Source organism: Lygodium microphyllum, chromosome 3 (genome assembly GCF_053477565.2).
Source record: "Lygodium microphyllum isolate KBCC chromosome 3, Lygodium_microphyllum_v1.1.10, whole genome shotgun sequence".
Classification (NCBI taxonomy): Eukaryota; Viridiplantae; Streptophyta; class Polypodiopsida; order Schizaeales; family Lygodiaceae; genus Lygodium; species Lygodium microphyllum.
The window spans coordinates 34,420,655-34,492,743 of NC_141137.1; the positions used below are offsets into that span (position 1 = coordinate 34,420,655).

Consider the following 72,089-nt stretch of genomic DNA (forward strand, 5'->3'; position numbering starts at 1 on the left):
AGCATGATCAACATGGTGGTATTCTCTAGCTCTTCCATAAGCCTCTCAGGCATCACCATGCTCTGTATGACTGAAGCATATGAGGCTGAAGTCACCATTGCATGGACTGCATCAACCCCTAAGTGCTACATATTCATGGACCCTGCATTCTTAGTGATGTCCAAGCATTTAAACTACAGGTCTGTGGACTGAAGGGGCTCCCGCATGGGGTCATGATCATCCAAATCCAGATGCTGCCCATGGTCTTCTTTCTTAAACTGAGGTTCTTGTTGTGGACCCATACCAAAATGGTCTTCAACAATATCTTCTCCATCTTTTGCATCATAATAATCTAATACCAAGAGTATTTTTGCAGACTTTGCCTTGCATGTGGCTTGATGATTACAAGATATTGGCTTAGCACATCGATAGCATAAGCCCGCAGCATGCAATTCTCGTATCGTATCACTAGTAAGATGTTAATGTGTTTAGCCTGAGATAGCAATTTACACACCTTCTCATCACCACTGGTCAGCTCAGTAATAGTTCTCACATGTTGCTTATAGTCATCTTGCTGCTCATGCACAACAGATGGCTGTCCATGCTCATGACCATAATGCTCATGCTGTCCATATGGATGGTCATACCAATGTGGCTACTGCTCATAATGGTATTCATGTTGTCCATACATCATATGGTGATAATAGCCATGCTGTGCATCAGAGGGACAATTTGGTTGAGCATATGCATTTTCTTCCACTGATGTTTGCTGCTCACGTACATAAGCATACTGCTCATATACAATAGATGGATGTCCATGCTCATGACCATAATACTCATGTTGTCCATATGGATGGTCGTAGCAATGTGGCTGCTGCTCATAATGATACTCATGCTGTCCATACTGCATGTGGTGATAATAGCCCTACTGCACATCACACACATAACCATCATAAGCATGCTGCCTTTGATCACTGATCCCACAACATTGGTCATGCTGTCCATAAGCTCTATGAGAATGCATATCACTAGAATGTTCATGCTGTCGCCCAAATACATCTATTTGATGTTGCCTACTACCAAAACTTTGGTCATATTATTGCCCATAAACATGCTACCCAAGATTGCATGATGACTGTCCAAAAGAATGTTCATGCTGCTGCCCAAATACATCTATTTGTTGTTGCCTACTATCAAAACTTTGGTCATATTATTGCCCATAAACATGCTACCCAAGATTGCATGATGACTGTCCAACATGACTACAATGGTGTCCTTGCATCCTAGGCTGACTATAAGTATGATGATTGGCAAGTCCATGAGCATAGGTATCGGCATGATGTCGGTCATAATCACTTGCTTGCTGCTCCTGCATTGCATCAGGGTCTCCATGAGGCAGTTGCCCATATGGTTGTGTGGCATAGGAATCTCCATATGCATGCTGCTGATAGGAACCATGTTGTTGTCCATAGGGACAATGTGGTTGAGTATATGCATACATGCTACCTACTAATGTTGTTCACTGTTGCTTTAAACTTCAGACCACATAAGCAATTGTTGCCCACTATTGCTTCAAGCCTCAAAACTGCTGCTCTCTATTGCTGCAGAATTTCAGTCCACTTAAGCAACTGTTGCTCACTATTCAGGGCTCACAAACATATTCACCACTATTGTTTGCATTCAGAGCATCTTCATTCAATGATAACAATTGAGATGCAGTCACTGAGTATTTTTCAAGTGCATACGACACACTATTATTGCCAGAATAGAGTGTTTATGGATCAAGCATCAATATTCACTGTTTGACTCTACTATTCTTATTCCGCAGGCTACTGTTGTAACTAATGTGTCCAACAACCAACCTGCAATCTACTTTAGATCTGTCAATCTCCCTGAGTGATGTAAAGAGACTGTCAAGAAACCTTAAAGCTTGCAACTTTGACTACTGAGATTCACCTTCTTTCTAGTAGAACCATCATTCTTGCATTACTCTTAGTCCTATTAGTCTCTGCTCCAACTATGCTTGATGCATGTCCTTTTCTGATAGCATCTCAAGGTCTATCATGCGATCAATAGCTGTATTCAGGCTTGATCAACCTATTCAAAGGTGACCACTACTAAAGGTCATGCTCAGATAAACCAGGTTTGGTCATACATAACAACACATCACAAGCTTAACATTGTGCCAAATCAGTTTTAAACTGAGCATCAAGACCCTCACTCAAACGGAGGATTAAGACCCTGGAAGCTCTGCCACTGAATCAAGAGTGGACAATAATCAACCCTCTTCCTGGCAATACTTCTCACACAGCTTCTTTCATTCCCTTAGCAATGTGAGAAAGTCCTCAGCAGCTTCATTGCACACCTCTGTCTCTGGATGGTTGTATTTCAAACTTAAGCATGCATACTCATTCAAATCAAGGGCCCATTTGTGACAAGCTTTACCGACAGCAATGTTTCCCTTGTATAATGCACCAAACCCCTCTTTTTTTTTAAATTGTCTGCTTGAATTGCATCTATCATGCTAGTGTATTGCACAGGAGCTTTCAACTGACCATCTACTATTATGATAGCTGAAGCATCTTTCCATCTTACCATATGCATCCTTCTGCCTACCACATCTAAAGGATATGCAATAGTCTGACCAGCTATACCAGCTGTAGCTCAGGTCTTGTCTTGAGGCATCAATGATTCCTGCCTTTGAGAGGGCATGCCAAGCCATGTTTGGGCAAGTGGATGCAGCATTTCAGAAGGGCATGTTTGAGCATCACACTCATGCATAGTAGCAATTAGCTACTTCTCATAGCTGTCTCACCTCAATACTCCAAGAGGCATTGGCATCGGCATCTTCAGAAGGGCTTCTGAAATGCTGCATGTAGGAAGCCATGGGGCTTCTGGTGGTTATGGCCAAGATCAAGCCAGTTCCCCAGGTGGAAGTGCTACTTCCTCCTCCATCATTACAGATGGGCTGCTTGAAGGCTGATCCTTTGAACAATCACTTTGGAGCTAACTTGTGCAATATAAGGACTACACAAAGTCCAGTGTCTAGTCTCAGGACTATAGAAATACTAGTCTTTGGAAATGATCTTGGTTCAGGTGCCTGCACTGTCATTGGATATAGGGAAAATGCCCATTAGAATGAAGGCCCAAGGTAGCCATGGTTCACAAATGTACTCGAAGGTGTTGGCTTTGCGACCTGGCCATTTTACTGCAAAGAGCATGGCAATGGAGGTTACACAAATTCTTCTCAATGCTCAGTCACTTGATGGATCTGTTCGCAAGCTTGCTGAAGATAACTTGAAGCAATTTCAAGAACAAAATCTGCCAGTGTTCCTTTTGTCTCTTGCACATGAGCTTGCAAACAATGAGAAACCTCCAGAGTGCCGTAGGCTAGTTGGACTCATCTTGAAAAACTCTCTTGATGCAAAGAAGACGGCACGGAAAGCAGAGCTAGTACAAGCATGGATCTCCCTTGATGCAGGTCTGAAATCACAGATCAAGGGAGCACTTCTCATGACTCTGACATCTCATGTTGCTGATACAAGTCACACATCTGCCCAAGTAATTGCTAAAGTTGCTGCCATAGAACTTCCATAGGGGCAGTGGCCTGAGTTGGTAAGGACACTTTTGAACAATATGGGAGGACCACAAGCTAAAAAGGCTCCTCATGTAAAGCAGGCAATCAATGGAAGGATTTTGAGTGACTTGGACTTGTCAGAGAGAGATCTTATCAAGTGCTGCGTTAGAGATGCCATGAGTTGGTCTTGAGGATGAATTCACATTAAGGCTCGTTGAGAAATTCAGAGGGCTTGATTGCCAAGAATAGCTTGACCATCATCAGCAACACAGCACGGATCAGGGACCTAATGATGGCATCACTGCAATATAAGCAACAATGGGGAGATATGCCTTGACATCCTCAGAGACAACTCGAGCCTAGCCTTCACTATTTCAAAGGTTTTATTGTCCATATGCTCATTGTTGATGGATGCCAATCCTTATGATCCTCTTGTGGGTAGTATTGCGTGATTGTACTTGACTGATAAAGACCCCATGATAAAATTGATGTCTGCCTGCTTCTGTGATCCTTTTGTACATCTGTCCTTTCGTTCAAGAATGGCACATGTAGATCCTTTCCCAATTTATGCACAAACAGGAAGAATGCCCTCTATCTGCGACATGGCCTAACCTCATCTCTATTTCTGTGGTGGTGGACTGGCCATGGAGCCTTCCCTATTTCTGCTACTGCTTCTTCTCTGCATCGGAGATTCTTCCATGGTAGCATCATCTAGTGCCGAATCCAAGGAGGTGACATATGGTTCTGTCCTGAAGCTAATGCATGAGTGTACTAAATTTAGGCTCCATTCACATGATGTACCTTATGGTTCAGGCAGTGGTCAACAATCTGTAACCCGTTTTGGAGGAGTTGAAGATGCCAACAGTTACTGGATTGTAAAACCACCAGAAGATTCCACAACTCAACAAGGGGACAAAATTCTTGATGGTGCAATTATCCAATTCATCTCAGTAGGGAAGCTTTATGGAGGATGATCTCGTGGGGAACCTGACCAGCATAGAGATTTCTTTCTCAACCCTCAAATCTTGCAGTGAAGCAACAACACTGGCTTTAGCAACAATATTTGTTGGTGAGTTTCTACTGTAAAGAAAGCTTCTGGAGTGGTTCAGAAACACATCTGCATTTCTGGTCAAGCCTCCTCAACAGTCTCGTCCAGGTCTATACCCAAAAGCAAAGGAGGAGCTTCTCAACGTCAATTTGTCACCCTCAGTGTAACAGACAATCCCCTGGCATGCTCAGTCCCTTGCTTTGGGGACCTGAGGAAGGAAAATACAAAACCACTCTCTGGGCAGCCTCCCACTTGATCATTCAGTAAGACTGGAGAAGGAACTAGTTGGCTTCGACCTGCTAATGATGCTACTGATTTCGGAGCAGACAGTAACCTTATAGTGCATAGTGTGTCTCAGAGCAGGATTGTAAAAGCAGACAAAAAGAATAGAAATATGGTAACAAGAAAAGGTATGTGGCCAGTGAGCCCAAAGTAATGGAAGTACAGGATGAGGAAGGGGTTTTAGCACCATTAAGAGGGCAAAGGGATGCAATTGGTGAGAGTACTCCTTTGACCAAGATAAGGCGAAGTGTTGTGGCTCCTATTCAGGAGGTAAAACCATTTCTGTGCAAGGGTTGTGGTATCATGCCGAGCTTCAGAGGGGCCAGAGGAGTGCTGAAGACCTCATCTTCATCACGGTTCGAGCAAGGGCAGATTTGCACATGCTCCTCTCAGAAGCTTTAGACACAGAGAGAGAGAGAGATGCCATGGATCGAACCCCGAGAAGCCCAGAATCCTCACAACGTGTACTCAGTGGAGATGGACACTGACTCTGCTGCCACTTGGGCCTGTAACCTCAAGGCATCGAACAAGCGGTCTGGCGGCCACATGAACCTCCTGACTTGAGGAGTTGGGATACCCTAACTGCTCTTCCATCACAGTTGTGAGGGAGGCAGAAGCAAATTGAACAATGGCAGTTGTGGAAGGGGTACAACAACAAACCTGTGGCTACATTCCAGAATTTGGACTCTTTAGAGATATCACTCATAGATGTGAGCCATTACTTCGACTCAGACCCAACAAAACTAGTGCAAGGGTTGAAGAAGGAGGAGAGAGAAAGGAAGGATCTATGCTGCATGTCTTCTTCTAAAAAGTCTTCAATGCTGCCTGTCTTCTTCTTGGGAATGCCCACTAGTCACTCCAGTGCTCCCTCTAAGTACTGCAGTGTCCTCCTCCACTAAAACCCTAGAATTTTGACCTCAATGTTGAAAAACGACCTGCCATTTTTATCTTTTGGCCTCCAAATTTAGTCAAGCTTCCTGCCATATTTGTGTAAACTCCCAAGAAAGTTGTCATCTCTATAGTACTTCTTGGCTGCTGGGGTTCTTCAATGCTGTGCCTGTGCACAGTAGGGTTTCCTGAGACTGAAAAATGAACTAAATCTAAAGGAAGGAGAGAGAAAGGAAGGATCTAAAAACTAAGCTCTGATGCCAACTATAATGAAGGAGACCTAACTGTCCTAACTAAGGGGAAAGAGAGAGAGAAGGACTACAGAAAAAGAGGGAGAGGAGAGAGAAAGGTAAGAAGAAGAGAGAGAAAGAGGGTGATTAGGAGAGAGAAAGACTAAAAGTAGAAAGAGAAAGGCAAGAAGAGGAGAGAGAAATGGCTAGCAGCCATGGAAGGACAGGGAAGAAGGTGAAAGGACAAATGTGTATTCATCAAAATGGTGCCTATGCAATGTCCCTTACACCTTTTATACTTAGGTCAACTTGACCTAAGTATTTCCCCTCCATTACAATTTCACAAGAACATCGATCAATCCCCCTTTCATCACTTAATAGATGAATGTAGGAGTTATGGTCCTACTTCTCAGGAATATCATACAAGCATCCTAACAAAAAGCTAATGCCCATCAAAGAAATGTCATTTTGTAACCAATCAAAGATCAAAGTAGCTAACACTACACTTAGTTCATAGATAATGCCAATTTTTAAAGGTTTATTATGTAACAAAACACATGTCAAACCGATTATCTCCAATCCTAAATACAAATAGAACATTATAAAGCATAATACAAATTACCTAAGTTAACCAATTAAGAAATAATATAGAGAAAACACATGATACGGCCCAACATCCCCCATGATAAAATTCATGATTTACCTAAGATTGTATACATTCTCTTGTCATGCACGCTTGTCTTAATTTTTCTCTTGTTCTATTCTATTCTCTCAATTTTTAGTTAGCTAAGTGCTAAAGTATAGTGATGGGAATAACTTGAGAATAACAAGCTTCCATGGCCTTAGGGACTACTTCTCTACCATGTCATTTGCCTATCCTTACACAAGTGACCATGACTAATGTGATCTAATCTAAATAATAATCAAGAAATCCACTTGACTACATTAAAATTTTGTTCAATTTTTTAAACAACTTATACAACCACATTGTTTTGATATACATAAACAACTTTCCTATTTAATCTATTATATAGGATTTGTTACACAATTCCTATAAGCACAACACATCAATCAATCAATGCACAAACATCTTGCACTAGAAAAAATATTAAATTCACTAATCCCATGATAAGTGATAATCATCTACTCAAGAACATTTAAAGTATTACTCTAGAAGAAAGACAATGGAGCCCTCCATTGAAAGAATATATTCAAGATAGCCATAGCAAGACCTTGCCAAGATCAAGCAAATCAATCCTTGTGGGAGTTGCATAGAATTACTCTCTAATATTTATGGCTCATAATAGATCTTATTTCAAGACACTTCAAAGACTCAATATAAAACTCCTAACATTTCTTCTTTATTGCTTATATTGTTAGAGATTCCCCTTCAAGGTATAAATTTCAAGACACTTCAAAGACTCGATATAAAACTCCTAACATTTCTTCGTTATTGCTTGTATTGCTAGAGATTCCCCTTCAAGGTATAAATTTCACTATTTGGTAGGGTGTATGATGATTCTCATAGCTTGCATCAAATTCCAACAAATGCTTTTAAGGGTCCAAAACTCTTATAGTTATGTTACACCCCTATCAAACTAAGCCTTTGCAAAGCAACACAGAGAGAAATTGAGGCTCCACTAAGAATTGGTTTGCTGTAACAATTCATTACTCATTTAAAGAAAAAGCATTAAAGCTTCAAATTGAATTGTATTTTGATGTATTTCATTTAGTGAACCATGTTGCAGTAATTGAAGCTTTATCTGCTATTAATCGGCTTCAAGAGGAGAAATCATGACTGTAGCAGGAGATTTCTCAACTGAGGAATGTAATGGATTTCCAAGTTTCTTATTATTTTGATGTCATTAATACTCTTGAGGAAGTTATTCTGCATAAGGATAATGAAATTGCTTATTTGCATGCATAGTTGGTATTTTCTCTTGATTCAAGTCAAGATGTTATTCTTGCGGATCTCTATGAATTGAATGATCAGATTGTCGATGTTTCAATTCAAATTGCAATTTCTGAAGTCTTTGAAGACTTTGATTAGTCTATCATAGATATATCACTTCAAGCACAAGAGAAACTTAAAGTTATATCATCTCATATTGAGCTCTTATGGAATTATTGAAGTGGTTGCCTAGCTAATGATTATGAGTGAGTTGACAAATATCAATAAATTACACAGAGGAAGAAGTGACTTCAAGGAACCAAATCAAATCATTAAAAAGTGAAATAAAAAAGAAGAATTCCTAAGTGTTATCTTGAATTTCTTAACCTATAGGAGCACCAAAATTCCATACTTTGTATCCCAAAATCATGTCATGACACTCCACATTATGACACCCCACCTTTCGACACTCCAAGCATGATATACCATTCAAGGGTGAGATGTGGCTTATTTGCTATGACACAACAACCATATGAAGGCAAGACACGATTTCCTTGTGGCAAACCCTAGAGCCAAGGTGGTGCAGCTCTCCCATGACATACCACCCAAAGTTGAGGTGCAATTTCCAACAACACCATCAGCACAGCCAAAGAAAAGGCAACTAACACTACTTTGGGGCTGAAGACAAGAAGAAGAGTCGTGGTCTAGGAATGGAGAGAATGTCAGGAAGAGAAAGTACCGGGATTGGAGAGACAATTAGAAGGCATGTTAGGCCTTTTGAATTACATCTTGAGGAGCATGTAATAGAAGAAAGAAGAGGAGGAAAGGAGAAGGAAGGTTGAAGATAAGCAATAGTTTAAAGAGTGAATTGAGATTGACTAAAACACTAGAAGGATTAGCAATGACCTTTGTGCAAGGAGAAGCAAAAGAAATGAAATAAGTATTTGTAGTTGAAGTGGAAGCATGAAAATATAGGCCAAGCTAAACTTCCTAGTAATACCTATGGATGACTTTGAAGTCATTTTGGGCCTTGAATTTTATGAGAAGTATGTTATTAAAATGTTTGAGGAAGGAGTTGGTGAGATGTTACTAGATATGCAATGAGAAGGAATATGAGTCCCATGTGAGAGAATGCAACTCCCAAATAGATCATTAATTGAAGTGCAAATGAAGAAAAACAAAACAATAGCCTCTTGCAAAGTCATAAAGTCGTGATCAAGTAACCCAAGAGCTCCAACTCAATCAACCCAAGAACTTGTCACAAGCATTCAACCTCGAATCATGACATGCAATGCCAAACAAGTGGAGAAGTTAGTGAAGCAAGGGGATATGGCATATGTATGATGAGACTTGTGGAAAATGAATCACCCAAAGTACCAAAACTACAAGTAAGAAATAAAGAAATAGAGGAAATGCTAATGGAGTATGCAGATGTGATGCCCCTAGAGTTAACCAAAGGATTACCCACAAAGAGAGATGTAGACCATAAGATCGAGCTAATCCTAGGGTCAATTCTGCCAAGTACCAAATGAATCCATTGAGTTGATGGGATTGAAGAAGCAACTCTATAAGTTGGAAGAGCAAGGTTTCATCCGTCCAAGCAAAGTCACTATTCGAAGCCCCAATGTTGTAGAAGAATGATAGGGGACTCTCGATGTGCATAGACTATAGGGAACTCAAGAAGATCACCACCATAAAGAACAAATACCCCATGCCCTTAGTAGATCACTTGTTAGATAGAATTCATGGAGCCAAACATTTTAGCTAAATAGACCTTAGGTCATACTACCACCAAATTTATATAGTTAAAGAACGCATGCCAAGGACTACCTTTCACACTAGATATGGCAACTTTGAATGTCCTAGGATTTGGATTTAACAACGGGTCAAGAACCTTTTGTAGTTGGTGGATCGAGTGTTTAGACTAGAAATAGATGTATATCTCATCATTTACATAGATGATTTGTTAGTTTATAGCAAAACCTTAGAAGAGCACAAAGAACACTTAAAGATAGTCTTTGAGAAACTGAGGTAGCACAAACTATATGCCAAGCCAAAGAAGTATGAATTTGTAGTAAAGGACTTAGAATTCTTGGGGCTTATTGTAGGGGAGGAAGGAATGGAAGTGGATCCAAAGAAGGTAGAAGCATTGAAAAAGTGGTCAATACTAAAAATAGTTTGGGAAGTTAGGAAATTTCCAAGCTTCACAATATTTTGTATAAGGTTTGTGAAACATTATTATCTCAACTTACCAAAGGAGAATGATCAACAAGTAGCTTTTGACCTTATGAAGGAGTATATGAGCAAGACCTCGATGCTCAAAGTGGAGACTTCATGAAACCCTTTGAGATCTCAATGGATTCCTCAGATTATGGAATTGGGAGAGTATTGATGCAAGTTGGACACCCAATTGCATCTAAATCCAATAAATTCATAGAAATAGGGACTTGGTGGAGCACCCATGAGTGAAGGGAGGCTCCGAGTAGAAGCACATGAACGAAAGCAAGAGCTATGGTGGAAGGAGAAAGAGACACAATATGTGGGAACTCCAACAGTTACAATATATGACCAGCCTCCCTTTATTCAAATGTCATTGGAAGAATAAATATTAAAGTGACAGTTATGGGCATCCACCATGTGTAGTGTATAGATGTATGAGTATTATTAGTGTAGTGAATACATAGACAGTTAGGCACATGTGCCTTTATCCCCAATAATCTTCCACTTAAAGGCGAATGTGTCCCTAGTGAGAAGAAAACAAGAAAAGAAAAGTGACAAAGTACAAATATATATAAAGTACAACAAGATGACAAAATATAGTATCTCATCCAATACCCATAAGCTTTCTAAGAAAGGCAAAAGGCTCCACTGAGAGACTTTTAATGAGTAGATCTGCATGATTTTTGTTAGTTAAGATCTTAACAAGCTCAATATACTTGTCCTCAACAACACCTTTAATAAAGTGGTAACACACCTCAATGTACTTTGTCTTCACATGGAAGACCAGATTCTTGGCCAATTGAATAGCACTCATAAAATCTGAATGCAATGCAGGGACCTCATCAGTAATACCAAGGTCTGCACTTAGGCGGCCTAAATAGAGAGCCTCTTTGCAAGCCTCAGTGACTGCAATATACTTTATCTCTATAGGGGATGGGGCAATGCATTTTTGCACATTAGACATCTAAGAAATAACAACTCTAGTAAAGGTAAAGACATAGCTAGATGTGGACTTCCTACTATCAACATTTCCTACATAATGAGTTAGTGTACCCCATGACTCTTGTATCGTGGCAACCATAACATATGCATATATCTACAATGTCCTTAAGGTACCTCATAATATTCTTCATAGCATTCCAATGCCACATGCCAAGCGTAGCTATATAGCATGCCACAACTCCCACTACAATGCTATGTCAAGACGAGTGACTATCATCAAACTATAGACAATTGGCCTAACTAACCTTAACATAAGAAGTAAAGGATAGCCAATAGGCTTAACATCTGGTATATGAAATCGCTCAAGGATCTTTTGGATGTACTCAAATAAGGAAAGGTGCCCCTTAGAGCGATCCATGTGACATGCATCCCAAGAATATGTGAGGCATATCCCATGTCCTTCATCTCAAATCTCTTCTTGAGCTAACTTTTCAAGGCATCTAGCTCATCTCATGGGCAATCCCAACAATCAACATATCATCTACATAGCCCTCATGGGCCTTCTTTGTGTATAAACACGAATCCATATCACTATGGATATATCCCTATGAATGCATGAAAGCTTCAATCTTGTGGTAACATTCCCTAGGTACCTGCCTAAGGCTATAAAGGCTCTTTCTCAACTTACACACTAGGTGTTTCGAGTCGTTTTTCTCAAAACCCTTAGACTACTTTTTATAAATCTCATCATGCAATTCCCCATGTAAGAAAGCCATCTTGGCATCCATTTGATAGAGATTTGGAGCTACTGCACAACCAAAGCTTATACCAAATATAGGGTAGTCATCCTGATGACAAGAGAGAAGACTTTGTCAAAGTCAACACTATGCTCTTTACCCTTAGCAACCAAGCTAGCCTTAATAGGCAACCGGATAGGGGTACTTTTCAACTTCTACATCCATTTGCATGGCAAAGAACACTTTCCACAAGGAAAACCGATGAGGCTAACATCTATCTTTAGTAGACTAGTACAAAATAGGTTGTGGGGCTTGTACATCCTATATAACATTAGGGTCCTACACCATTAGAGTATTAGTTGTTACATGCTATCTAACTGCCTATATAGGAATAGGAGGCTCCTCCTGAAATATTGCCTTGCGTACCTCAACGACTTGCTCATGCTGCTTATGTATTGTCTCTTCATGGAAACTAACATCATGGTTGTGAATGATCTTCCAAGCTTGTGGATCCATAGGCAATAGCCCATCTCACCTGCATCCCCATAACCAATAAAGATACATTTCATGGACCTTAGGATCCAACTTATTATACTTGTCCTTGGAAATATGATAGAAAGCCTCACAACCAAAGATACGCAAATGAGCATATGATGGAGGTTTTTCCCATTGTCAGATCATAGGCATTTCAACATATACTTAGTTCTCAACAAAAGCAAGCCAATGAAGAAATGTAGCCAAGACTTCTAACTTCTACTTTATGGAATATGCTTAGACCTTATGTGAGTAATCATCAATGAAAGTAATGAAACACTTTGTCCCACCTAATGACTTGTAGCGCGTAGGTCCGCAAATATCATAGTAAACAAAAGCCAAATGCTCATGCACATAATGTCAAACTTCTTATGTGAACTACACAACTACCTACCATAAAGACAATGATAATAAGAATCAATTCACTTATAGTCAAGGGACTAAAGATATTGTAAACATGCAAGCATTTTCATTCTGTGCAATGACATGTGCCCAAGGGACGATGCCATAACAATATATATGGTATTGGAGCCATTGCCAAAACATGGATGATAGACCTAGATATAACTAAGGGATAAAGAGTGCCAGACTTGGCACCTTGTGCTAAGGCAAGATTGCCACTAGTAAACTTCCATGAGGAATCACCAAAAGATACAACATAACATATATCAATAGTCCAACCAAAAGTAGGGTTTTAGTCAAAGCTAGAATGAAAGTAAAGTTTTAGTCAAAGTTGGAACATGGCATACATCATGCAAAGTAAACAAATTGCATGAAGGAAACTACATCTTAAAATTTCCAATACCAACAATATCCAATGCCAAGTCATTACGCACCAATCAGAGTCATATCATCATCTTTGTAGTGGTGGACTATTTCTCCAAGAAATCATGCTTCGTCCTAGCCAAAAACCACCATTGAATGCCAAGGAGCTAGCCCACATTTTCTTCATTTATGTATTTAAGTTAAATGGACTGCCTTTATCCATTGTATTGGATCGAGATGGTTACTTCTTAAGTGACATGTGGAAGGAGAACTTCAAGAATTTGAAGACAGACTCAAGTTCTCATTGTCCTTCCACCTAGAGATAGATGGGAAAATAGAGCAATTGAAATAAGGAATTGAAGACTACCTAGGGAGCTATGCTCAAGTGGATTAAATTGATTGTCCACCTTACCTTAATATGCTTAAGTTCCACTACAAAAGCTCAACCCACTCAACAATATGTTACACCCCATTTGAGTTAGCCATGGGGAAAGAGATCATCACTCTCTTGGCCTTAGCCTCCAAAGCCACCAAGGTAGAAGATTTCTTAAGGAAATAGAGACTCAGAGAGAAATGTAGCAACTAGCCAAAGTCTAGAGACTCCCACTTCACAGCTTTGTAGCTATTCCTTGGCATTACACCTACATGCTCCTATACAGGGAGCACTAGTGACTCTACGCTCTACTTGGTTTTCACTCTACATATGATTTCCTATAATTAATGGTAAGACCTCACTTGTGCAGTGTCACAAGGGTGTAATCCTAAGATGTGCCTATGTTGTATCTTTCCTTTCATTGAGAAATACAAGAGTATACCTTGCTCTCATATATTGTGTTACCTTTCTCTGTCGTGTTGAGTGAATGATTGAGTACATGTGTATTATGCAAAGGGGAGCATCAGGGGATCACTCATGGATATATGTGTGTATCACGTGGATTCAACGTAAGAGATTTTTCAAATACCATTTTAAACATTTTTTACGTACAAAAGGGTGCCATACAAAGGGATTATTTACATATTGGATAAAAAAGGGTTGTGGTTTATTGAAGAAACACTCACAAATAAGGGTATTTATAAATAGGCCTTGAACACATGTGGTATAGAGGACATACATATGCAAAAATCCTCGTGGTAGATATATACTTTCTAGCTTAGCTTGACCCCTTTTTCCTTTTTAAATTATTAACTTGTGTTGGTTACCTTTTCTTTAAATAATTTCTTTTGAATACTTACCAATTAGGACAAAATGATTTTATTTAGAGGGCCTACATAATAAACACACCCTTTTCTATTGAATCTATAAAAAACCCATTTATGTGGTACCCTTTGTGTGTGAAAAATAAGTAAAAATAGTATTTTGAAAATCTCTTACATTGAACCCACGTAATAGATACATATATTTATGAGTGACCCTTGAAGATATAGCCAAATTGTCTTTAGAAATTGAGGCTTGTAGAAATGTGGTGAACCAATAATAACATTTAGTTTAGTATTTGTTTAGTAATGACATGCATAGAAGGGTTATTATTAACTACTAGTTCAAGATGTGTGATTTATAACATTGATAGGTGATGCACTTATGTATGTTGCATTTGGAACAAAAGGTTTCATGTGAAAAGCTTTCTATTCAAATCTTTCCACTAGAGTATTTGTGCCAACAAATGTGTAAATGATTGTAGTAATATTCTTCAATATGGCATATTGTTATTTAAGTTTTTGGCTATTGTGCACAATCTTTCTCTCATAGTTTGGTGGATGTGTATTAGAAGCTACAAAATAGAAGTGAAAAGTTAAGATTTATGGTGGATTTTGCCTCTCTCTATTTTAGCTTATGCAAGTAGTATAAGTTAACATAAATATTTGATAATTCAATTAGTCTATGTATAATCCTCTTTGTCTAAATACTTTGTGTCAATCAAATTTCATTAGTTTTATGTTAGTTACTTGTCACTCAAACAAGTGCCCCATTGAGTAAGTACATACATGATGGTTCTAGTATTTAGATACAATATGAAAAGTTCAAGTTCCAAACATTCTTAATTTTTGGCCTAGTTCTTGGCATATGCTAATAATAGGCTATTGAGCAAGTTTGGAGTTTTTGGAACACAATTTGCACCACATTTTTTACCTTTGATTAGGATAATTTGTTAAAATATATGCAATGTTCAACTTGCATGCCACCCAAAAAACAAAAAAAAAAAAAAACTTCATCTTATGAGTTTCTAATATAAATTTATATAAGAAATACATGCATGCATGAACATGCATAATACATGAGTTTGTGATATAGACTTGTGTAATAAATACATAGATGTATGTGTATGCATCCATAAACACACACAATACATGCATGCATACATGCATACATATACAAGCACGCAAGTGCACACACACACACACACACGCACGCACGCACGCACGCACAAGCTTGTTATGCTTGCCTCCACACTAGTTTCTCTTGTATCTCTAATGTTGAACATGCTATGGAAGTTACACTTGTTTCACATTGTCGCATAGTCATGTTTTTCATTCTTATTCTTAAAGGTTATATGGGTATTTATAAATAGGCCTTGAATATATGTGATATAGAGGATGTACATATAATGAACCCCCTAAGGGATGTATTGAGAAAATTTTGGACGAGGTATTTCAAAGAGAATTTGGGTCTATTGAGTAAGTTTGGGCCCAATCTTTGTATCTTCCATAGAAAGGAGAATAAATCTTGCTTGTCTATCATAAGAGTTACTAGGCAATTATCGAGAAGATATACTCTTTAAAAAAGGGTTACCATGTGCTACCATATCTTTGTTCACATGAGTTGATAGGCAATTATGAAGAAGATATAGTATTTAAAAAGGGTTACCATGTGCTACCGTATCTTTGGTCACATTAGTGTTTATGGCTACATCTATAACCTACCATGTAGGCAAAGAAAAGTTTATGGAGCCCAATGTAGGGAGAAATAAAGGATCAAGTGTCTCTTTCCATGATGTAAGCAATAACTTATATGGGAATTACTTTAAGGAGGTAGGTGATGACTTCAAACTTAGAGTAGTCACTTCCTTCAAATGTATCCTATCATGTGAATTAATTGATGACATAGTTTTGATCATTATGGCATCAACTATAAAAGGAATGGATTTACACATACTATTGCATAAAGGAGGTGGTTGATTCTAAGAAACAAAATCATACAAACAAATACTATCTAATGAAAAGTGTAATTTCTATATTGATGAGATACTAAAATTAACTGCAATGGGATATATAAGGGTTAGAATATATGGGCTTGAATGCACATGACATGGGCAGTTTGTCGACAATAAGTACCTCAAAGTTTGAACACCCATGGTGTTAATGTTTGTAATCCTAGGCTACATTGTATACAGTCACATTTATATCTGCATGTATTTGTCGAGTAGAACATTTGAGAGAGAGAAGGGGGGGGGGGGGGGGGGGACTCCTAATAACAATAGATCTTAGCATGACTTTTTTCTCTAGTCACTTAACCCCACTTCATGTCCCAATAGAGCTTAGCATGACCTTGTTCTCTAGTCACTCAACCTCACTTCATGTCCTAATATGTTTGATCATCTATAGTTCTGCTCGTTGAAAAACATAGTTGTTAAATCCATCCCCACCTATAAACCATAGCTTCCTAAATGGACACTTTCTCTTCTTATATTCATTATTTAAAAGATATTTGCATCATTGACTTTGAACTCTTGAACACTTTTATCCAAAGATAATATTCTAGGCAACTCATCAAGGATCGAGTCTTAAAATTCCTTTGACAAGGTTGCATTTAATGTTCACATCTAGAAGGCCCATCTCATAATCATGTTAATATATCATGTAGGTTTAGCATGAGGAGCCCAACACACTTGTAACATAGTAAAAATTTTAAAAAGACTAATTCAAGAATCATGAAAGAAAGAAAGAGAGAAGTCTAACATGCTTGTAACATAGAAATTTAAAGCAAACGTATAGGTTTTGAGATCAATTACCTTTAGGGATTTGGCTAGAGTGGTAATAGATGTTACCAAGCATATCAAAGGTTATTTTGTCCTCTTCTCTGTTGTCCTTCATCTCTTGATGCATTCCATTGTTTGATGTCTTTGTACTTCTACAAATTTGCAAACAAACCTAGCTTTCGACATGCCCATATTACAAGAAGCATGTGCTATACACAAGAGTTATTTCTACTTCACCCCCTTAGGTTCACATAGGATTGAAAAATCTAAAGCATTCAATCAATGTGGGTGCCAAAATGGGTAGAAATGACTATCTAAGAATACTCTTTCATTGTTTGTTGATAGTGAACTGTTTGCGTTTAAATGATGTTGAACACTTCTATGCACATCGTTGATTGTTTTAAAGATTAAGCATGCATGCCTTAACTTGATTAAGGCGTGATGTTATTGTATGTTGAAACCATAGCGTTGATGTCAATTATCTTTCAAGAGCTTAACACTTTACTTTCATCTCTCAAATTGACACTCTATTGATCACATGCTAAAAAAAATTTGCACAGCAAAAAGATCCCAAAATTAGTGCTCCAATAGAGGACTCTTATACTCGCAACTTTTATAAGCTTAAAAGTTAAAGAGGTTAAGATGTCATGAAAGTGGATTTATGAAGTACTCTCTAAAATTGAACAAGATATCAGTATATAAATTTAATGGTGTATATCATATGGCATTCAAGGGATGGATTTTAGGCAACTTGGAAGTTTTTGACATGTGCTACATTCTTCAAGAGTATCATGGTGTCTTTGTCATCAATGTCTATAGTCTCATGTAATCTAATGATTTGTATCTTATGATCTATACTCGTTATGTTTCATTGTGTATACACTTTCTTTAGCTTGGTATTGTTCCTTGACAACTATGATTATGGGAATACACAACAACGTGGCTCTTTCTTTTAATTGTAGCTTGCCAAACAATAAAGTTTCAAGCAAACAGAAATGTCTAGACCTAAATCTATGCATTTTCACATGTCTTCAACATTATCTATTTTTCATAGGCACGACCAAAAGCTTTCTCATAATAACAATATACCTTATATAATTCTAGTAATGAGAGAATCATGTGCTTTCTTATCTTCTAATATAATCGTCAAACTTACTTATTGATGGTTCTACATATTGGCAATTGGTAATTATATTTCCAAAACTTACTTTGTTATGAACGTTGGATCCAATTCACATGTAAATTTGAACTAAAATGCACATTTACGAAACATCATGCCACATTTTCTAAACCTTGAAAAGCATCATTTGAAGGTCATGTTGGATTGCTAACTATTGAGTTGTGGCATTAATAGCTATATATGGCTCTAATGATTCCCAAACTTAAAACAAGAAAGCAATTAACAATATGCATCATAGTAGCAAAAAATATATTGAAATGTTACGTTTAAAGTCCATGACTCGTGAGACAAATCATCATTGGTTACACTAATCATTGAGATAGTCAAATGATTCCTACACGGGACATATATATTTGTATATATATTTTGCTACACATTACAACCCATGCTATCAAGTACAAAAGGGCCTTTTGAAAATTTTATGGATAGAGGACATGTCTTATATTTACGCCACTTGGTGCAAAACCTTAGGCTCTCAACTTTATTCAAATCCATAGGCCCTCAAACTTTACCCTCACTCTTACATGACGTACTTTAAAGAGTACATAATTTAAAAGTTCAAAATGCTCAACATCTAATACAAACAAATGCTCAAAGTTACAGAACTTAAACAACCTTTCACATCAGTAAAGAAAGGGCTAGATAGCATGTAGTATAGGTTCCAACTCATCAAGGCAACTTTGAAGTTGATTTGTAAAAGTCGTGCCATATAGCTCTACATCATAGTCACATAGCCAATGAAAATCACTTTGGATCCATCAAATCAACTTTAGCAATCAAAGGAAGCAGTTTCATAAAAAGGTGGTTCTATTAGGTTAAGCTTTTCAATAATTATGTAGGGACTGATATTGTATTAGACGCTCCCATGTTGAAAATGTTACTCATATGGGGAATCGAAATGAATAAAATGTATTTGCACTACCAATAACATGTTTATGGATACAAAATATGAAATGTAGAATGTATTTAGACATTTTTAGCATATCATGTGGCCACACAAAAGTACCATTAGATCGTACGTTGTAATCTTTGCACTACACTAGTGAAGAGAAAAACATTCAACCGAGAAATTCCAACTCTTATATAAAATCTTTGGGACCATGGGATCTATAATATTCATGATAAAATGCATAGCATCCAAAATGAAAGGAAATTGTTTCGAGTCTAACTCAAATGGTTTAAGTGGAGGACAATCTCAAGGGCTTTTCACTTTATCTTTTTGGAATTTCAACTAGCTTGATTTGCCAAAAGAATCCACATGAAAGAGAAAAGCTCAAACCTAAAGAATAAAAATCAAATGAAATCTCATACCATACCCGAAATTTCTAGCTAGTAACCTCAAAACTAGCTATTCTTTTGAATTTTGATTGTTACAGCAAAAAGGTGGTATTTGTCTAATCAATCAATTAGTTAGATTTAATGGGTAGAGAGAGAAAGAGAGAGAGAGGCACAAATACAATGCATTTTGACATGGCATTCTAACGTGAAAATGAAAAAGATCACCTAAGAAGTGTTAGAGTGAGAGGGATGCATGAATATATATACAAGTGGATTTGCTCTTTATCCAATTGTAAAGGTAGATCAAGGTGTAAAATGAAGTTAAAAATTCGTTTTGAATCCTCTTCCTTAGGTGAATGCATAACCTTGCAAGTTGAAAGAACATGTTGAAGATATTGAGCTACTTTCAAAATCCCTATTAGATCACATTTAACATAATTTGTTTTTAGGTTCCTACATTAAAATGGCCATTTCTCTCTATAATTCTATAGGCGTTTTCTGCAATGTATTTTGTAAACCTCTCATGTAAATTTAGTTCTTAATTGGATTTGAGATCGGATAGACTATTTAAAGATGAAATAATTGATGTTCAAAGCGATTATTATTACTCTATGGCATGATCAACTTGTGTCATGTGAACCACCCGACCTTGTGTAGGTTGAAAAGGGGGAACCCTAGCTTGCCCTCCTAAGCTTTTCTTTTGGATCGCATCCCTTCTTGTTATACTCTTATGCACATACATACGCAAGTGTACATGTGGAAACAAGCAACATGTATAGGGAACATGCCTAGTGCGGTGTTCATTTAGATTTGTGAGTCGTGATTAATGATTTCGTATTGTGTAGGTAATTTCCATGTTTAGTGCTCAGTTAATTGCTTGAATTATGTAGCTACCTTTTTTGCGGGTCGCAAGCAAGCGTCTTGGAGAGTGGCATTGCATCTTCAATGTCGCGATTGGCTTCAATGGAGTCCATAACAACATAGCTTTTATAAGGTTGATACAACGTCTCATAACTCCTGATTGGGTGATGGCTTCTGTCACGTAGATCGTGTAAAGCAAGGAAGAAGAAGATCAAAAACTCTGGGAATGCAAAGTCAAAGAAATAGAGCGCGTTGAGCAAGGAAGAAGGAGAATTGGAGTTTGTGAAGCCCAACAAGCCAAGCCAACAAACCAGACTCCAGGAAGCCAGCGGGGCAAGTGATTTTCTTCTTGACACGCATGCACCACGGACGGTCAAAGCCTGCTGACACATTCACATGCTTTTCTCGATCAAGGCGGTGACGTGTCGCGGGCCCAAATAATAATATTTTAAGTTTCAAGAAAAGTCTAATGGTAGGTATAATACGTCGAACGTGTGGCATTCGGATGTGACGGTGATTGCCACGTCACCTCTCTCTCTCTCTCTCTCCGCGCGAACGGATGGATGCTCATCGCTCACGTTCGGTACACGTACATGGAAACCTCACATTGGATCGATCGGGAAAAAAGTCAGCATGTAATGATTAATAAATATAACATAATATATATACACATATCATTCTTGTATCGTGGGTCATGCTTTAGTACATTTCACAGGCTCTCATTTTCTCGGCCTTAATCCTTAAGGGGCTAGTGTGGTTAGTGCCTTTACTTAAAAGGGCGATCTTTCTTTGGCCGCCGATGCTCGCACATGTTTGCTTGTTAGATCTGAATAAGCAAGTGGCATCACATGCTAGATTGATGTATGAAAGTGAAAAAGAGACGTACGCTAAGGGCCTAGGCCCTCAATCTTGCCCAAGCTCCCTAATCACCACCACGAGGAGTTTTAAAGAAGGGTCCAAATGCGGAGAACACGTTATCCAGAATTGTGTGGAGAGATTAGTGAAGTTGTGGAACCCAGCGGCGGCAGCCCGCCAAGTATCCGCACATAGCATGCGGAAGATTTTGGTCGAGGAGAGACGTATCCATGTGGCGAATGAAAAGTATTATACATGTCGGAGGACGAAAACAATACAACATTGTTGGTGGAGTATTGTGGTTGGATTCTACAACGGTTAACACTAGATGTAGTCTGGAATACTAAAGGGTTTCCAAAATTCGGACCAGTTGCGGCGACGTTGCTTGGATATGAGCCGGCGTCCGAATGACCAAAAAAAATTTGTTTGAGAGGCGTGGGCATCTAATTACCTACCTAAACATGTTGAGAAATGAGCAGAGGAGAGTAGAGGCTAAACCTTGATGATGTGGAGAAGCCACCCCCAGAACGGGGTGAAGGGCTTGCAAGTCCAAAAAAGTTGAAATACTTGCATGACTAACCTATTTTGGAAAGCGGAGTAATGGGCCGCTATACGTGGCAGTGCCACGTCAGCTGGATTGCGCTGCCCCCATGGCAGTCCTCGTGCCAGCTGGATCGTGCCGCTGACGTGGCGGTCGCCTATGGGAGCTCGATTGTCCAGTCGCGGCGCTGTGGGGCCCAGAACGGGCACTTGGGACTGAAGGCCCGCTGGATGACATGGCGGTTGAGGAGGTCCAGGGCCCCGCTGGGTGACTTGATGCAACGTGGCGTCTTGTACTGGTTGATGGAGGACCCGAGCTGGGTCACGCAGTAGTCCATGAGCCGGTCGAAGGCCCCCTCCTGGACGACCCGGATCTCGAGCGGCCCGATCGAACGGTCACAGTTGCGACACTGCCGGTAAACGGAATCCAGAGATTCCTCGAGGCTCAGGCAGCAAGCCTGCAGGAGGGAGGCTTCCACGCGGCCGGGCAGGAGCGTGCCACCTGGCATAGAGTCCACGTCTGACGTGGCGCCCCGGAGCTCCCAGAAGATGACGTAGTGGCCGGGGAGGGTTGAGGTGTCGGTGAAGGAGGTGTACTCGACGAGGCAGGCGTCCGACTCGGCCCTGAGCCTCTTGGAAGCGTTCTTGACGGCCTGGTGTAAACAGTCCTCGTCCGTCTTGTCCACGTCGATGCTCAGAACCACGTTCTTGCGACAGATGAACTGGAACTGCGGCGCAGAGTTGTGGAAGCCCGTCACACGTAACACGTCCCCGACCTTGTACCGGTATAACCCTGCCATTTCATAATACACATTTAATAATAGTCGAAAAAAGACAATTTTATACGCACGATTAACTAAAGGTTTAGCAGGTCGACTAGCGTTAAAAGCGATGTGTGATTTAAGTAGCGGTTTAGAAGGTTCGTTAAGAAAAGCCACATAAGGATTTACTCTGCTTTTTAGCCATGCACGTAGTCAAACCATGGGGTTTTAACTAATAATATTTACCCAACTATTTGCATTATTTATAGTCACCTCTATAACTGAGGACCTCACAATCATCATAATAATCACCCTTTAAATAAGGACCTCATAATCATCAACATAATCACCCTTTATGTAGGAACCTCCCAATCAACGTAACTAATCGGCAAATCAGCTGCGCAAAGATGGAATTGCAACTTCTTTACTCTTCCGGGGGTAGTTAGCTACACACTACTACTGTTTCGACTCTAAGAAAACCATGTAGACTTAAGTAATGCTGTGTTTCATCCAAATCGTCTTACCAGCATAAGTCGTGACAACAATCTCGTATTCCTTCCCGACCTTCACTTGAGTCATGTCCACAACGTTATCTTCAGGATAGTTGACACCTTGACTGTGGCGCTCCAAGGGAATAAACTCAAAGTAAGCCATATTGGGCAAAATGGTGTAAGACACATCGGAAGGCTTGCTGAGAGGCTTCATGTTGATCCCAATATAGCACTCTGAGGAGGCATACATGGTGCAAACAAGAGGAAGGCCACCGGTATAGTGATCAAGAGTAGGGATATACTGAGACATGGTGCCAGTAACCACAACCTCAATGTATCGCACGTTAGGCCAAATGCGACCTATGATGCCTTGCCATGACTCTTTAGAGCACTCGGCTGTGATTTTGTCAGCGAGGGCGGGATTCGCAGAGAGGACTCTCATGACGGCAGCACGGCAGCGCAAATCGGTGATCTTCTCGCTTAATTGGCCATAACGGATGTCATTACAGAGGGCCTGCCAGTGCTCTTCCAGGAATCTGATGGCCCGCAGGAAGCCCGATGCAAAGACGGCACCCATTCTCAGCACCTGTGAGCATTCGAGGAGGCCGATGAGCATCTGGCAGTACATGCTCTGGTAAGCGTCCGGGCACAGGATGCTCTCAATGGGGCTGGTGTAAACGTTGAAGGGGTCGTATGGGGCGTCCAGGAACTGGCGGCTTTTGTAGTAGCTTGTGAGCACAGGCCTTGCAAGCAGCCCTGCAGGTGTCTTGGTCTCGGATTTGATGAAGAGGAAGTACAGCCCCTTGCCTTTGTCCAGGCCTGGAAGGTACCTGCAAATCATCATGTGTCCCAGGGGTCAATGATATCATGTTATCAGGGTGAACCAATCTTCAAATCGCACTAGTCAAATGATAATCCTTCAGTCCGCAATTACAAGCCTAAGCCTTCGCCATAGTGCAGCAGGGAAGCTAGCAGCCACCCCCCCATCCCTAGCTACGGCCCGTTACAGCACGGGGATCCATACCTAGCTACGGCCTGTTACAGCACGGTGGAATCCCCTTCCGCACACTACAAGGACAGACCTATGTGGCAGCTCCTCCTTTAGTTGCAGAAGCCCCTCACCGTTCTCGGAGTTCGAGAAATGTGCATATCACTATCCCTTCACGACTACCTAGACTCGTGCAATCTATCATTCAAGCACTCAGCCCACGAGAGAGAGGGTGACTTATACTTACTGGTTCATCACCGGCATGAGAAGGCTGTAGAAGAATTTCTTCCTCTCAAGCTCTTCTGGTATGGTAGGCATCATTTTTCGCTCGCCACCTGAAGTACCAGAGCTGCATAGGACACAAAATCAACAAGGAAAAGAGATTAGGATCGCAATGATCAAGAGGTACTGTAGGGGGCCTGAATTATCCGAAATGCGTCACTAAATCTGCATAATTGGTGGGTGGAAAGTGATGGAAACAGTAGATTGCAATTATCTCTGCTAATACCTGGTGAGGAACTCGGAGATGGGCTCAGTAGAGAGAATGGGGGACTTGTCGCCATTGGCGATGCGCTGGATGTAAGGCTCCATGTCTGAGTAGGCGACCACGGGCACGAACCTCTTGAAGGTGGCCTTGTCCACCCGCCCGTCCGGCAGGTACTGGTTCAGATACTCGGTGCCGGCGTTCCTCTTGAGGATCGCCTGCAGCACCTGGTTTTGTATCCTTTGTGCATTCTTCGTGAGGTACTCTATTTCGTCTAATGCGCCTTGCGGGTGAGACATGTTCTTGAAATGGGAAATTTTCTCGATAAGTGGTGGTGGAGCTGCCTGCTGCAGTCAAAAGGTTCTCGGGGTTTCAAGCGATCGATCGGTAGAATTTCAGTGAATTAGGAAAGGTGTATAAGCAGGTGGCAAATCGACGAGGTGGCAAATAAGCGCAAAGTCTGAATGCGGGAAGAGACGGGTTTGGGAGCGTAGAGCGGTGTCGACGCCCTACGCCGGAGCAGGTGAGCTACAGGCAGCAGGGCAGAGAGAGAGAGAGATGTATAGAGATGAGTATAATGCCTATAGATGGAGTTTGTGATTGTGTGTACTGCTGAGCTCTGAAGACGAGCGGGGTAGTATTATATATAGGACGGGGGAGGGAAGGAAGAGGAAGGGAAGGGCTGCAGTGGCCCGCTGGATGGCCTGGGACCACCCGTGCTAATAAAAACTTAATCCCTGACCCGGCTTCTTAAACCAAAGCGGGAAGCCTAATTTGAAGGTTTACCCAACTTTTCATTTAGAAGGTCTTAGAGAACCTCTCCTTTTCTTTTTAAAGAGTTTGGAAGGGCATATAACTATTTTTCTAAAATTCTTACCTTTTTTTTGAAGGGTAATATATGTATCACCCTTCTCTAGAAGGGCAAAACCCCCTTTTGAAGGGTGCTGCAACCTTCAAATTTTAGGCTTGCCTGAGAGGTTTTTATTTTGTTCAACGGGCCATCATCAAAGCAACCGGGGGGAAGGGCTAATGAGAGAGAGAGAGAGAGAGAGATTTTGGTTTTGTTCGTTCGATAAAATTTAAATGGCTACGGCACAGGGACAAGCAGCATCGGGAACGTAAACGGGCCAGCCGCACGTGGTCATGTCCCTGCGAAAAAAGCCACCCCTTTATTAGGGGCATCACTCGCCCTTACACGTTCGAACCCGCTTACTTCCCCATCGTTATCTAGCTGTCTAGCTCTAGGTCTAATCTCTAAGGTTGTTATTCACCTTTGAAGTTCTAAAGTTCAAATCGCCCTCCATTGGTCCCTCCTCTTGGGCCTCCCCAAACCCCATCACTATTTGCCATCCCACGGTCCCCCTTGCCATCCCCTCAAACACCACCCCTAAATGTATCCTTGATCCAATCTTCCGAAAAGGTTCCCCTAAGCATGCCTATTGTCAAGACCCCTTCCAAACAAATAGATTGTGAAATGTCTCTCTCCTTGGTGCAGAGGCTTTTTCATGGTAGATCTCCATAGAGAATCGATCTTGAGCCCAACTGTAATCATCCTTCTCCATCAAATGGGGTTTGAAGCTAGGAATCCTTTTCTCAAGCTCAACTTTACTGAGATCTAGGTTGAATAAAATCCATACCCTATATTATCCATATGTGGCATTGTCATTAGTTGGTGGGGAATTTGTGAGTTTTTCACGTTTTTAAAAAACAAAAAATGGACAAGTCCTAATTCTAGCTTCTTTAATGGGTGCTTTAAGAATCTATAGGTTTGATAGATACAAAAAGATGAGTATTTTGAAGGTTTTATTTCTTAAGCTCATCATGGATGTTATGGTCCCTCCTAGGCAAATATAATAAGAAAGTAAATCATTGAGAGACATTGGAACTAGTCTAGTACTATTTAATCTTATGGGTCATAATCTGCTAACACATGTGTGCAAACAATCTTGTTTACATAAATATGGAAATCATCATTAAGCACTTGAGATATCAATGAGCATTCGATGTCGCCATTGAAAATCAAAAGACTTTCATAAAATATCGAAATCATGGCTTATTTTGAGTGGATGGGAGAGAGAAGAAAACGTGGTGTCCTAATATAGTACACTCTAACTCATTTATCTTCACATGGGCTTTTCTTGGCACTCGAATTAATCTTGTTTCTAATTACCTTTCCCATCCCTCTCTACTTCTTAACCTTGTTTGCTTCCATGAAATATTGGGCACATTGGTCCCCATTGTGGCCAACGCAAGCCATCTACTTTCTTCTAGTTGAAACCCACCATTTTGGCAATGTTGACATAACTTGTAGGAGCATGCCATGAGGTTGTATGAAAAGGTCACACCATGAGGAGGGTCCCACTAAGATTAAATCCTATATAGCATGAAGGTTTTGAGGTATTTAGAAACCTTATTACTCTCAAACTTTGGCATGAATTAAATGACATCTTTCCCTCATAAATTTGTACGTTCTTTGTAAAATGGATTTAAAAAACCCTCCTAGTTCTCACTTTTTTCCCACATACAAGAATTTAAAAACCCCTCTTTTATGAGCTTTTGATAGACTCAAGTGTTATATGATTACAAATATTGAGGTGAACCCCCAAGAGGCAATGAAGTAAATACTACAATTTTCTCATTATGTCCAAGTCACACTAAAGGAGTGGTCGAGTATATTTGTTTCTTCAATAACTTAAATCAGTAGATGCTAAGACAAGATCACTCTCACACAAGTGCCTTTAAAGATATGGTAACGTTGAGAAAAGATTAACGGATGTTGCTTTAACCACAATGGTTAAGGCTTATTGAATTATCAGGTAACTCTTTGGCATAACTTTTCTCTTTTGATTGTTTGGGGGACCATATGATTTCTAGCTTTTCGAATCAGTCTATCAAGAAGAAAAGAAGTCTTCCTCAAGTTCTATGAATAGTCTCTACAATTAGAGAAATAATACATATGTTCAAGTCCTTATCCAAGATGACCAAATCATTATGTAATTAAATGGTAACACGGTTGGATTCTTGGTAGTGACTTATTAGAATCGCTCTCAAATCACTAGTAAAATATTTAATGTATGGCATAGCGAATGTAAATTGTAAAGAAAGGGGCCACACACAGATCAATTCCAATATCATTACCCCCTCTAAGGGAAATATTTTCACCTAGGAGACTATATGAGTATCTTCAACACTTGAAAATTGTAATGCTTTAGGAAGTAATATGGTTGCTTTAATTATAAATAGAGAATCCTTAAATAGTTTGTATGATGGTTTTTTGGCCACTTTTCCTTAATGTTTTTGTTGGTTTTTAGTTTATGTCTAATGTAGAGCATTAGAAGTAGAACTCTACTCCTTAGCCTTTAAGTCCTTGATAGAGAGAAATGGTCAATCCTCATGTACAACCACTTTTTTGGGACATGCATCATGTAAACTAGGGAGAAAGCTCTACTATTGTTGTGCTTAAATAAAGTACAAGTAAGTGTCAACAAGTGAATGCCAAGTTCCTTTTATTAAGAACCCTATATTTTTGAGATCAACGTATTAAGAGCTCAAATCTCATAGGAAGTAAACTAATGAAATGGTAATAATAACAAATTGTACAAATTCAAATTAAAGGCTTCAAGTAAAGGCCTTTTATGGCCATTACACCAAACCCTTTCTTTCAAGAGATAACATGCAATCCCCAAATGCAACCTTGAGGCTCTTGAATTATAACTCCTTAATTAGAGGCCTCTATCACCTATAATTTAGGGTAAAAAATAAGGGACATGCATGATTTCTTGTTTACATTGGTGAATGTTCAATTGATTTACGACCAATGGTTTAGAAACTAAGGTAAAATGTTTTGAAAGAACCTTATGTTTAAGTAATCTCGAGTAAACTTTTGTTCAATATATGTAATTTCTTTGTATACATGGGGTATTTTTTAAAGTTCCTAAACCCAAAAAATTAGCCTTATCACTCTAATTAAAGTGTCGCAAATTAAGACATTGAGCTAAAGTTCTCCCTTGATTTTTACCTTGGCCCTGTATTGACTAAGATGGAGGAGTTGGTTATTAACTATTTAGTATTGTCCATATGCTCTATGTACACAAAGGAGTAGCATCAATAGCTTAGGGGAAAAGGAGGGGGGGGGGAGGGATGTCACTATATGTAAACCTTAGTATCAAGTGCAATCAAGGCCTAATTTAAAAATCACTCATTTGTAAAATCATCATGAATAAAACACACCCTTTTCTTATTTAACATGTGAATATTTCCTTTAAATGATGCCCATTTGGATGTTAAAAATGTAAAAAGTAGGCATTTAAAAAATCCATTCTATTGGATCCATGCGATAAACTTGCATATCTACTTGTGGGATCCACTATATATATATATATATATATATACATATATATATATATATATATATATACATATATATATATATACATATATATATATATATATATATATATATATATATATAACATGTGTTCATGGCCTATTTATAAATATCCTAATCCGTGATTTGTTCTTGTATAAAACACAACCCTTTTCTATTCAATCTGTAAGTAACCCCTTTATATGATACCCTTCTGTATATAAAAATTTTATAAAAATGGTGTTATAAAAACCCTTTATTTTGAACTCACATTATATATACATATATTCATCAGTGACACCCCCCCCCCCCCCTTTGGAAACAAATGTGATATAACTAGCTCTTGTATTCTAGTGTCATAGAAGAAATAATCATAAGTGTTTTATTATATCATTTTATGTTGAACATGCTATGAAGCATTTACATCTTTATCTCTAGTATTATACTAGAAAAAATGTATTCAATGGGCAGCCAAATGACTGCTTGATATTACAACCTTGATTGTTTCTCTATGCCTTGTGTGCTTATGAGGTAAATTGGGCTTTGTTAAGAATGGCATTCCTCCAAAATTAAAGTGACAGATTTGTTAATGAGAATTGCATATTAGAAGGAAGGTCAGGCAAAAATTGCACGTAGGTTCAAAAGAGGTAGTTGAACTTTATAAAGCTACAAAGAATGGGCAAAAAATGTACTAAAGAACATCTAGAACCTTTTAAAAAAATTTATACACATGAGATGTGATTTAATTCTACAAAGGGATCTACCCAATCTTTGGAAAATGTAGGACTGTGTTGTGTCAAATTAGCTTATTAGTCCCATTAATATTCTTTATAAACTACATTCTAAAAGGATATAAAAGTATGGCAATTAGAGTCTTACAATGTATAATGATTCATCAATATTCTTTCATCTTTGTTTTGAGTTGATCTTTGTAAGACCAATTAAGAACTTTAATCCAAGTTAGTTGATGGGCAATTATTATCTTCAAACAACTAAGAGTTTGATAAATTTTATATTTGGAATTTAAACATGTGTCATATACTCAACAAGCAAGTTCTTAAGATCCCATCCTTGCAGAACAAAGTTTTAGTCATCTTTTGTATAGAATATGTAGAGGACAAGAAATGCTTGACCTTTTGGCCCTCGGTATCACACCATTGTTGCCAATTGTGATAACTAGTGGGGTGTTTGCTTTTGATGTGTTAGCTAAGCTCTTATTAGTGTTGAGCCATGAACTTTATCAATGAAAGATAAGCCATTTTTTCTCCTTTTTGGAGGATATTCATGAATCAATTATTTTCCTTTATAATTTTAAAGTTGAATGAATTTTTGTGACACCTATTGCAACACATAGGCCCATTTATCCATTTTTGTGACATCTATTTTAATTTGGGAACCACTTATTCTTAAGTGGTGTGAGTAGGATAATAAGGTGACCAAATGTTGGGCGCCCAGCTCTCTCTCTCTCTCTCCAAGGCTTTGAATGGCATTTCCACCAATATACGACCACGTAACTCATGATAATGTCTCCTCTCGAAAACTTAAGAGGATGTTTCCAGCCTTTTGCAATACGGTTGTGTTGAATTCGGTGTTTGATGAACGTGCGTGTATAGCCAAACTTTCTCTCCCTGCAATCTCTTACTTAATCTTGCTACGCTTTGGTGTCGAATTTCAGTTGGAATTCGGACATTTGGGCCTTGGTTCAATTGCCCATTTGATACCTAGTTCCAAGTGACAGAACGAGACCTGTCGAATGTTGATGAGGACATTCACATTGTGCATAATCGAACTCCAGACCTGTTGGTAATTGAGCTGCACCATGCACACTATAGCTAGGACACCCCTCTCTCTCTCATGCCCAAGTCCATATGTTACGTTGGTCCCCCCATAGCCACCTGACATGCACGCACGCGTGACCATCCTTCAATATATATCTCTCCCTCCCTCCCTCTCTCTCTCTCTCTCTCTCTCTCATACCTACTCCCATGGGATGATGGGCCATTACCTACACCTCTACAAGAGCGAAGCCGCAAGACCTCGTTTGAACTCAAGTCTCACTCTCTTTTTGTCTTCTGCATTGCATCCAAGCGGATAGCATAATAAGGACCATACACATATTTAATACATTTCAATTAAATGCACACACTTGGAACTCATTGTATAATATATATTGCGTGTATCGACAAGTTGACATGTATTTATCTAATGTACCTACCTATCATGTGTTTTAAATATGCCCGGACAAATTCATGCATGTAGGTAGCTGCAAATTGCAATGCACGGGCGGGTGGGCTGATCATGGTGCTGTAGAGTCTAGGGACTCTAGGGAGAGAAGGGAGGGCCCAGGGGCCAGGGGGCAGGCAGAGAGAGGGGGGGGTCCAGATCTGTCAGAAAGTTGGAGTCAGGACTCAGAAGAGGTCATTCATTACATTGGATTGCTTTGTGTCGAAAATGTACATGGCATAAATCCTATCCATGACGGTTTCCTTTGACCGACATCTTCTGCACTTTCAAAGTGAGGAAGATGGAAGGCACAAAAACCAAGCACCCACTGACGATCGCAACTGTACAGTCCTTCAAGCTGCTGAGGAAAAGCAATTTACTAATTCATTTCCTCTCTTGTTGTTATTCACGTATTTATTTATTGGCATTCTCATTCATGTTGCTGCTGCTCTTGTTTGCTACTGTTATTACAGCGATTATAGTATACTAGCAGTACGTTCCTGGTATGAATAGAATACAGAAGTTTGTTTTGTGGTATACAGAGGTTTATTGGAGGCAGCCCTCAAATTTGAAGGGTTACCCAACTTTTCATTTAGAAGGTCTTAGAGAACCTCTCCTTTTCTTTTTAAAGAGTTTGGAAGGGCAAAATTCTTACCTTTCTTTTGAAGGGTAATATATGTATCACCCTTCTCTAGAAGGGCAAAACCCCCTTTGAAGGGTGCTGCAACCTTCAAATTTTAGGCTTGATTGGAGGTATAGGGTAGGTAATGCCCCGCACGTACTATTTTATGGGAGACGCTCACAGCTGGTCCTCGACAGATTAGCATTTCTTCTCTCTCCGCCCATCCCACCCTAACTCTCATGCTGAGTCAATCTCTTGTTTGCCACTCCTTGGCCCCCCCGGGGTCCCTTTTATTTTTATTTAATAAAAAAAACTAGTTAATGTGAGATTCAACTTTGCTGCTGTCGTACAGGCCGCTTTCCCCGGCCCCATGTAATTTAGGCCCCCGCTTTTATTTTGTTTTTCTTATTTTCTTGTAAAAAAAAGAGAGGGAGAAAAACAAAAGCTTTGCATCACGTGTGGTTCGAATAAGTACACACGCGCCCGGGGGGACATTTCTTGCATGGTACTTGCAAAGCTCCCAATGATAATCCGCCATATGCAAACTAATGATGCCAAAAGCCATCCCATAACACGATTTAGATTCTAGTTCTTCATGACAACTGTGCAGCAAACATCATGATTGCAAGCCTAATGTGATGTCATGCACTTACCGACGCTCACAAGGGTAGTAAAACACGATACAATCTACTTGTATTAACAAATTCCCGGACTAATCCGTTCTAATCGAAAATCGAACAACGAGGGCTGATCAGACTAGGCGGAGGAATACATCCATTGTATTGTACAAATCGCTGGCTTGACTGGACTTGGGAAGATTTCTGAAGATTGGCCCGGCCTGGACGGCGACAGATCGAGACAACCCGCGCAAGGGAAAGAGGAAGGATTCAGGAAGGGGGCGGGGTGGGCTGGGCTGGGCTGGGGGAGCAAAACTGCGTGATTTGGAAAGGTGGTTTAGAGATGGGACTGGCCTGACGAGGAAAGGATATGGGCGCACAGGGACCTTGTCCATCGAAAAGAAAGAAATCCTGTCTTATTTTTATCATCCTCCCAGCGCCATTCTCCGGCTGCTAATGATATCGGTCCCCCCAAGACCCCGATTAGCTTATAAATTTAAAATGAGGATCAACCCTGATCATGCTTGCCCCCCCCCCGAATCCTTGTCTCTGCACATGATGCTCATCCCTGATCCCCTACGTGTTATCTCACAGTCATTATGCCCCAGCCGGTGTGTGTACAGTCTCCTCCTTTTCATGCTCTTGCCCCGATTGTGTTCCTCTCCCTTGACGACCCTTGTCTTCCCTTATCAGTGTCCTGATGAAAGCTTTCCTCTTTTGTTTTGTTTACTCGCTCGGGTTTACACTAAAATATCGAGGTTTTACTTCCAACACGGAAAGTTCTTCCCCTCATTGGAAATCATTAATCATGTGCTTAACGCATCTGTTGAGATGCGTGCAAAGCTTCTTTTCCAGTCGAGTCACTTTTGAAGATTTTGCCTGCACTCAAGTACCACTTGTGTTCCCTCAACGATACATCCAAGTAGGGTTTTGGCTACACGGAATCTCCCTCACAAAATGTCAACAAGAAATTCCGATTGTCAACAAGAAAACTTTCAAAGTACGTCTAAGTGTGTACAATTGCCATTTGGATGCTATTCCTTTCCCTCAGGCTCAGCCACCACACCACACTTCAAAAGTTGACCTAGCAAGATGTTAGGGCTTATGCATGGTTGAATAGATGGTCAATGGGAGAAAATGAACCAAAGGGTCTTTCAAACTCCACAAAAGGACAACGGAATCGCAACAAGTTACTTGTGGAGACTATTTGTTCAACAAATAAATATTGCAACAAGTTGTTTGTAGAGACTACTTGTTTTGAAAAGAGAGACAACTCTCACTTTCAAGCATCATTCATTGGTCCATGCCAAAGGATCTAGCCTTGATAGAGGCCTAGAAGAAGGGGTTGTGTGCAATACCTTCTCATTCATGTAATGGAGAAGGTGCTCCAGATTCATTCCATTCAAGAATTTGTTCACATACACTACACAAAATTTTCAAAAATAAGTTTTGACAAAAAACTGAAGCTATGAGTATTGATTTTCACTTGGTCATAAAACTAGGTCAATGCTTATCTAAGGCGCACCTTTTCTAATAAATCCTAACAAATATCCCAAAAACAGAGCAATCATGCTCAGAGGCATTCCACATTATCAACTTAGAAAACAAGTTCTTGGTTTCTAGAAAAAGGAGACTTTAAATGTTGATTCAATGGACTTTTGCTTTGAGGTGTCAAAAATCTAGCTCTCTGTATCATGGCTTTGCCCCATTGGAGTGTGACCTAAAATAACAAATTGGCTTCCACATAATAGAAACTTAGCTTTTGAGTATTGGTATCAAACTTTAGGACCATGCAATGCTTGATTGCATGGAAGAAGAAGCCAAAAGGAAGAAAGAGGCGCATAATACATTCTCTCCCTTAGCATGGCATAGTTCTATTCAAAAGTTTTTGCCATAGCCAAAAGCACACGTGCCAAACTTTCTGAAATGTAGCATTCACACAATGATATAAGCAATCTACCATCCTTTTTTTACACATAACTCATTACGAATCACTTTTTTTTTCCGTGTGCATAACAAGAACTTGCAATTGGTGCTAGTAATGTGCATATAATAGTCTAGGATGCTTACTATTACACTTTGCGCTTATATGTGCAAGTCTCACTGACATGCTAATATTATTTGTCATTGCAAATGTAGGATCAAGGATAAACATTCAATTATCTACACACATAAGAATCAAATATTTAACCATGTAGCTTAGAAGGTCAATAAGTCTATCATTGCCTCATCATTGCACACACTTTAGTGCGAGATTGTGTAAATGAATATTGAAACATGTAGAGCATTACTTAGGCACTCCAATGCAACCAATAATTTGGAGTATAAAAATGGCACTAGAAAATGCTTATGTATCCCATATTATGAAATGTGCTTATGTGATTGAGGTTTTTGCAAAAAAGCCCTATGGATATCATACAAAAAAGAAAAAGGGAGGGAAGTCCCACTAAGCCTTAACATTTGAAGGTTGAGTTTTTAGCCGTTTTACAAGTAATAACATGAATACTGATTTTCAAAAGAGGATAAAAATGCTAACCCTCCAAAGGACTATCACAATGAAATTTCATTGCATTACTCTTTAAAAGATTATGTAGTGTGTTAAATTTCCCTGTTACAACGTTTCGTATTGAGAAGCTAACCTTTTGTTGAGTGCCTTAAATTAAAAGCACCGCCCATAAGTTGCTTCATTAGAATGTTCTATCACACAACTAAAATTCAAATCATCAAAAGTTCTCTATCAATCACATGCATTGATGGAATGAATGAATAATGGTGTTAAAATCTTGCAAAGTATGATGTGTTGATGTGAAAATTAGGAGGGATGTAAAGGGAAGTTTGGCAAAGATATGAATAATAATGAGGGGCATCTTGTGGATGTTGACCGAGATGGAGGGGTACATTCGAAATCTCCATGGAGCATGAGGGGTGTTTGGGTTAATTAGGAAAAGCTCGAAAGAACTTGAAGGAATTTGGTTTGTTTAGTATTAATGCTGGCAATTGCTTTTCTTTTCTTGAAGGGTTAATTAGAAGGATAGAGCAGTGCGACATTGAAATGTTTTATAATATGCTAAAACGTATCTTGGGGGGGTTTCGATTTTTTCTCCGCAGTGAGAGGTTGGTCCTCCTCCTCCTCAGGCTCCTGTATAATGCACCAGACTCCTTTTGTATAGTATTCCGTGTTATGAAGGTACTCTTTTGGGGGAGGAAGGGGACAGCGGCTTTGGAGCACCTGGTTTTTCCCATCCGACAGGGCGGGCCACGCTGGCGGGGGCTGCCTGCCTCGCCGCCGGCAGGTCACGTCCCCAAAGCGACAGTGTAGGGCCCTTCGCCCTACACGACCACTGCTTCGAGGTGGGTTGCACAGACAATGGGGATGTGACCTGTCCCCGGCCCCCCCACTGGTCCCCACCACCCAGCCTAGCCATCTAGGCTCCAGACTCCAGACTCCAGAGTCAAGAGTCTAGCCTCTCTCCCTCTCATATTACAATCTCTACATATTTACATACATGCTCCACGTGTATATATTTGTGTATGCATATAGTGTGGGCCCACCACCCTCTCTCCCAAAGGATTGGAACTCTTGGATGCCAGTTGGCATGCATAACTGGTGAGATCATCATAATTACATGCATATAGACTTCTTCCAAGCCTCCAAATCTAGGACCACACTAGGCTCACAAAGTCTTAAAGAAGCCCCTATGGGCCTTTCCTTGCATAACTAGTAATTATCATACACCTCATGATTAGTCAGGGTCTTGTCATGCCGTGCATGCGGTGTGGCACTTAGGACAACGTTCGTGTTCTAGGCAAATCCCTCCTTTTGGTCCACGAACAAATCACGCTAAGATCAGGGTCGTTATTCAACCCTTAAATCATAACGGTCACATAAGTTCCACACTTGGCCAAAGAACCTACGTTTCAATTACCTAAAGCCACTACTTTTATAATGGAAATACATGAGTATACACCGAAAACTATTGTTGGCATCATACATGACATGACAATTACCTCTTAAATCAAAAGCTTGAGTCACCTCTTAAGTTGAGAACCTCATTGTCAAGGTATCACAACCAAGGCTACACAAGTACCTTAAAAGAGTTATGCAACCTTGCTTTACACCAATTAGTCATTGCCAAGCGCAAAGGGTGGTAGAAGCTCATTACTTTGCTGAGTGATCTTCAAGGAAAGAGAGGAGAAGGGTGGTTGAACTTTGGCCTCTTATGTCCAAACACCCACCCACCTCCATCTTATGGTGGCTAGAAGAACTTGTGATGTGGAAACTAGCCAATCACATGAGAGGATCTGAAAGAATAGAAGGATGAGCTATAGATATACATTCTTTGTGACACATTGTAGTCTTTGAAAGCGTGTTTTCAAAATACAATAAATTGAACATTCACATCACGACTTTGTATGGAAAACGCATTATAGATTTCTTTTTATTCTTCTTTTTGTCAAAGGTTCATCTAATGACTAATAAATTTCAAGACTTGTACAATATGCAAACTTTGAGGACAATCGCGTTTCCAAGATTTTCATAGCTCATATTGAACGAAACATGCACATTAGTTAGAGGGCTTAGTTCAAAAGTACTTCAGTCAACATTTACAATAATATTGTACCCTAGCACTTGTAGTGAGAGTGAGTGACCATATCCTCATATGCTTTGGGGGTAGACTTATAATCATGTTACTAGGCCTACACAAGCTTGGTAGGTGGGGGTTCTGAATTCAAAAATCCAAGATCAACACACACAACTACACCAATGAAAGGGGTTTTAAAATTGATCTTGGAGAAAAATGAGCTAGTTCATAAACAATCTAGACACACATTCTTTGTGAAATATTGTATTCTTTCAAAGTGTGTTTTCAAAACACAAGAAATTGAACAATCACATCACGACTTTGTATGGAAAATGCAAAATAAATTTCTTTTCATTCTTCCTTTTGTAAAAGGCTTGTTCAATGACTGAAGACTTGTACAATATGCACAATTCAAGAACAACCACAATTCCAAGATTTCTCATAGCTCATGTTGAACGAAACATTGATTTCATATAGCATACACAAGCTTAATAGGTGGGGTCTTTCACATAGCCTACACAAGCTTAGTAGCTGGGGTTTTCGAATTAAAAAATCCAAGGGAAACACACTCAAGTACACCAACGAAGGGGGTATTTTTAAAATTGATTTTGGAGAAAAATGTGCTAATACATAAATATTGTGTGTTACCCAAGGCTTCATAATGGTGCATGCCTTGAGGCCCTTATCTACATAGAATTGGATTGGCTAAGGAGATTCAATGTGTTTTGGTAGCTATATTTAATTGACTAATGAGTGGATGTGATGCTTCTCCTCTTTCTTTGACCAATATAGATTTGAAATTGTTGTGATAATGGTGGTTTGTGTTTGATTATCATAAATTGGGTTTGAAGAATAAGTGTACCTAATAGAGTCATCAATGAGGAGAAGTTTTATATACTCAACATTGTTTAGAAGGGTTAACCGACACATGATAGGAGATAATGCTCATGAACAAGCTAAAAATTTGCAATGTGGAGTGTAGCAAATAAACATAACACAAGTAAAAAGAGTCTAGAACACCATATTAATACAAGTTATGGCTAAGTGATGATAAGAGTGCATGAAGTGACATTTTTAAAAGTCATGTTGTGTCATTGTTTTACTTACATGTGATGCATGGAAACCTTTTTTACCTTTCTATTGGGAAGAATTCAAAGGAAACTGTAAAACCACCTTGACATTCCATGAATGGTTGTTGGTTGTCACATTAGCCCTATCATTTGTGGGTTTCTAGCATATTGCCTCATTATAAATGAATCTTCCTTCATTCTCTCTCATGTGTGCATTCATTTTCATATGTAGGGTTGTGTAGTTTCTACACTTTACATGTGATTGGTTGTTAACTTATCCATTTCATATCTTCTATTCTGATGTAAGAAGATGTAGCCTCTTATTTGGGAAAACTAGAAAGCTTATTCTTGGAAATAATGGAAGACATACTCTATCGAATTATAGTGTCTTAAGCAAACTAACAATGATCCATCTCTACCAATAGGATCTTGTGTGATTAGCCAATCAATTACTTAATTGGAGCCCTTTCAATAGTCCCTAATTTGTCAATTTCATATACTATATACTAGTGTAAGAAAGGATAAGCTCTTATTTGGAAAAACTACAAAGCTTGTTCTTGGAAATAATGGAAGCCACATATTAAAGTATCGTGTATACATCTTAAATAATTTGACAAAGATCCATCTAGCCATAGGATCTCCTAATTAGTTAGTCAATCACTTAATTGGAGCCCTTTTAGATTTTGTTCATGATGCACATGGCATAATCCACCAAGCCCTAACCAATACATTTATAGTGACAAAATTCTAGCTAACTTAATCCATGAGCTTTTCATGAGCAAAGTAAAGTCAATTAGTTTCTTTGATAGCACACATATGAATCATAAGAATAGGCATATAGATTTTAGTCTAGTTGCTTTACTTTACCTCAAATTGAGTTCCCATTGGCAAGCTTGTATTAGAATAAAGAGAAAAGAGATGGAGATGAAACATGGTGACACATATGTCATCTAGTTTTAGCACTTCGTTAAGTCAAGTTAGACTCTCATGATCACATATGCACCGAATAGCAAAAATTATACTTTTGAATGTGTTTTAGCAAAGAAGGCTTGTAATATCCAAAGTGCTAGTATAATCGCAATTAGAAGTATTAGAACTGCACTTAAACTACACCATAATAAAATATTTTGGTGGATATCAACACCTAGGTCTTTGGTAATATTTAGATTCAAAAACCACAAAAAATTCAATGTGCAAAGAAGCTAGTTACAAAAACTGAATATTGAGATGTTGAGCTCCACATGAGCTGGCATACACTATATACCTTGGTGATGTGGTAAGACTTTGCTTATTGGCATGTTAGGTGATCAACATGGAGGATATGCTAGTGATTCTACATCTAAACTACACCCACATAGTCCACTCTTGGTTATGGCACATTCATTGTGCCATCTCATCTATCCTTAGCAAGTTCATACTTAGTGGCCGCATGCACATATGTTTTAGTACTTTCATATTAGTCTTTGATAATGTTGTAGACTAAGTTCTTTTGTGTGGAAGAAGAAGAAAGAAAAATAAGAAGATTTCAACCCTACTTCTCTATGTGCTCAAGTCTTCGTTGTGTGTGCGCACTCTTGGTTACTTCATCTCTCTTACACACACACACACACACTCTCTCTCTCTCTCTCTCTTTTATTTACATGGTATCAAAGTAGTTCCATAGCTATGTGAAGGCTCAATCAAATGTTGAGTGAAGGTGATGGAGCATGAAAGCAAGCAAACAAGTAATGGCTAAGAAGCTCTTCCATCTTGTTTGATTGCCTTGGAATATAGGCGCATGGCACTAGTAGGGCTCTAGTCTCCAATTGGAGTGAATTTTGGTGAGCTTGAAGGGTAGTAAATATATAGTGAACTAGCCCTTCAAGGCATTCTCACAATGATTTTTTCCATCTGAGGTTGTTTTCGCCTCTATTTTGATCATGCAAGTTAGTCAAAAGTAGTTTTTGGGTGTACTGCAGATTCGACTATGTTTGTTGTTTATAGGTGTAGATGTTACATATTTTAGATCTTAAGATTTGAGGTGTTTGCCAATTCGTAGACATAGAGCATTCTGCTTGTAGTCATTATTGTACAATTTGTGAAAAAGATTGCATATTTTGATTGTAGTGCACTTGGTATTGGCTTAGTTGCAGATTGCAAGTTTTGCAAGGTTACTTGTCATGTCAAAATATTTGACAATTTTAGGGCTAAGAAGAATTTGCAAGGTTACAGATCAGATAAAGGCTAAGAAAAATTGGGAGTAGATGTAGAATAAAGTGATCTATTGGCTATTTGTGTGAGTATCATAGATAGTATGATGGGCTATTTATGGAAATCTGAAACCTCCCATTAGGGCCAAAAATGCTTCAAAAAAGGCACTTGTAAGAAAATGATTAAGTTGCTAATTAGTTGAGATTTTGGAAGAATGAAAATGCCAAATTTTGTTGCTCATATGTGATTAATGAGAGAATATTGAATTCATTAAGAAGCTCAGCCATTAATTGTCCCTCATCTTTAATTTATTTCAGGGTCACATTTTCAACCGTTTTTTGTCTTGGAACTTGGGATAATTTGTATTTTTGAGAAATGTCCACTTATATGGTGGCTTGTCTACTCCCGCTTCTTCTTTTCACACGCTCTTTCTCCATGCTCTTTCACCATTCTCTTCTTTGTGCTCACTTTCTTATCACTGTGATCGTTGATTTGCTAAAATGTTTAGCAATACCTCTGCACAAGTAATACAGATACGAGCACATGCAAGTACAAACTTACCATCCAACTAGATCCAATTTATTAATCTTGGAGAAGTATATATCATCGAGTACTCACTACAACATATACATGCTATAACGACGTTTTCTTTATACATAAAAAATATCCCCGTCGTCGGTATTAGCGTTGCTACAAAACTGTCGGTATTAGCGTCGCTAATACCGACGATTGTAGAGAATTTTCGATGCTAATACCGACGATTGCAGAATTATTTTCTGATGCTAATACTGACGGTTATAGAGATTTTTTTTTTTTGTGGTAGGGCTGCAGCCACAGTTAGAGCCACACATGGCTAAGAGATAATTCCTGCTGTGAAAGAAGTTAGACAATCGATCCCAAATAATGACAAGACTTTGCAAACAAGTACTTTCATGAAATTAATTAATACAAATGTGCACTACATTGATAAAGAAAATAACAGAACTTAAATTGAGAAGTGCTACTGCGACAAAGAAAATATGGAGTCATACTACAACATAGAAGTCCGAATCATATATACTTTGCTATTACATATGGAGGATAGAGGCCATAAGGCCTTATATAATACAAGATGGGGAGTAATCCTATGTAGCCTAATCTGCTCTCTACGACTCATCCGCATCAGAAAACTCCTCTCATTGTAGTGACATATCGAAGGGAGTCTGCAATAGCAAATATATATATAATTGTGAGTACCAAATACAAACTGACATATAATGACAGATTTCTCAAATTAGGAATGATATTTATTACTACTTACCGGTCCTCCGCGAGCATAGAGCTTCTCGATCAGGGCACTCAAGCCATGCTTCTCCTCGTATATCACCTCTAGTGCAGTCGGGTCGCGATTCGTAAAACCTTGCTGTGGCACATAAACATTGAAAAACAACGTACTTGAGATTCATATTCGAAATATATACATCAACATGGATGCCATTAAATTAGAGTAGTCTACCCTATTAATACTTACGAAATTTGCCACGAATGTTGCGTGGCCACCCCCGCTACCAAGGTGATGCACCGATCCTGCGTCCAAGTGTGCCTTTGCTGCATCCTTCTGTTGCTTCCACTTGTCTGGAGTGGATGTCGCCTCATCCTAGAGATTACTCCAGTTCTCAGTATCCAGCCACTCCGGCTTCGATTTGCCCTGCTTGACTACTTCGCGTGCATCAGACCGCCTATGCGACTGATAGTCACACATACGCGTCATCATCCACCCTCTCAAAAATCTATCATTGCTAGAGGGCTGAGGGAACTCTCGATACAATGTATCGATTTTGTACTCCTTGCTCGTATCTGGGATCTCCTTTCACTTGTCTGTAATGTTGTGCTGAAATACTTGTTGGCACAACTCATGCATCCTAGAGATGACAACTTTTCCATCATCATTCATGTATAAATGGCTAGAGACCTTATCTATGAGATACGAGTAATCTGCAAGATTTTGCAAACGGATACTTTCATGACATTAATACAAATGTGTCAAACACAACTTGAATTGATAAGTGCTACTGTGAAAATCTTCATACGAAAATACATACCTGGAGGAGTGGGTTTCGTGCACTTCTTGTCGGCCCTGGGAGTGATCGGTGGGGTGCATGAAGGAGTGGGAGCAGTAGACGTTTGCTCGCCACCGCCAGTGAAAGACAATGTCGACTCCCTAATGGCAGTGCGAGTGGGAGAGACTGCATCCACGTCCCCACAACAGCAGCTACCTCCTCCTCGATCACGTGACTCTGAAGCAAAGCGAGACCTGTGACTGCGTCTACTGGAGACCGAAGCATCGGACCGTCTAGATTCTGTAGATCGTACTGAGGTGGAACGGGAAAGCTGTGCATCGGCTCTATACCCGTGCTAACTGCTCCGGTGAGAAACGTGCTAGGATCGCGTCAATGTCATCATCTGTAAAATCTCGACTCATCCTGCCGTCCGTGCCTAAATCCTAAACCTGCACATACAAGGAAAAATATGTCAATTAGATAATGAATTGCAAGACATAATAAAACTAAGACTTAATTTGCAAGACTTCATTTTAAAATAATAAAAAAAATTAGATAATACAAAACACCATACTCAAAAAACATACAAACTGTCCTAATCGATTTGCAAAAAGTGGCATTGCTGTAGTGGGAGGAACGTTTTGATCGAGTCACTTTTGTTTAGGGTTCCACAATCTCATCTTGACATAGCTCAGTATACATTGGGAGATCTATACAAAATTCTCCACAAAATGAGGACTGTGCTTCATTTTCAAAAAACCCATCCTCTATCTCCTCTATCTCCATAGGTGAGATGTCTTGGTCCTCCAGGCAGTTCATCCTAGTTTCTTGTATACCTTCTGTCATTGCCACTATTAAAGGTGTCTCTTCTACGATCAGTACGGGGGTTCTGGTATACACGAGGATACTCCTAGATGTCATGGGAATGACATACCACCATTGAGATTGTTGCGGCTTAGGGAAAAAGATGACCTGATCCATATTACGATTAGTATAAAAGTCCACTTTGAGATTGCTAAAGCGCATCAAGTATTAGGGACTCTTACCTGCTCACAGTGATTTGGCAAAATAAATGTATCACTCAAATCGGTCCACTTCTTCATTGAGTCAATCTCAACAAAGCCACTTGGCCCTCGCCGAACAGTTGCACCTGCTTCTTTGAGAGTAACCTTGAACCATTGCACATCAAATATGGTCACGGCGAAACTTCGATAGTCCACTGCAAGGATACTCTGTAAACATCCGAAATACTCCATCTCTGCAACTACATGGTTTGGATCTGTGGCACGTCGTCGGCTTTCCTGCTCAAACATTGCCATCACTCCACAGTCCATTGTCGAGCGTAACTTGTCGATGTGTTCTACTCTGAAATGTCGTCCACGTGACCATGCTGCACTATGGACCTTATACTGGGAGAAGAACAAGTACATTAGTTGCGATTTGTAGTATAGATTGTAATTTCTTCGGATTGCATACCTTGGGATTGCATCCACGTGAGAAGTTCCACTCTTCTTCAGTAACTGTTTCTCCATCTTGAGATGCTTTGGTTAGGGTCTCATGTAGCCATCTAGTGGACATGAGTAGAGGCATCTCCTCTAAGCCCTTCGGATATCGAATGGGCCGTTGCTGCGTACTCCGTCGAAAGTCAGATCTTGCAGACTCTCGCTCAGCGCGAGCATCCTCATACCATTGCAACCACTTCTCTATCGTAGCGCTATGCAGCATACAAAATCGGTTCACCTTGGACTCCATGGATGCGTCCATCTTCTTCTCTATTCTGTTTCCCACTAGGACATCTCCATTGAGATGATCATCCTCCTTAAGTGACCATATCAAGCCTTTGTCCCGGTCCACAGTGGACAACCACTCAGAAATGTACACCAAGGCCTACGACACTAACCAACCTTCAGTCATGCTACCCTCAGGACGAGCCCATTGTCGCACAAATCCCTTTAAGGTCTTCATGAACCGTTCAAGGAAAAACATCCATCGACTATGGACTGGACCTGCAACCTGCAATTCATCTACAATATGCACTAGAAGATGGGTTTGTATCGTGAGCATGCTAGTGGGAAGATACTTCTCCAAAAGACAAGCAGTCTCTACTGCCATGCATTTCGCAGATTCAATCGATGATGTGTGAATCTCTTTTTGGGAGACAAACTGAACCAACTCGGACAATTTGTAAATGGTTGTCCGTACCTCCGATGTCAGAGACCCTGCGATTGCGATCGGCAATACAATCTGTGAAAACCATGTAATTAATATTGTGTATAAACAAATGGAGATTCTGAAATCTAATATGCAGAATCATCCCGTACATACCTGACACATCTTATGCCAATCATGGGATTTGAGTCCTGTTAGTTGGTCATCCTTTGTGAATGCTGTCTTGAGAGAATGCATTAGGCCAGTCGGCATGCGAAAGGACTTGATGTTTCCCTTTACTCGTCGCACTTCATTGCTAGACAAAACCCAAGGAGTGCACGGCAATTGCACTCGACCATCGACGCCGCACATGCCAATATGGTTCCATCTTTCCCACTACTTTCAAATCCATCCTCGCTCCTAGTGTGTCTCGCTGCCAAGTGAGGTGGTCCCATAGCAAGCTACCCACATTCTTAAAAATGTGCATGGGATCTAAAAGGTGGTTAATTTTTAGTTTTTTCCAATAAGTCAGCTCATAGAAAATTGAGAAGCGTCGCATTCCACTAGGAAGCGAGTCTTGGTCCACCATCCTACGATCAAACCAGCTCAGTGCATTCATTCTTGTAGGAGGGCGACCAAGAAATCCTTCTCTCATGACATGACCCTCTGGCAAAAAAGCCTGATGTCCCTTAAATACCATCTTCTTCATAGATTTTGACATACGAGAATCCAACCTTGGTCCACACAGAGGACATGCATGGTAACCTGACGTGACTAGCCTTGCATAACACACATGTACAATGAGGCATGTCATAACACCAACATCGCTCAAAGAAAACTAGCAAAATAAGAAAACACGCTTTACCAAAGCATTCTCCATATTCCGGAAAGTCATGCATGGTCCACATAAGAATTGCCCTTATAGTTGCGGATCGCCTATCAATATGTTTGCTCATGTCCTCCACTACAATTCCCTCCCACAACTCCTTTAGCTAATCAATTAGTGGAGAGAGGTAGACATCCATATTCTTGACTTTGTATCATCCAGGCACAAGCAAGCTGAGTAAAAGGTGTCCTTTCTTGGTGGAAATCCATGGCGGTATATTGTAGTTAACAAGGACCACGAGCCATACACTATAGGAGGTGGAACGTAAACCAAAAGGATTTACCCCATCCATGGCAAGACCGAATCGTAGATTCCTCGCCTCCTTTGCAAAGTCAAGGAAAGTCTCGTCAATGTGATGCCATGCTTCTGAGTTAGCAGTGGATCGATTTTCCGCATGCCATGTAGTAAAATTGGCAAAACTCTTGGTCCGAAAAATGTAACAAACACGCAGTATCAGCGGAAAGTGCCTCAAAACCTTCGCGGAACAGTCTGTCCTTGCAAGTCATTTCGATACCTGTCCGCACTGCACTTGGGACATGTGGCCAACAATTCAAACTCTCCCCAAAAGAGAACACAATCATTGGGGCAAGCATGAATGCAATTATAATCCATGCCTAGCTTTCGCAGCACTTGTCTTGCATCGTCACGAGACTCAAGCATCGTGTTTTGGGTAGGCAAAATGTAAGATTTCAACATTCTACAAATTGCAATGAAGCACGTTATTAGAGTACTACATAACACATTTTAATGGCTTTCAATAAAGAATCATACACATCATAATATACATGAATAGCTCTGTCACACTCGCATCGCTCCATCCATACTTTGTTTGTATGCTCAACAATGCAAGAAGTGTCTTCAAATGGGATACTCGACTCCCATCATACAATGGAATGGCAGCCTCCGCAATTAAAGGATCTTGGGATTCCGAGTCCGTCAGAAGCAATGATTCGATCATGTCCTCTAACTCGGGCTCCAAAAAAGTAGAAGGATCGTCCATGTCTCCAGCATTCTCACCCATAGAAGGGGGTTGAGAGTTATCACCTTCTATGAGACAGTTAGTTATCTCGGACGGCATTTGTATAAAGCGCGGATGAACCCATCTTACTGGACGCAAGAGATCTGCGGACTACAATGTATCGACATGGCCCTGACCCTGTAAAGGACGTTAAGGAGCTAACTTCTAAGATAACCCCAAATTGTTATACTTAAATCAATTACATGTCATATAGTACATAATGAGAGAGAACTTACTGCAATCTCATAATTCAAGACTACTTGGTCGATTATCTCAACTCGAAACTCTCCATACTGTTGCATATGCTCTACGGAAAAATGACATTTCCGACGAATGGCCAATTTGCATTGCATGCATGGACAGGGGACACGTTGATTGAGCCAAGCCTCACGATCACCACCATGTTGGTCGTGAGTGCTAGACATCTTGACTGCGATGTAATGGAATGATAATTTAATAACGATTCTATATTGTATATTGGGACCACTCCACTATATATATTTCAGGTCTTTTTTTAAAAATTTTCATACCTATCTCTTTGAGTTCGGCTCTAAACTTATCTATCTTTGAGTTCGGCTCTAAACTATACTCACACACACACATTTTCGTACCTACATTGCAAAGAATAAAAACCAACACTTTTTTTTTTTGAAAATACTCGCTTCCATTTCTCTCTCTTTCAACACTTCCTAACCTACATTGCAAAGCAACACAAAGATCGAAGACAAACTAATACTTTCTAACCTACATTGCAAAGCAAAACAAAGATTGTAAAGAAACCAAAATAGGGCATACCGTCGTGCTTTCTTCTTCTTCCGCAACCTCTTCGTGCGGGCGACGCTTCTCTCCTCGCGTGCGGCTCGCGGCTTGCTTCCTTGCTCACCTCCCTCTCTTGCTCACCTCCCTTTCTCTTTCTCTCCGCCTTCGCGCGCTCATATGCTCATATGAAAGAAACGTTCGGGTCTCGGTGAAATCTTTCCACAGTAAGTCGTCGCTATTAGCGTCGGTATCCACGTCGCTAAAAACGTTGGTATTTGCATCGCTAAATCGGTATCCGCGTCGCTAAAAACGTTGGTATTTTAGTGACGCAAATACCGATGTTTTTAGCTATGCGGATACCGACGCTAATAGCAACACTAATATCGACATCGAAAAAAAAACGTCGTTATATATGTGTACCCTTGTAGTGACTAACAAATGAGATGGAGGGCAATAGATTGCGAACTCAAGGAAAGAAACATATAGATTTGTGGGTGGATGGAAATATTTATCTGAAGGATCCTTCAACAGGTAAACCTCCTAATTTTTTAAATATTTACGACTACATGAAATATGTTGAGGAAGGCTATAATGGGATACTTGGCTATTGTAAAAGGTTATACTCTACATCTTACACATATATGGCTATAACTAGCTTGTGTGAGAGAGTAAAGAAAAGAATATTGAATCTTGCAAAGAAATATATCTCTAACATATTAGATATTAATATTCGAGAGAGTGAGGAGAGAATCAGTTTTTTAAAAGAGACCATGAATAAGAATAATATTTTAAGGATTCTTAGGTCACCTCAAAATATGGATTTGAGAGGCCCAACTCTCAAAGAATTGGTCAAGGACTTAAAGGACACACTAAAACCAAACAAAATTGTAGAGACATGTAATATTGTGGGCATTAGTCGAAAAGGTTATCAAGCTATCTTAAGATTATGGTTTAAAAATCTAAAATGTAATAGAGTTACAGCATTTGGGTTACTTAGAGCCCTAAGAGTATCGGTTGCAAGGACAACCATGAATCGTAAGATTCCACAATTTTTCAGGGAATACATTCATATTGAAGCATCTATGCCATCTGAAAAGTCAAAAAGAAAATCTAGTTTTGAATACAATGTATTTAACAATATATGGTTGATCTAAGAAGAGTGCAGATTTCAATGGTTCAGATGTATAGACTCATGTTAGAAAAATGTCACGATGTTTTGAAGTTTGCCTTGAAGTTAGATGAAGCACATATTCAAAAAGGACAAAAGATGGAAAGAGTCAACATTTGCATCATGAACAGGGTATTGGAATACAGCAATTGTGGGAGTCAAGTAACAGTGCATAAGTTCCGGTCTGAGATGGAGATTTGGTGGGTTGGTGCAGCTCAGGTACCAATTGAGAATCATCAAACATTGAAATGGTTGTTTACTCATACAGGTATTCCAAACATTATTAAGTCTCAAAGTGAAGGAGAAATGTTGGTTGTTGATGGGGTTGGTAATTTTAATGTGGAATGGCACATGAGCGTCAAGTTGAAAACAATTAAATGTATGCTTGGAATATGTAATGGGGCAAATGCAAAATATCCTTGTATTTATTGCATGGAAAGTGTCGGGTCTAAAGATTAGAGGAACTTGCGTCCTGTATAAGAAGAGCCCAAACTAGAGACTCTATAGATCTAAGTTTTTTTTTTTTAAAAGGAAGATATATGGGATCCTATTCTTTCAATTCCTCTTACAAATGTTCATATATGTACTTTGCATACAAAGATTAGAATTATTGATAAACTTCTCAGGTTGCATCTCTACTATGCATACTCAATTAAGCCTTTGTCTTTATTGAATGAGTGTATTGACAAATGTGAGGCATTACTCTCCAAAATGGGTTTTCATGGAGGTCAAGTTCACATAAGAAAAGATTCAACACTTTTAAGGAAAACAAGAGATGTCTTGGATGATGTCTCAATGAGAGGTTCAAAAGCTAAACATTTTTTAAGTAACCATACGGAAAAACACGTGAGCATTACTTGGGAGCATTGGAGAGAGCTGTGTGGGATAACAACAAACGTTGCAACCATACCACGAGTTGTGTTTCTAAGGATAGAGGTTTGGAGACACCTTGATGTCTTCCTAAAGCTCCTCAAACAAGAAACGAAAACCTATGCGTATCCAGAAGAGTTCAAATGTTCCAATACAAATCTTGTTCGAGCAATAAAGGAGACATGGGGAGAAAAAGATATCACATTTTATTTGGTAAGAGAGAATATTTAATCCAAGCTTTCTTTGATAAAATTTACATTGGCATAAAATGATCGTTACTCTTATGAATTTGCAGCATATCCTTTATATCCATGGGCCTTACTTTGTGGAGGAGCAAGGCCCCCTAGCAACTTATAGCGGCCAAGGCATGGAAAAGTCTCACTATCAAGCACATACAAGTTTTTTTTGAGGCACAAGACATGGAGGAGAAGTTACAAAAATCAATGCTCTTGAGGAGCTATTCAATTGGTTTTTTCGACAATAGCTTCAAAGAATGAATACTTTAACTTGAGAATTCATAGTATTTTTCAAGAAAGAAAAGTACAAAGCTAGCTCTAAGGAGCCTTTACATCATCCTCCCCTTCCAGCATATTTCCTCTATAACGTAGAAATTTTCTTCTCTTTTAGCCAACTATTGATTTTATATATGTTTTGTTTGCTGCCAAAGCATAAGATGAGAGGGCTAGAAAGTAGCCTACTCCAGAAGCAGAGAAACCAAGACCATAACCAAAAATCCTCATTACCGCAGTCTTCTCCAAAAACATCACCTTATGTGCATTGTATTGTAACCTGAAAAAACCAAGTAGCCTTGTAAGTGCCTTGATACATATAGTATAGGCCATGTTGCTTCCTTTGAGAAGATGTTACGAAATACTAAGAAAACATGCAGATCAATCCTTGCTAAGTAATGGCCAAGTGCAACATCCTTTCAGTGAACTAATACCAACTCTTGTCCCTTTACCTCGTCCTAAGAAGTTATTGAAATCTTCAATCTACAACTGTAAAAAAAGACAAATGTCAAATGAATGTTGAAATCAAATATATTAATGTATATCTTACAAAATTTGAGATAATAGTACCAATTGATTTTCATCATTCTCTAGCTTAGTTGGATTCCATATGTTAATTGATAAATGTGCCTCATTGGTATCTTCCAATTCTTTAACGTAATGTGGCTCTTCGCTTCAACACAATATTGGTGAGTTTGGGAATCTACCAATTCCTATTTTTTGAATACTAAAAAGGTAGCACCCGGATAACATGCCCATAAGTTTCTCAAAATCATATGATGTGACCTATAATTGGAAAGTGCTTGAAAAATAGAATCTATTGAGCTATAGAGCACTCGATTTGGAGTTATAGTGTTCAAGTTATAAAAAATCCAAAGATTTGACCATGTGTCCCAAACTTATGGGAAATTTTCATATTCTCCAATATGGTGTTCATCCAAAATGGGAAATTCCAAGTCGGTCTTGAAGGCCATGGAACTCCTCTTCAGTAATCCCATACTCTTTCTCAACATTCTTTGCCTTACGAAAACAAAGAGAAAGGGCATTCCCTGCTTTAATAAACTTGTCGTCCATAATTTCGGTGTCAAGTTTAAGTAACTCTTCTTTTGATTCCTTTTCGACGTCAACAATGCCATTTGCAGCATCAAAATCCTTTGCAATGATGGCTAGGCAATAATCCTTCCTAAGATTAAATAGCCTTTGGATATTTGCTAGCAGTATGCATTCCTTGTTCTTAATAAGGAAAGTTGGAAGTGAAACAACTGTATAAAAAGAAGAGTCACATAGAAGATAAGCATTTGCATGGTTCTCTTCAATAATGGTCTCAGCTTTGAATTGGGCAATACCTACTTTGCCAGCAATATATGCTTCTTACTTGAGGTCCAAACATTCCTCTGTATCCTTGTCATTTGCTACCACGTCCAAAAGGAAAAAGCTAGAACATTTTGGATCCCCAATTTTTGTTCATAAAATTTAACAGGATATTTAACAAGAGTATACGCAATGAATACAGCCGTTTTGGACATTAGCCTGCATTTCCTAGAATGAGTAGAACAAAACAAATATGAGGTACAAAACCGGTCAAGCAAATGAGATGTACACTTTCTTAAAAACAAAGCCTTCTTTGAAGGTGAGCTCCCAATAGGTATGTGAACATATTCCTTTGCATCCCTTTCAACTACTGGAAATGCAAGACTTTCAAACTCAGCAAACTCCTCCAGGAAAAACTTCTTGCATGAGTTCAATACATGGTCTAAATCCCAGTCACGATTGAAAATATCCTTTGCAGTTCTGTAATAAGATAGCTCCATGCCATTCTGTAGAAGAAAGTCTAGGAGCCTTTCTGATGGAGAAACCTCTGTGATTTGAGACAATCCAGAAACCCTCAATGGTGACTTGCCTTTGACTGGAGACTTCCTAGGCATTTCAACACTTGCTATGCTGAACAAGGGGAAGAAGCTGTGGGAATTTCAGGAGAGAAGGCAGCACAACCAGAAGCCCTTGTTTGACGTTAATGACAATCTTCTTTTTTTCTTATTAGGGGTTACTTGCTCTTGGAATCTTGCAACATCCTTAGATTCAGACATGAGTGAAAGCATGATATGGTGTGAAAGTGTGCACTCGACCTCACGAACAATGCCTCCTTGCTTCGTATTTGTAGATCTAAGATACAGTGCGAAATTCGGCAAGCGACCTCAAGAACAATACCTCCTCGCTTTGTATTTGTAGATCTATGATACGGCGCGAAATTGGGCAAGCGACCTCAAGAACAATACCTCCTCGCTCCTCCTCACTTCGTATCAAGGGATACTACATGAAACTGTGCAAATTGACATATGAAACACTGAAAGTGAACCTCAATTCTAGCTAGGCTTGATAATTTGCAAAAGAAATCATAATAGCCTAATTACTTGTTTATATAGACATGCAAATATATGCCATGTAGGGAGCCACGTGGATGGCCCACGCAAACCCTAACCAATTAAACAATGCCATGTATCGTCATTCTCGCAGGTATAAAAGATCAATTGCAGCTTACATGGCTCACTTTTCGAATCTATGAGCTTCAAGATCAACGATTGTTGCATCGGCCTATATCGGCCATTCGCAAATACGATGCGAAAAGGTGATTTTTAATCATGCGCTCGACTACATTCTCTCTATATCGGTAATCCGCAAATACGGCGCGAGGAGCTTTCATTCCAACCAGCACTTTTCTCTCATCGCACTGTATTGGTACTCCGCAAATATAGCTCAACAAGCTTCATATTCAATCCTAGCTTTTCATCTATCACACCATATCCTCATCCATATAGTTATCCGTATGATTTCAATTGCGCCGTGTCATCATCCATATGATTCCAATTGCGTGCTTTACTCCTCTCACACCCCACAAATACGATGCAAGTAGCTTGATTTCATATGTGCGCTTCACTCCTCTCGCACCGTCTTTGCCATTTGCAAATACAATGCAAATACAACGCGAGTAGCTTGATTTGAAACGCGCACTTCACTTCTATAGTGCCATATTTGTAGTTTCTATTTTGGATTTAAAGTTTCTTTAATATGGTTTTAAAATGTTCTAACTTGAACTTGTCTTATTTTCCAGTAGGTCATGGCTAGGACAAAGAAGACTGTAAGGAAGGTGTATTTAGATAGTAAAGAGAGTGAGGAAGAGACAAGACCATCAGCTCTTGAATATTTCCCTCATGAGATCCCACGTACCCTTGGTTGCCCTCAGTCTCCTTTCGTGGAATCTAAACAATCAAGTGCAGAAACAGTGTCTTCCCTTACCCATAGTAAGCTTCATCATGTACAGTCCTCCCCTACAATTGCCAAGTTTCCAGCCTCCCTTAGAGACCCTATTCAATAGACAGAGCAACCTGGACCCTCTTATGCCCATGCAGAAGAAGACCCTTCCAAGTCCAAGAAAAAGAGAAAGTCTAGATTTTATTATGTTCAGAAATGTTTTAGTGGGATAAGGAAGTCACAAAGAGCTACACAGCATGTGATTCCAAAGATAACATTTAAAAGAGTCGTCAAAGATATTTCTTATAGATTATCAAGGGTGTCGACTGAAGTTGGCATGCAAAAAAAAGGCAGCTTGTAGCCATTCTTTGCCTTCAGGAGAGGCTGCTGAAGACTTCGTTATTGATTTTATGAACGATGCTTATATCACTGCTGCCCACGCTCATAGAATGACTTTGATGAATAAAGACTTTAGTATGGTTAGCAGAATCAGGTATAGGTTCGACAAGGTATTGAGACCCTTGCCCAATACTTATCAAAAAGCATTTGAGATCCTCAACGTTCCTCCAAAATTGTCTAGGAGAGTGAAATGGCTAGTGATTGAGGAGGTGACACATTTATACCCTCCAAAGACCACCCCCAAACAAGTGTTTACCCATCAAGAACCCGACGAACAAGTGTCTGCCCATCGAGAATGACCACAAGCGATTTTAGAGTTAGAGGATGAAGTTTATAAGAGGAAAATCACTGTCCTTGGTCCTGTCAATCTGAAGAGAACAGGGGAGGTATACAGGCAAATGGTTGTGAATGTCTCTTGCACTTCTTCAGAAGAAGACTATCTTAGTATTTCCCTTGAGGACAAATCCATGTTTGTTAAGAAAGATATTCAATTGTCAGATTCTATAGTCTTTTGTTGCATAAGGTAAGGCTTTTTGACTCTCTTTTTTTAAATGGAATGATAGTGTTGTTCACTACAATTGACATTCCTTTGTTTTGCCTACTAGTTTTAGGGCGTTAATTACTTCTCTGAGCCAAGAAATCTCTAAAACTATATTTATCGTTGATCCACTATTATTAGTGGAATTGTTTTCAAGATCTCATTCAAACATAGAATTATTTTTCAGAACGTTCAATCCAATCACAAACTATAATATTATATTTCCTTACATCGAAAGGTATGTAATTTTGCAAAGGGCTTAATGTATACTTCTTTTTAGTAGTATGTGTTTCCTACTAACATTTTACTTTGCAGAGGACATTGGAGCTTAATATATATTGATATTCTCACTAGAGAAATTATCCTTATGAACTCTCTTATTGGTATCCACGGCCAAGCAAAAATGTACGTTGAATACAATAATCCTCACTTTTTGGTTTATTGTTTATTTTATTTGATTGTTTTTTTTAGTAACATGTTTTCATTTACAGTGTTGGTAGGTTGGTGGTTACCTTTTTGGACACCATATATGAGAATCTTGCTAATCCTCAAAAACCATATAGCTTCTCTTACAAGAAGTGCCCTTGCAAAGTGATGCATATTCTTGTGGATGGAGAGTGATTTCAAATGTTTGACTGACAATAGATTCAAAGATTCTCAAGATAGATGGGGTTAATATAAGTATCTTTCACATTCTTTTTAAAGCAACATGTCCTTCATTTTCACAACTGGTACATTGTCATCAAATTTTTTATGATCATTCCATTTCTTTGTTTTAATTTCCTACAAGTACGAACTATCACTGCTCTTACAACTTATTACAACTTTCCTTGTAGTGCAAAGATTACCCCGACTCATACACATGGTGGATAAGAGAGAGATGTATTGAGTTAATTTTGGATAGGGCAATCATGCCTGTCGACCCCGACTCTCCTCCAGTTAAATCCTTAACTAAGAGTAAGGCAAAAGGTAAGTCATCTGGAAAGACAAGTAAGCTAAGTAGCTCCAAAAAGACAGAAATGCCAACACTTTCTCATCCATCTCCTCATCAACCACCTAAAGAGAGGAGGCCTTGTGTCCAAGTCAAATTCTTCCACCAACCAAAGAAAAAATCCACTGAAAGGAGATTAGATATCTTTTCACAAAGTGATGAAGAAGTTAGAAAGCTGAAAGAAGACAAATAGATTCAAATGAAGCAAGATCATTGTATATCTACACTTGAATTTTGTAAGTCTTCATTTAATCAAAAGCTTTTTGTCAAATGTAAATGTCATCAATGTTTTCATATTTATGGCTCGAAGCTTACAATTGTGGGAGGCAAGCAACCCATACAAGAGAAAGTCCTTTTAGCTCTTTTCCTGACTATTTTACCGTTTACTTTGACCTTATATTTTGGGGATGTATAGTCTATCATCTCCAAGGTATCTCTAACATCTTTAAGATTCCAATTGGAAGTGATATTTATCTCCTTTTCTATAACTTGCACCTTAAGATTGAAGGGCATGCAATTTGTATCAGAATCTAAGGGAATCTAGATGCCTTGTTTAAGTTTTTATCTCCTATAATCAAAACCCAAAGTAAGAGTTTGTCGTGCTATATTATAACACAGAGACAAGGATTGGGGGCATACAATACACCTCATGGTGTCGCCCTTATGGTCAACCTCTCTACATTTCCAAAGCTTTCCTATAATGTTATCTAGTTCTGCTTCTGTAAAATTTCTACTTAGCCAAGATACTTTTGTTCTCTGTAAGTTTGCTATTTTGAAGTAGCCCACAAAGATATGTAAGGGGATAAACCATAACAGGTGTATTCTTCTTAAGATCCTTATAACTGTCATGGACTTTTAAATATCTTGACATATTTTGAATTTAAAACTATGCATGGTTGCCTTATCAGGAACCTCCCAAATTAGAGATGAGAGACTTGGAAATGGAAAATCCTCGATATGTCCATATGTACCCTCTTTAGATGGAACCACATATTGTGCATAATATATAAAAATTCTTTTGTCACTAAAAGAACCGATGATCTCATCAGCATATATAATGTCTGCAAACGCCTTATGAATCGCATTGAAAGTTCCACTCAAACTCTCCATAGGTTGCCATTCAGTACTTGTTGATGGAAATATATCTACAACCAAAGTTCGATATTAATACTTACTTAAATGAAAAAATATCGCATATGTTATCAACTTAAGACTTACAATGTGTTTGCTGGTAAACACGTTCGTTATTAGGAGACAAGTGCATATCCTTGGCCATGTAAACATGTTGCACTTTGACTAACCACCCTTCATGCGTAATTTTGAAAGCAATGATATGCCCTTTCCAATGATGCTTTATATCCTCTGTTTTTCTTCTTTTGACCTTGTGAGAGCCTTTGCAAGAGGGTAACATGGTCACCAAATCGTTTATGCAAAAGGTTTTGGACTCCCAGTTTCTGTCTACTCCTTGGCTATAAAGTGTATGAGTTTATTAAATGAGACGGGTGCCTTTTGGATGCCATACTTAGATTGAATTCATAGAGAAAAGTGCTCGCTGAGAAAAGGAAAATGAGAAAGAAAGAAGCTCATTGAGAAAGATGAATGAAAAAAAAAGAAATACTGAAAAGACTAATGAAAATATATTGGGGGCACCAAAAGCTCCCAACTTTCAAAAAAGTTATTATTAATTTCACAACATCTTTATCATAACCGACTTTGTCACATTTTATAAGTAAATAAGGACTTCGAGACTACCAAAACATGTCAGTGTTTGGAGATTTTGGCTAAAAGAGAGAAGATAATCACGAAGTGGGCTTTACTATCTCCAAAAAGGAGGAGACAAGAATACCATATTCTTGTACACGTGGCAAACTCTCTTTGGCCATTTCCTTAATCCCATGATTAACAAAAGTGCATTTTGGAAGCGTTTTTGGCCCTAATGCACTATTGTTTAGAATAATGGCAAGGTTGTTTAAGGTAAACACAAAGACTAGAAAGTTGCAACTCAAGTCTGAGCTAATTCAAGTTAAAAGAGAGAATTTGTCCATTACTAAACTATGCATTAAATATAAATAGTAGTATGTAAGCACTTGGATCTATCAGTGTAGCAATTGATAATGATGATGATGATGTGCGAGCATGTTTAGATGATGGACTTGGAGATAAGTACAAGAGCTTCAAGTTGTCTGTGAAGGATGATATCCCTGACTTTGTTAATCTGATTTTTATGCTAATACTTGAGGAGAAGAACCTTGGCTTGGATTCCTCTTCTCAAAGTAAAAGAAACTCTAAACATGTGTTTTACTCTACTAGTAGAGGTAGTGGTCATAGTTAAGGCCAAGATGATGGTCATGGTCAAAGTTATTGTACACAAAAAAATAGGGGAGGATAATCTCGAGGAAGGGGGATCCAAAGAGAGCAAGTTGCATGTTTTAATTGAGAACAATAGAATTCTAGTGATAATAGGAATGATGGCTTTGTGGTGAGAAGGGCTATATGTCCAGTAATTGGTTCAAAAAGAAGTATGAAATAAAAAATGGAAAAAAGTAGCAAGGTAATTACGTTTCCACTAGCAAAAATGATGATGATAGGAGTGAGTAACTCTTTGTCATGTAGTATTATATGAATACTATGACTATTGATGGTTCATCTAAGAATAGTGTATAATATATATATATACTCAAGTGCCTCTAACCACATGACTTCTCATGGAGAGTGGTTTAGAGAGATGTGTAGACAAGAGATGATACAACCCATTCCATTACTCACATTGGTTCTGTTTCCTTAGGTATGCAATATAGTAAAACAAAGTACTTGGAATATGTGCTACATTTTCCAACCATAACTAAGAACCTAGTTTTTGTTGGTCAGATAGTGGAACAAGGATTGCACATTTAGTTTAATTTGTTATATAAAGTACCCTAGAAATGGTTGCACATTGATTGCAAAAGATAAGCATATTGGAAAGTTGTTTACTCTTGATGTAGATCTGTCTGAAATAGATGATGTGATATTTGCATAATATTCAAGTGTTGTGGCTGATATTAAACTTTGGCATAAGTGGATTGGTCATGCAAATGTGCATCGTTTGAAAATATGTAGTCAAATCAGATTATGGATGGCTTACAAAATTTTAGAGTTAATGGGATATGTACAAGGTATGTGCAACATGTCAAATTGGAAAGTAGACAAGGCATACATTTTTACATAAAAAGTATGTATGCAAGAAGCCACTTGAGTTGATACATTTTGATGTGTGGGGTCCTATAAACACTACAACGATGAGTGGTTGTAAGTATTATGTCTCTTTTATTGATAATCCTACTCAAGGTATACCCTTGGACTTACATGGTCACATAGATGTAGATTGGGCTAGTAGTATTTCAGATAGGAGGTCTACTAGTGGGTTTGTGTTTTCCTTTGGGAGTTACTTGGAGTAGCAAGAAATAGCCTACAGTTGAACTATCTAGTATTGAGGCAGAGTGCAAGGGTGCTATGGTTACAATACATAAGCTAACTTGGCTTTGTAAGTAATTGTGTATCATGTAGGTCCATTACCATTTCATTTGAGAGTAGGTTCTATCATGTGATATTGACTTGGTTTATGTTAATGATTAGATTGCAAGTATTTTTACAAAGTCATTGGGAAAGCTGAGAAGCTTCACTGCTTCATGACTATGCTTAAAGTACATGAGCTTATGCTTGAGGGGGAGTACTAAGATGCCAAGCTCCACATGAATTGGCATCCACTACATGTCTTGGTGATGTGGCAGGACTTTACTCATTGGCATGTTAGGTGACTGCTAACATGGAGGATATGACAGTGATTCTACAACTAGACTACACCCATGTAGCCCACTCTGGGTTATGGCATATTCATTATGCCAAATCATTTATCTTGAACTAGTTCACACTTAGTGACTACATGTACATATGTTCTAGTACTTTCATATTAGTCTTCTATCATGTTGTAGACTAAGTTCTTTCGTGTGGAAGAAGAAGAAGAAGATTTTAGCCCTACTTATGTACGTATTTCATCAACAATGCACATGCATACTTAGTAATTTACAATTACTTTATTAACAATGCAAATATGTTTTGAAAATGGACAACCCTTTAAAAAAAGTATGATTGATTGAGAAGATTAATTTCATACATAGACATTTTTCATATAATATACAAGGAAAAAATTGCCACAAAATGATGAAGCTAAGTATAAACATTTGCAAATAGAGTGTCCTTCTAGGCTCTTGGATACGCAAAATGGTGAGATCTACAAAGTGTCCAAAAACTAATCACCATCATCATCCCCATGGTTGCTTGGGATGTAGTATTTGTCCCCTTCATCCAAGTCCATCAAGGGTGGCCCCTACAAATAAATCACCTATTTTGTAAGAACCAGCCTAAGGTTAATGTAGCATGGGAACAACATGATCCCAATGATTGCTTGGGATGTAGTCTTTGTCCCCTTCATCTGAGTCCATCATGGGTGGTCCCTACAATCCAATTTTCTTTTTTGTAAGAATTGGCCTAGGGTTGTAGCATGGAAACAACATACATGAAGATCCATAAACTTTTGCTCACCAAATCACTTGGCCTGTTTAGGATGCAATCTTTGCTCTCCAAATTGTGCTAGTAAGGTGTATATACTATCAAAAGAACCTCTTCTTATTCAATAACCCACACACATAAGTGAAACTCTTAAAAACATATCCTTACAAAGTAGGTGTAGATGGAATCTCATCCTCTACTCTCAAGATGTGATGGGCCTATCTCTTCCCAGATGTGATTTTCTGGCTTTTGTTGCTTGAATTTTAAGGCTCACTCCTCACCTCTTTGAAGTGTCTCATAGGCCACTAAACATTGAGAGGATTGCACACACGTTGTAACATCCAAACATCTTTCCAAGTTGCCTTTGTCATTGTTTGGATACATTGCTTTCAATTGGGCTAGCAACAATCCTTTTGTCTTTGTGATGCCTTTTGGTTGCATCAATCCTTTAGAAAATCATTGACAAAGTAGATTGAAAGGAGCTAGAGCATGTGTTAGGTCATTGTCTTGTGCTTATCATCCACTTGAGTTTTCTATCATATGCACATAAATTAAAGCACTGGCCTCTAGAAACCACTACCCATAGTCACTATCTTGTTTTTTCAATCATATGTACATAAATTAAAGTACTGGCCTCTAGAGACTACTACCCATAGTCACTATCTAATATAACTTGAACTAAACCATATTGAATAGAGAAAAAGAATTTCTTATGCAAGTGAGATGGTACCTTATAGTATTATGGCCCTCATTGTCTCTTTGATAGAAGGGCCTTGAGTATCAAGATTTGATAGTCCTAGCAAAGAGATGGAGTAATTTTTCACAGATGTATTACTTTATTATGTCTTATAGGGTCCCATGTGGAACTATCACCCTCAAATGTAGAAAGACCCATCTCTTTACCATCACTTGTACGGTACATAGTGGATGGTGCCTTACGAGCAATGCATTGAGGGGGGTTATTACATGGAACCCTTATAGCACTTACCATTGATACACCTTTTGAAGGCCCCTTGCTTACACACTTTAAAAATTGGATAGACAAGGACAAACCCCTTAGGGTTTGCTTTCTAGAGTTAAAGTATCTATTATTACGTATAAAAATCATCACCATTTGAATTAGAACACCCACTACATAGCTACATTTTTTGGACTTGGCCCTCCAAGGCAAATGCTTGATGGGTGATACCACATCAATGGTACCCTAGGTAGCCATGTGGCCAATCATGCAATGTAGTACCTAAAGGTAGTGACTTAGTGCAATCCCATGAATGGCATGGGATTATGGCAATGTTATGGATGGTACTTTGTAGGTAACACACATGGGATGAGCTACATTAACTAGTGCTAGATTTCAAGATGGTGATAACCATGTCTTAGAAATTCCATTATTTGTTGAGAAGCTTCATGTGCGGTAACTTAAGTAGTGAGAGGGTATACTAAGTAGTGAGAGAGCCTATTAATGTTGACATGATAAATAGGGTTGTGTGAGAGGAGGTTAAAGAGGTTGCTTGCCTCCTTTCCATGCCTAGTACAATTTTTCACTCCCACTTTTTGGGAAATTTGTTACTCGATAGTAGAGGGTATACTAAGTAGTGAGAGAGCCTATTAATGTTGAAATGCTAATAGTGTTGTGTGAGAGGTTGAATAGGTTCCTTGCCTCATTTTCATGCCCACTAGAATTTTTCAAACCCCCCCTTTGGGGAAATTATTCCTCGATAAACCACCTATACAATGGAGATGTGTTGATAGATAATGGAGCTTGCATTCTTCCTATTTACCACTATTGCCCATGGCCATATGTATGCTCAATTAGTGATGACTCATAATCAAAAAGTAAATTGTATATTTGGGTTGCAAGTTACAAATTGCATTGTTGGGGACAACTTGTATATCATAGGCAGATCATAGCATAGTAGTTACTACTTGGACCAAAATTTAATATGTTTGGCATATTATGCAACTCTAAGATTGGATTGAATGCCTTATAAGGTTTTTTGATTGGATGCATAGTTGTAAAGATCAAGGACTTAAAGGCCATTTTCTTAGACCTTTTGCATAATTGGTACAACATAACATACCAAATAGTTCATGTTCTCCAAAGGATGCTCAATGAGATAAATCTTGAAATCCAAAGGCTTCCTATAGCTTGAGATGATGGGTTGCTCGAATGAACTCATGCTGCAATGTAATCTTGAAGTTTGGCAAAGCTAGATGACCCTAAACTTTTGACATAAGAGTTTAGATGACATTGATGCCATTTTAGGCATTCCATGGTTATGTATTAGGAAAAAAAATTCACTTAACTTGATGATAAGTTTCTTATGGATGTGGTTGATCTAACTTTTGAAATGAGTGAATCACAATGTATATTTGACACACTTTTTAGGCTAACCAAACCATATTAACTTTCTAGCAAACAATTAATTAATTATTTTGCATATATTTGGGAAACTGGTTGCGGTGGTTCTCTATGACCCACTCATTTCTACAATGCGAACCGCACCTCTTAGAATTAAAAAGTAAGCATGGTGGCAAGTGAATCCAAGTGTGAATATTTTTGCATGGAAAAACTTTGCCGTGGAATCTCCATTCTAATGATGCCGAAGTCAATCTAAAAAGGGTGAGACTAATGTTTGAATGGCCTACAATTTGCATTGTTGAATAGGCAAAATCACTTTAGCCTTCATTGGCTCCTTCTAGAAGTTGAGTAGAATGAACTTGCTAAGACCTTTTCACAACTATGAAGGGGCCTCCAAAGCAAGAAAAAGCATATTGAACCACTAGATGTCTAATAAGCTGAGCTGCTCCAACAATGTTTTCATGATTTAAGCAACCATTAACAATTGTACTAATATTGTAGTTTATTGCCGTACATGTTGCCTTATATCAAGATAATTGACCTATTGCATTCAAGAGGTGCAGAGTCACTAAAACCAATATTTCTACACCACAAAAGAAACACTTATCTTATGTAGTGTATAATTCATAATTTGGGTTGATCAACAATCAGTGAAATTGATGTATGAAAAGGGAAGGTTGTTTTGACTTGTGATATGCTATTATAAGAGTGACTCAATAAAGTTAATAATACTCTTGGTAGAATCTTTGAGGTCAATGCTTTATTCTTTTTTATAAGGTCTCTAATTACTTCTTTCTGCCTTTCTTTTAAGGGGAGGTTGTCAAACAAATCCTCGTTTTGGTAGGTTTGGCCAACTTGTCCAAGCTAAAACCTCATAGCTTAAAAAGCCTTGGTGGTCCAAATGCCCAAAAGCTGTCCACTAGTTGGAAGATAGCAAAGAGGAAATACATGAAAGTTGGATGATGAATGGAATGATCTAAGACCTATGATCATGACATCAACCAGCAAACTTCATATGAATCTTAGAATGCTCCTAGTCATGGACACCTCGATGTACATTAGAATTTGACCTTCATTAATTGGTACTTCTATTTGGATAACATCGAAAAGCTTTGTGGAAAATTATATGAGGCATGAGTGCCCACGTCATTGGCATATTAATAGTAAGTAAGAGGTAAAAAAAACCTTCAAAATTGTAAAAACACTGTAGTAGGAAGACCTTCAAATACGAGCATTTTTAACCTCTTAAATTTTTCATTCAAAGGCATTTCACCTTCTCTCGCGCAATTATGGACTGGATGCTTTTTTATTACGAAGATGTTTCCAAGGTGGTAGACCAGCGCTTCTAAAGTTGGCAGATATTGCGCGACTCTCTGACCGAGCCGATGATGATGACGACGACGACGACGACAAACATCCCAAAGTTCGCGTCGTTTATTTATAACTCGGAAGCTACGCTAGCACTCAGTCTCGGAGGCAGGCTTTTATGCGTTTATTTATTAAGCACAACTCGGATCTGATTTGTTCGTTGTAGGCATGCATTATTATTGTTTAAGGCGGCAAAGCATGTGGGTGGTGGTTTTTTTTAAGGTGTCAACAACATATATTGAGACTCGAGAGGAGAGGCTCACGAGCATGCGTGCAAGGGGGATGATGCCAGCTTTCACATCTTTTCCCAAGAATGTCTAGGGTGGCTCTGGCAACGCTAACATGTCTTTGGCACCTTTGCTCCCCCAAAAGAATGTGTGTGGGGGAGCACTTCATATGCTCCCTAGGAGCTCCTACCCATCTTTAGTACTTCTCATTGGGACCTGGGCCTTGCTATTCTTATTAGCCCACCCCTTAACCCCTCCTAAATTGGACTTCATTAGGAGCTCCATTAATTGGTGGGGCTAATCATACTTGCTAGTAGTCAGTCAAGAGGTTCCCAACACAATGGGCCAAAAGCCAAAAAGAAAAAGTCAATACTTTGCATTAAACTTTCTTACAATAGTTGAGTCCTTTTGCTTGATCCCACAAAGTACACTCCCTCCTATTTCTTGGGTACTACCCATGCTAACCTTTTCCATTTGATGTTTCTTGAAAATTGAAAGCCTCCCAAAGAGTAAAGCTAGAGCTACAAGTTGGCCATAGTTGTTGGAACTTTGGGAGTTGAGACCAGAGGCTATAATTTGTCAACAATCAAGATTCTTATGTCTCGAGTAGTCTCGGGTAAGTTACTCATGAATATATGTGTGCATCACGTGGGTTCAAAATAAGGTACTTTTAAAATACCATTTTTATACATTTTTTACATATTGAAGGGTATAATATAAAGGGATTATTTACAAATTGAATAGAAAACGGTTATGTTCTATTCATGGAAAATTCACAGATAAGAATATTTATAAATAGGCCTTGAACACATGTGATGTATAGGATATACATATAGTAAGTTCCCCGAGCGAGCAGTACTCAATTGAAGCTTTATTTTCCATGGGTATAAGTTTAAGCGGACATTTAAATCTTTTGGGGGGGGCCACTACGATATAATTACTACTTAAGTAGGAAGCAAGTACTCAAACTAGTAACAAGTAAGTGCTCAAGTGCTTATTACTTAAGTCCAATAGTAATCGCAACCCACATCAAATGCACTTGCTACTCTAGTACTTGTTACTTAAGTCCAACAACAATTGAAACCACAACCATTATGTTAATGTTGTCAATACTTGAATTATAATGCTTAGGATGAAGGAAGTCAACACGACAAGTCATTTGTAAAAGCTCTATTTTAGTTCTTACTAAGGGAAACCAAAAGTGTTTCTAGATGCCTGCAGCCAACATGTGGGTACATTCCTCATTTATGGCTTGGTGTATGGCCAACACTACTAAAAGGAAAGAATAGCATATTGTATTGCACTTGGTTCTTGTCTAATAGACTTATATTACCATGTCCAAGGCAATCTTCTAGTGGATTGTCGAGCGGATAGAGAAGGGAAAGCAAAGAAATGATCACCTTGATGGTGTATGTTATTGTCATGGATGATTATAATGTTTGTAAATATAATTATGTCATGTCTTTAAAGGGAAGCAAAATATTAGCAATAGCATCAAAGAGTCTTTTTGGCCAATGAGTAACCTCATATTTCCCCATCACATGAGGTGGGTCCCGTTGAGGATGAGAATGGGAAAATATATCCTTGCTTTTGTTGCCTAACTTGTCAAATTCCCATTGCTAGCAATAAAATAATGGTAGGATCAAAGTAACCACAAACCTGGAACCTTTATGATAGCGAGTAGGTAGTCTATCACACTTAGTTGTGAAAGTGCCAAAATCTAGAGACAAGTTGCATGCATTTTGCTTGTCATGCCTGGCACTAATTAAATTATAATAGCAAACTTTAACTTTAGGAGAGGATGCTAGTGTTTACCCTTGTATTTCACTTGTCAAGTGGAGGAGCCTAGGCCCTACACACTCTCTCCCTCTCTCTCTCTCTCATAATTTAATGTGTGTGAATGTCTATATAATATGCTTCCCCTCTTACTCAACGTTTACTGTACTGAAAATGACAACTAATGATTTGCATGGACCTCGATTCCCAACAATAATAGACGACTCCTCCGGGCAATAATATTGTGCAATGTGGACGGACACCGGTGTGATTGGCCAAGTCCAACGACCCCGCCCTCTCGTCTCGACACGGATTAAGAGAGAGAGAGAGAGAGAGAGGCCTCGTCCTCGTCCTCGTCCCTTGCTCGACGTGCGTGCACCTTCACGAATCACGTTCTGCATTTAATTAAGCCCCCGATCCCCATCCCTTTCCTTATTTCTTCTTCAAAATTAAAAGTTTAAGTAATAAGTCTGCAGCTCACTGCTCCGTCAAACTCCCAGAGTCCATAGCATCAGGCCCGGCGCCCGCGGGCTTTACTGTGTATGGACAGGCCGACTAGACCGATGCTTGTTCCCAAGTTGGGGAACCCAACGATAACTTGCCTCAGAGTTGGGTTGCAACTTGCTTGTGTAATTTACAGCTCCCATTTTTCTTCCAAGTTCCTCCTCCTCTCCCCCGGGCCTTCTTCTTTAACTAATAACCACCATTCCTCTCCTCCACTGACATTCCCATGCTACCTACTTTCAAGGCGGTCCAATACTTTTTGATTTGACCCACACACCTCACATTTCCGAGTAAACCTTCGGTCAATTCACAATTGAAGGAGGCTTGTCGACCGCCTTGCTTTGGAAGTTTTGAGAACAAATCGAGGTGCTTTTTTTACCCTCCGAAAACTCCTAGCCTTCCTAGAAACGCTAGAGCAAACCCGCGATGCATTTGCCTTACTAAGAAAATGCTCGAAATAAAGGCAGTCGTACCAAAGCTGCTCGAAACGAGAACTATCAAAGAAGCACCAAAAGGTGTACGTTGAAGCTAGTCCTTCATAGGGATCGTGTAGTCTACTACCTCATCCTAAAGATTCCAAGGTGAAGAGTACATGTATACCATATCAAATTTAGGGCTTGATAAAGAGGTCCGGCGATAATTTGAGTTTGAGTGGTACTCCTAGTGCCAAATTCCACGGGAGTGTTTAGACAAGGGAGCTTGCCCTTTATCTCGATAGCTAATCGCAAGTTGTTGGCACAAGTCTAGATGTAAAACGCCTTTGGAAGAGCACATGTAGTCCTTCCTTGACAAATAAAGTTTCAAAGCAATATGGGACGCGCCCTATACTATCCTCTTGTCACTCATGCTAACAATTTTCTCTATGCTGATCTTGGTTTCTAAAGCAATATTCCCAATGAGCTACCATGATCCTTCCTTCTACTCTATATGCTACACTAGTTCCTTTGGAAAAGAATGATAGACTACTAGCAGAGCATATGTTCCAAAACTCTTAGCCAAGTTTGAAGTTTAGCTAAGGATATGCAAATCCATGTCCTAAATTCTATATTTGGATCTGTGAAACATTCATGTACATCAACATGAGAAATAAAGGTCCACAAACCCTAGCATATTGTATAGGTCAATTAGAGATATGCAAACCACTTGCCTTGATTAGAATGTAATGTGGATTGAAACTTGATATTTGTGGAATGTTATTGGTATGCAAGTCGATGTTCTAAGTGGTACAAATATAACATTGCATGGTTTTTATTTACTTCTCTCACTTTATTTTGGAGAATTTGAACACAATCATGGCACAAAAATACCACATTAGATCTCTTGGTAAAAAGCAAGAAACATTGAAGCCCTTAGGTTCAGCCTTTTCAAAAAATGGGAGTTTTTCCGCTTTCTTTTCTTCTTCCTTCTTTCTTTTAAACTCCCTCCATTTAACTCCTTGCCCTACTGTGGCATTTTCCTCTTTCTCATGCTGTCTTATGTCCGTTTCATGCGGAACATCTTCAACCTTCAGACCAATATCATTTTTCTTCTTTTCTATATGGAGGCACATTTAAAATATTGAAAGCCTTAACATTAGAAAGATGGACTAACTCAAGGACATTTGAAAACTTGTATCTCAATCTCTTGAGAATAATCATGTCTTTATCCATAAGCGTAAGCCTATGTGCATGAGCAGCACAGATATAAGAATCTTGGAAAAACTCAATCAAAAAATTATCTGCAGCCTTCTTATAAATACAGTTGAGACCTGCCCTAGTCCACCTAAAACTATGTAAACTATGCTTGCCACAGATTTCTCTGACAAGCCTCTGAAAAGATAGCTTTGGAATTGCATTATTCAGAGCATTCATTGCACTTCTAATCTCCTTAAGGCACCTCACTTGCAGTGAGAACCTTCTTCTTGGCTTTGATTTCCTTGAAATTTTGGAATGCTTGGAGGACTGATGTATCTTTGAAGCAAGACCTCTGGGATCAACTTTCTGCTTCCTTGTAGTGGACTTAGTTCTAGCCATTTGAAACATCCAAAAAAATAAAATAATACTAACAAATTAGGAAAGATCTCCTAATCTCTCATATCAATATATCTACAATCACGAAGCAGCAAGCAAATATTAATCACAAAGTCTAAAATCAAATTTCAATAAAACAGTATGAAGATGTACAAAATGTGAGTAGGCCTTGAAGATAGAGGGAACTCAACACCATATCGCGTTTCATACAGCACAACGGGAATAGTGCAAGGTCAAGTTGGATGAAACACGATATGGCCTTACTAAGAAAAAATAACATAACAACGTTTGTGTTTCATACGCTCTAGGAGAATCAACTCATCTTTTAGACTACTTTTTGGACAAAATTATTTACCCTAAACATCTTTATCCTTTTTTAAATTTTTTTTAAACTTTGTAGTATATATTTTTTCAGCAGACACAAATGTATTTGAAAGATTAAAAGAGATTCTTTCATTTCAACTTAGTTATTTACTTGAAGCTTAAAGCTCTATAATTTATGAAACTTAAAAGAGATTTAAAGTTCTATAACCTAGCATCCATGTTACAACATAAACTTGTAGGCCTTAGTCGTATGAAACGCGAGGAGGCCTCATGTGGATAAGAGAAACCTAGCACCCATCGCGTTTCATACGTTTGGCATTTTTAGGGATGATTTAGTAAGAGTATTCAAGTGATTGAGAACTTACTTATATTTTAGAAAACAACTTACATTATTGAGTGTTGGAGTGCGTATGTTGTCGATGAAACCTTCTTTAGTATCCTTGTGCGGAAGAATAATTTTGTATTGTGATCAAATTAGCGTTGTGTTGGTGTGGATGAGCATAGAGAGGGTTTTGTCTTTGAAAAAACTCTTTTGTGGTTCAGAAATCAGGTTTATAACGATGTTGGTTTACACGTGTGGCTGCTGTAATGCGTAATTAATTTCACACGTGCGATTGAAGACTGTTTTGCTTGGGAAGTTGTGTAACGTGTCACTTACTTTTTTCGCATGATAGTGCTTTTATGGCTTTGATTTTCAAGTTTTTTCCTTTTTCTTTTTCATTTTAAGCGCACGTCCTCTGAATTAGTGCAACGTACATTTTGATCAAACGTGCGGTGACAGTTGGCATATGTATATATGAACACTCAGGTTCCGGTCTTGGTTACTATTTCTTTCGCGTATCTTGTCTTGTCTTCGACCAACTTTTTATCTTGTTAGTATCACAAGCCAAACCAAGCATATGCTTACAAGAGACCATTTATTCTCAGAAGCAAGGCCTGCAAATATTAGGTATCACACTTTTTAATTTTTTTTCCTTTGCAATCTTGAATTTCGAGACATTGAAGACGTTAGTTGGTTTAAAAGGAGAAAGTTACTTCGAGGACTTAGAAATTTTGTAATGGTTTTACTTTGTTTTTCTTGCAACATTGGTATGGTAAACATGTAAAATGATGGGATTTTGATGTTCTTGAGGCATTGCTTTGTTCAAATTTTTTGGATGTTTAAAACATGAATTCGTCAAGCCTTTTTTTATAAATGACATATGAAACGTGATTTTGTGAACTATGAGGCGGTTTGAATCATTGTTTTCGTGTTTCATGAGTCAAAAATGTTAAACAAAGTTTGATTGATGAGACTTGGAATTTCATGCTTTCTCTACTGCTTAGAGTTTTAATTCATTTCTTTCATATTGTATTTCTTAAATTTTCTTAGTAATCTTTCTTTAATCCACTGCAAATGAGCAAATGTGGATTTGTATATTATGACCCTATTTTTGTTTTTTGGATTTTCTTTTGTGAGTAATCAGGATGACTAAAACGAAGTTTTCATTAGAGGGAATGGAGGAGGAGGATTTGGAGGTCACCTGTGAGATGAAAAGCAGTTTGATTTTCTTCATGCAACTGGAAATTCATCTAGATTTATTTACATTAGAGATATGCTCAATATTCCCTTTGATTTGCAAAAGCTTTTAAAGGATCTTGAAGACAAACTAAAGGATTTTAAGGTGTTTTATGATAGACATGTGGAAGGCCTAGAGATGGAGGGATTTGTCCATTATAGCGATGTAATGGAAGCCTATAATGCTGCTAGAACAAATTTTCAAACAAGGTTTAGCCTTATTAATGAAGAATTCAAGAAGTGGAAAGCGGATTGCCCTTTTCATCATAATCAACAACAATGTCTTCTTGCATAGAAGGATGTTGGATTTCTTGTAAATCTTAAATATACGGATAGTTCTTCAGATACAATAAAGAGAAGAAGATGAAGGATATTGCATGCAAAGACAAAGAAGTTGAAGAGAAGGGTGAAATATTTCAGGAGGATATTGAGAACCAGTTAGTGCAGGGATTTGATATTGCTTTATTTAAAAGTGAGAACATTACAAAAGTGGAGGAAAAGGAGATAGAGTTGAGTGTAGAGATTGAAACATGTCCTCTTGAATGTGTTCCAACATTTCCCAATTATCTCATCAACAAAAAGAGATATGTATTACTAAATGATATTCAACATCTTTTTGATCTTAGAGAAGATTACTACTTGGAAATCCTTGCTGCATGGGATCAAAATGATAATAATTTTATAGGCTATGAAGAGGAATTGCTAGCAACTCTTGATATAGAGGGAGAGAATTTTCAAGACAGTTCTGTAGCATTGCATTATTGTATTAATCAGATCGTGGAATATGAAAAGGCGGGGATACCTTCAGAGGAAGAGTACTTATAAATTCAACAGAGACTTGGTATTGATAACATGGGGTATGAAGAGAAACTGAAGTCTCCATTAGAGGAGAAACCAAAAAGTCCAATAAATCTATATGATGATAGTCTTCTTGAAGAAGATGAAAACCCTAACGTATGAAAGATAATTCTAAGATATCCATTGTGATTTATATTAGAGTATGTTATGCATTATACACAAATATTTTTGGATATTTATCTACTAACATCTTATACTATTGTGGTTTATTGTGCAGATAGAAATTGAAGATGCAGACAAATTTCTTGGAAGAGCCAAGGGCTCAAGGCCATTGAAGCTTGGCAAAAGTCAAGGCCTTGGTCATTATATTGGAAGCTTAAATAATCAAACAGTTGCAATTTAGCATAGAAGGTTGTCAAGCTCTCCAAGCTTACCAATAATGCTTTGAAAGCTATCTCTAAGAAGGTGATTGGATCCCAAGATTTCAATGGAGGTCCAGACAAGCTAATTTTGGTGGAGAAGGAAGAAGCTGTAAGAGTTTTTGGCTTCATGCATGGATACAGTGGATCTAGGGCAGGATACTTTGGAGTTCTTGCCTCTTATTTGCTCTCCCATGTAGGAGATGCCAAGAATTTGAAGCTCCTTCTAGGCCATAGGAAACAAGAGTTCCTGAAATGTAGAGGTCTCATCGAGTGGGATGAAACAAAAGATTCCCTTAGAGGACCCAATGAATTCTCTGAAACTAAAGACTTTTCTGCAACACAGTCAAACTAAAAAATTTTAAGGGTTTCTTGAAACCAATATTTTGTCCATCTCTTTATTTAGCTTGTAACTATTCTGAATATCTTTGCTTTGCATAAGAGTTTAAATATCCCTATTTTCTTCTCTGGGTAATAGTGGATATAGTCATTGCCAAAGTTGATGTATTACATGATGCGATTGTGTCTTTGAGATTGAATTTGTGCCAAATTTGTTTGTAGAACCATTGAAAGACCTCTAATAAACTGTTTGCTTCCACCTCCATGTTTTATGTGTCTAAAGTATTTTGTTCTTGCTTGATAATGTGATTTTTTCATACATTGGGTTGATCAAATAGATAGAGATCCATATTTTTTGATAAAATATGGAGCATGTTGTATAAAATATGCTACATAGTTTTTTTAAAAAGAAATTCAATTAGAAAACCCTATATGAGTTAGACAATAAAGAGACATACATATGCAAACTTCTTACCATATAGCGAGTGAAGTGTTGATTACCCCAAGCTTCTATCATTGCCTTTTTCAAAATGTTCAATTGGTTTTTGAAGTCTTTGAGATAATCATCATTTCACATTGTTTTATCACAATAAAAGAATACTTTGTCTAGTGTTTCCCAAACATTGGCTTTTCTATTTTGAGCTTGTCCATTATCAACATGATCCTTAACTGCATTATGTAGGCACTTCCATTGATTGTATCTAATAGTTGAGCCATCATTCTTAGAGTTTATTTTACCAAGTCTCCCATGAAAGTTTAGGAACCTTCTAGCCTTCACTCCACCAATAGATGGATTTTTAGGGACACAATTGCTATCCTTAGACTATTGAAGATCTGGTTCAATAACAACATTACCACCATGCAAACCACTTGTAGATAAGACTTTTTCAATATTTGTTATAGCATCTATTCTAGCTGATAATGGCTTCATCTTCCATGGAAATCCTATATAAAGATGAACAAGCCTTTCAATTATCTTACAAAGTGCATGAAGTGTATAGATATGGGCATTCACTAAAGGAATATCTAGGACTAGCTTAAACTGTGGATCCTTGTTGTGCCTAAAGGGAGTTCTATTCCAATTGCTTGAGTTCAATGAGAGTTCAA

At 38.7% G+C, this 72,089-nt stretch overlaps 1 protein-coding gene and 1 pseudogene across 1 annotated transcript; both read right to left on the reverse strand.

Moving 5' to 3' along the window:
- Positions 1–21,057: 21,057 nt before the first annotated feature.
- Positions 21,058–25,133, reverse strand: LOC148038217 (indole-3-acetic acid-amido synthetase GH3.5-like). Its single transcript, XM_087670074.1, has 4 exons — positions 24,530–25,133; positions 24,269–24,370; positions 23,067–23,863; positions 21,058–22,574 (listed from the first exon to the last, which is right to left on the reverse strand). The coding sequence occupies exons 1-4, from the start codon at positions 24,802–24,804 to the stop codon at positions 21,940–21,942; spliced, it is 1,809 nt and encodes a 602-aa protein (XP_087526200.1). The 5' UTR covers positions 24,805–25,133; the 3' UTR covers positions 21,058–21,939.
- A 10,379-nt stretch (positions 25,134–35,512) lies between these two features.
- Positions 35,513–44,621, reverse strand: LOC148038218 (uncharacterized; annotated as a pseudogene).
- Between the last annotated feature and the right edge of the window lie 27,468 nt (positions 44,622–72,089).

What these genes read in the sequence shown, in the direction of transcription:
- LOC148038217 (XM_087670074.1), bottom strand. Translation starts at nt 24,804, where the DNA reads ATGTCTCACCCGCAAGGCGCATTAGACGAAATAGAGTACCTCACGAAG. An exon ending in CTCATGCCGGTGATGAACCA is followed by an intron (nt 23,864 to 24,268) that starts GTAAGTATAAGT and finishes GATGATTTGCAG; the next exon opens with GTACCTTCCAGGCCTGGACA. An exon ending in TGTTGTCACGACTTATGCTG is followed by an intron (nt 22,575 to 23,066) that starts GTAAGACGATTT and finishes ATGAAATGGCAG; the next exon opens with GGTTATACCGGTACAAGGTC.